The sequence below is a fragment of the Oryza glaberrima genome, chromosome 5 (genome assembly GCF_000147395.1).
Source record: "Oryza glaberrima chromosome 5, OglaRS2, whole genome shotgun sequence".
Lineage (NCBI taxonomy): Eukaryota > Viridiplantae > Streptophyta > Magnoliopsida > Poales > Poaceae > Oryza > Oryza glaberrima.
In genome coordinates this window covers 3,908,267-3,980,355 of record NC_068330.1, presented here as the reverse complement: position 1 = coordinate 3,980,355, position 72,089 = coordinate 3,908,267, and the positions used below count along the sequence as shown (strand labels likewise).

Here is a 72,089-nt window from a genome sequence, read left to right as displayed (position 1 = left end):
CCAAATTTAATTGGATGAACAGCATTGCACTATTGTGAGTAACAGTGTGAATTCGCCACTAAATCAGGCTATGCATGCTGGGGTCCTTTTCAGGCAAGAAAACAGCTATTCACCCACGTTTCCTTAGCATATCCTTTTTACCTGTTTAATTCGTCGGCTGAATTGTTTATGACTATTCACCCACGTTTGTTTTAACCAAATATCTTTTGATATTTAATTTGTTGGACAATTTTTTACTAGCCAACAGGAATAAAGATCATGTACACAACTTCCTGTCAGGCTCTGATTTTTTTTATGGTGTTTATGCTCCACATTTTATATTAGGTGGGTACGACAGTTTTGTTTGTTACTAGCTCCATTTTTTTTAATGTATGGTACCGTTGGCTTTTTAACTAATGTTTGATCATTCGTCTTATTTAAAATTTGTTGTGTAAATATAAAAAAAGTTTTAAATCATGCTTAAAAAACATTTGACGATAAATCAAGTCACGATTAAATAAATAATAATTACATACTTCCTCCGTTTCACAATGTAAGTCATTATAGCATTTTTCAGATTCATATTGATGTTAATGAATCTAGATAGATATATATGTCTAGATTTATTAATATCAATATGAATGTGAAAAATGCTAGAATGATTTACATTGTGAAACGGATGAAGTAACTTTTTAAATAAGACGAATGATCAAACGTATTTTAAAAAGTCAATAGTGTCATACATTAATAAATGGAGGGAGTATAAGAGTTTTTGAATATAGATGACCAAATGGAATATAGATTTGTGGTTCAGGTTTCAGCATTAGTAAAAGATTTTTGTAACTATTACTCCCTCCGGCCTACAATATAAGGCATACACGTATTTTAATATTCAACTCTTAAAATATATTTCCGACAATTAGTCTAAAATAAAAGTAAGTTTCATTTGATGAAAATAATATCATTGAATTGCCATAATTTATTTAGTTTTAAAAATGAAGCCAAATTTGACATCATCTTATATTATCCCACGTGAGACGGATGGAGAACACAAGGAATATGCACTCTTGGGATTTTTAATTTTACTAGAATAAAGTGCCCGTGCATTGCAACGGGTGAAGTTTATTTTAATCTTATTATTGTTATATGGTTTAGTTAAAATAAAATTCATTGTGGGAGTTCGCTTGGATATATATTTTTTTAAAAAATCATGATCTGCAGTTAAGAGTATGATCGTCTCAAGTTAGCATGCGAGTTTTTTTAAACAGATTTCTTATATGATTCCTTCTGTATTACCAAAAGTGAACGATCTTAAAAACCGACTCAAATATGGATATGTATTTCCAAAAGCAAACGAACTTAAAAACCGACTCATACACGGATGACGTACCAAAATACCGGTAAAAACATCTTCAATTTTTATAATAGTAGAGATCAGCCATTATTAATGTAATTTTGCAGATAAACCTAAAATTTATTTTCAGACCTTAGTCTTTTATGACATCTTCATTAGCGTTGCAGGACTAAATTGGCATGCCAGTTAAAAACCATCGCGTGGCAACAATTTGGCCAAGTAACAATGTATGGCGTTGAAAAAAAAAAAGATTGCCATGCCATGTGCAGTGATGCTACAGCACCTTAGTATGCTACTATTTGTGGCATAACAAATAACAATGTACAATAACTGAAGAGTTCATTTTTGAAATTTAAAGTTAAAATGGTAAAAATAATAAAAAAAATGTACAAATACCTGGTCAATTACTAGTCTGTTCTAAACAAGATATTAAATCATATTACAATTTACACTGCAAATACTTTTCCATTTTTTTTCTTTTACATAACAAGTACTCTGCCTTTACCTCTTCTTTTCCCCCTGTCACGTATGCAGGTTGACTGCAAATTAATATCCTTCACTTTAGCTTTGAGCCTTTATCTCTTTAACCTTTTCTGTCACTCACATGTTGCTTGACTTCAAAGGTGAAAAGAAATTGACGAAAAGAAGCTATAGTAGGAGTAAATAGTAAAGGCTGGTGATTGTACAGTTCATTTTCATCACCAACACCTTGGTGTGAATCATAGTACACTGTGATTCGGTCGAGTTTGAGTTAATTGCTGTCATCTAATTCTAGTGGTTAATGGCCATAAATAAGAGGGTACAGCAGTTAATGATGGTGCAAGGCAAGCAGGCCCGGTCAGGTTCAGAAAAGAACACGTACAATTGTTAACGTACGGGTACATTGAATATTTTGGTAGTATCAAAACCCAGCCCGTGTGAAACACACGATTTTTTCCTTGTTTTCTATAATCAGTACTCCATTTACCATTATAATATGTGCACACTAAGATCTAATGATGTTTTCTTATCTCTTTTTCTCCGATTAATATGGTATTTTGGGCCACTGGAACAAATATATGTTTTCCAGAATCAATCTTCACCATTGTAATCTACTCCCTCTGTCCTAAATATAACAACATCTAGCTCTTAAAGTTTGTTCCAAAATATAACAACTTATTCACCAACATTCTCTTCTCAACTAATCACAACCCTCCACCATTCAATTTTCTCATCTACCTTCACATTTTCAACCAATCACAACCTTCTTCCAGTTAATTCTACCTACTTTCTTAATACCTGTTTCTAATCATAAAATTTCTTAAATTCTGGGACAGAGGGAGTATGTACGCTAAGATCTATCAATGCAAAATTTTATTTTTTCTTTTCTCTAATTAATATGGTATTTTTGGGCTCCTAGAACAGATATTGTGGTTTCTTTTCAAACTCTTTTATAATAATGTATTCTCTCTATCTATTTTTGATAGACATATTTCTAAATCTGAAAATTTTATTTTTGATAGTCATATTTCAATCCAACAACCTATCTTAATAACTTCCACACAAGATTGGCTAAATGAGCATCGAGAAATGTAAATATTAATGAATCGCTTATTTACGAGGAATAACTAGTAGCATGTTTAAATATATGATAAGTAGAATTACTTATCCTTGGTCTGTGTGACAAGATGAAATATGACTATCAAAAGTAGATGGAGGGAGTAATATATTAAATTATTATTCTAAAGTTTATATATAAGATTTTTTTTTAGTCTTGAATTTGAACTTAAGAGTGAAAGTTCAAGTGCCTTTGAATTTAACTTGGTAAAAGTGAAAAAGCAAATAAACAGGAAGAGATGGCAGCTGTTGTAGTGCCGTATAAGCAAAAAACTGTGTATCGCAGCATGTGAACATTGTTGTCTTAGGACGTTAATAATCGATCATAGCCATGAGTGAGAGTGACCATGCATCCATCATAAGCTCAACTTGATGACACCATCATGGAATATCTACTGCCGAGCACATGAACAAATTAAAAAGTGCCATCATGGAAGCTTTACTGCTACTCGTGTTTAGAGGTGGCGGAGGATTTTATTTTGTAGTGCACAATCATCATTTGAAATATATATCAAGCTTACAATATGATTAGAACCATAAGAATGAAAGGAAATTGTTAAAATGATGTATAAACTCTAACTTAAAAAACCTAACATTGTCACCAACGTGAGCCTCGCATGGTGAAAAGTATACATATGACTACAAGCTAGTTATAGGTAAAGTAGAAAATCAAAAAACACATCAAAATTTTGGCATTTTGACACTCCGGTTACATATGCTACCAAAATGTGAAAATGCCAAAATTTTGCAAAACCGAACCAATCCTACATTATTAATTTTATCCATGATATATAATTCTTGTGAGGAAGCATTATATATTTGTGATATATTAATTTCACGTTTGACATGCATGATTTTTTAAGGTCGTGTTCAGAGACCTAAAGGTTCCAACAAATAGCTTATTACTATCTAGCTGGTGGAAATTTGGAGAAGCTATAGCTTGTTTCTAGCTGTAATTTATTTTTGAATCCTCTAGCTAGTGTGTCGACCTATTAAAGTAGTTTAAGATTTTAAAAAGCAGACGATAAAAATTTGGGAAAGCTACGTTTCCTAACTAATGGCCTCTAATTCAATTTATAGATTCTACAACTACAAATTTTTAAGGCCTTGTTTAGGGGAGCTTAAGATTCTGAGAATCTGCTGGTTGGTAGCTAGTTTCTGAGAATCTGGAGAAGCTGGTTTTCCAACTTTTGGATTTTAGTTCATTTTCTGGATTCTATAACTACATATTCTCAGAATCTAGGTGATAATCTGGACTGTTTAGGGGAGCTAGAGATTTTGAGAGAAGCTACAACAGTTAGAAGCTCTCCAAAACAGGCCCTTAGAATCAATGTTAAAATCTGTTTGGGGAGCTAGAGATTCTGGGAGGAACTCCAGTGGCTAGAAGCTCTTCCAAATTGGGTTGAATCTACAATGAGAATCTAGAGTATTTAGACAAGGCCGGAACTGGAACTAAATGGCAAAGTGCTACTCTCTTGCTTTACTCTACTTTGTACCGAGTTTAAGCTGATGTAGGTGCTTTACTCTACATATGATAAAAATAGATAAGCTATAACTAAAGTATTTTCTCGACCAGGTTTCTAGGCATCTTCTAACCTTAAGGGAAAGCTAAATACCAGGACCTTGTTTCAAGGTGTGGGAACAGGGTGCTCAATCTCCTTTCCCAGCTTTGCATCTATTGCGAGCAACGAACGCTTCTCTTTCTCCATGTGCCTCCTGCTCCTCCTCTCTCCATCACTTCTTGCCGCTCCCTCGTCCTCTCGTTCGCTTCTCCTCCTCTCATCTGGGTCGCTGCGGGGAAGGACGGGGTGTCATACCGCGGCTCCTTCTCTTTGCCTATTGCTCCTCTTCCTCTCGTCTAGGGCCACGACAAGTGAGAATGGGGGAGTGCCGCAGTCCTCGCGACAATGGAGGATAGGGAGCAACGCCACCGTAGCCATAATTGTTGTGTCAAGGGAGGAAAGAGTATGCTGTTGTCGAAATTGACACTTCATAATTCATATGATGGGCTTCCCATTGCTTGTTCGCGACGAATTTGAAACCCCGAGATCTCCGGTCATCGGATTTGGTGTTGCCCAACCTCTTTGTTGTTGTCGCCAAGTAGAAACGGCGACAGTAACCATCTCCATCCCTTCTTCTCAGTTCAGATCTGATACCTGATGAGTATCAATCGATACCGACACAAACGGGTATCAGTTGGTACCAGATAGGTATCAAACCGGGGTACTAGATCTAATATCGATAGGTCTCGTGATATATAGTAGCCCTGTAATCTTAGATCCGCCCCTCGTATTCATGAGAGCTGAAGATTATACATAAGTGGTTACAAAGTATCTCGAAGATTCTTGTGTAAGAAGCATGAATAGGGCTTGGAGTCTGGGCTTGACCTACTTACACTATCATCATCCAGGCCCATATCCAAAGTGGACAAAGCCCAACCCACCTTCACCTTGTATCTAATAATTACCGTCCTGTAACGTAATCCGGGTTGCAAATGCAATGCAAGCAGCCTTGGGGGAGGGACCCCAAGCATTACTTCCCTCCCTGCGCCATAAATCCCTCCCACCGCCGCCTCCCCCCGCTGCTACGCGTCCCCCACCTCTGAGCTGTGCCATAGCTGTCCTCCTCTCCACTCCACTCACCTCTCCACCTCCCAAGAACTCCCAAATCCCACCCCGCATTGCCATTTCCAGCTGTTGTTCTTGATTCCTTGTTCTTCGGCGATCATTTCGGCTTCTTTTTGGTGGTGGTATGAGAGTTTCGCGATGAGGAAGGAGGTGGTGTTAGTGGCCATGGTGGTGGTGGTGGTGGTGAGCTGGGTCGTTGCTGCCGGCGGCGAGGCGGCGGCGGCGGCGGCGGCGGTGGTGGTGGACCCGGCGTGGAGGTTTCCGAGCGCGAGGCTGCGTGACGCGTACGTGGCGCTGCAGACGTGGAAGCAGACGGCCATCTTCTCCGACCCCAAGAACCTCACCGCCGACTGGGTCGGCCCCGCCGTGTGCGCCTACACCGGCGTCTTCTGCGCGCCGCTCCCCGGCGCCGGCGGCGCGCCGGGGGAGGTCGCCGTCGCCGGGGTTGACCTCAACCACGGCGACATCGCGGGGTACCTCCCCGCCGGGCTCGGGTTGCTCACCGACCTCGCGCTGCTCCACCTCAACTCCAACCGCTTCTGCGGCCTCGTACCGGACGCCCTCCGCCGCCTCCGCCGCCTCCACGAGCTCGACCTCAGCAACAACCGCCTCGTCGGCGCCTTCCCCGCCGCCGTGCTCGACCTCCCGGCGCTCAGGTTCCTCGACCTCCGCTACAACGACTTCGAGGGCGCCGTCCCGCGCCAGCTGTTCGACCTCCCGCTCGACGCCATCTTCCTCAACCACAACCGCCTCCGCTTCGCCCTCCCTGACAACTTCGGCAACTCCCCCGCCTCCGTCATCGTCCTCGCCGGCAACCACTTCGGCGGCTGCCTCCCGGCGAGCCTCGGGAACATGTCGGCCACGCTCAACGAGATCCTCCTCATCAACAATGGCCTCGACTCCTGCGTCCCGCCCGAGGTCGGGTTGCTCCGGGAGGTCACCGTGTTCGACGTCAGCTTCAACTCGCTCGCCGGCCCGCTCCCGCCGGAGGTGGCCGGGATGCGGAAGGTGGAGCAGCTCGACGTCGCGCACAACCGCCTCGCCGGCGCCGTGCCGGAGGCCGTGTGCGACCTGCCCCGCCTCAAGAACTTCACCTTCTCCTACAACTACTTCACCGGCGAGCCGCCGTCCTGCGCGCGCGTCGTGCCGGCGGCCGACGGCGACCGCCGGAATTGCCTCCCCAACCGCCCCTACCAGCGCACGCCGCGGCAGTGCGCCGCGTTCTACGCCGCGCCGCCCGTCGACTGCGCCGCGTTCCAGTGCAAACCGTTCGTCCCCTCGCCGCCATTGCTGCCACCTCCGCCGCCCGCATACCCCGGCCCATTGCCGCCGGTGTACCCCGTCCCATACGCCTCGCCGCCGCCACCGCCGCTTTACCGATGATTCTTTCACAAGACAAGCATTGCCACCTTCCCCCCCTCGCCGTCGAAGTGGAAGAGAAAACCGACGAGCTCGCCGTTCACAATTGTACGTGGTCAATTGTTGTTATGCTTACATTAGTAGAGTTCTTGATTGATGATAGCTACCGGCGTAAACAAGAGTAAAGTGCCATATATATATCATCACTTAGTTGATTTTGCATTGGTTGGTGTCTGTTCTTCTGCGTCGTCATCATCGTCATCAACTGGCCTGAATTTTCGCGGTGATGGCGAAATGGGTTGGAGGTAGGTGATGTGGGGGGAGTTTGGCTTTGCAAGGAGGGAGCAATCTGAGCTTTAGGTTTATGGCTAATTGCGATAATTGGGTTGTGAATAATAAGCTGTTTGAGAGAGACAGGTTTAAGGTGATGAATTGAGGAGGATTTGAGTGTTGCAGTGTTATTATTTCGGGTTGTATAGAGTGAAGCTTTTGATGGTTTCTTCTTCAGTGAAAGCTTCAGCTGAGAGCCGGGGGATATGTTTTTAGATCAAGAAATCTTTCCTAATTAAATTACTTTTGTATCACACCTACTTACTGTTATTATTCGATTATTATTATTATGATATTCAGTCTGGATTCTTGGATTTTTATCTCTTCAATTGTCACTCTGTTGTTATGTTTTTCATGAGGTCATGTTATATATTGTATTTTTATATTGTTATTCAGGTTGGTCCTTTTTTTTTGCACCTGAAAACTTCTGAAAGCATAGATATGTTTCTGAATTTTTCAGTAATTTCTTGAGTGTAGGACTGTAATCAAGAGTTTTTCAATAGAATCATGAAAAATTAGCTAGCAATGCATGGAATTTTCCCATTGTACATCTGAAGCAAGAATGCATGGAATTAGCTTGAGGCATGGAACCACAGATTCTTCCAACATTTTTATTCTCCTGTCATCAGAAGACATGGGTCGGGTGCCATTATTCTCCTGTAGTCCCTGTTGTTCCAACCATTTGGTTTCTTCTACCTACTCGCCATTTTCCAACTTTTGAGGAGTGAGGACTAATCCAATAATGCACTTGGCAAGATTCATTTGTGAAGAAATTTGTTTGGCCAACAGGTTTCTTTGTCTAAACTAATCTCCTGTGCTTAATTTAATTTGGATGTAAGATGAGACAGTTATGCAACTTGTTTTGGTAGTTAAGCATGCTCGGTCACTTTTCACAGCACCTTTCTGTTTCTGGGATTAAATTACTGGAATGGGGCCCAACCATGGTTGGAAGCATTGCTAATTATGCAGTGGGGTTTATCTCTGACAAAGAATGATTACCTCTCCTCAGCACTTAGGGCACTCTACAAGAGATCCATGTCAGCATATTTTCCTACTTGAAAGAGATTAAATAAAGAAAGAGAGCAAAGCTATTTACTAATCTGGAGATAGTTTATAGAGAAAAATGAGACAATGGATTAGAGAGCTATAGATACCCATATAGACATACCATTGAAGTGGTTTACTACTAATCTAGTCTATTGCTAAGATATATATGTTTTATAGATAGCACCTTACTTTACCATTGCGGGTGCTCTTAGGATATATCACTAATCATTTCGCTCTTTAGCAAGACCGTTATACGGACCAACTACTTTTATATTGTGACAAAAAAAACATATATAATATTTTATTTTTGTTGATTTTTTCCTCAGAAAAAATCCAATTGAGTGATTGACCCCAGCTTGACACAAGAATATGGGGATTTGGATGTTGGAAATATAGTGATTAATCGGCATATTTTAATCCAAAATGTTAAAGCAATAATCATGGCATAAGCAGTGTAGGGTGATCTTAATATAACCAGTAGCATACTATGCGCATCATGAATGTCAGGAACAGGAACATAACAGTAACGCAATAACATGCTAGAGGCATCATGAAGAACAGGAACAAGAACATAGCGCACATAGTATAGCGATAGCGCTAACAACAGTAACAGGAGGAGGAGAAGATTATACCCCGAGAATGGCCCTCCGTTGGATGGTGAGGCAGAATTGCCTCCGTTGTTGTTGTCGTTCACGGCACCTCCTGGCGCACCAGCTCCGGCTCCGGATCCAGCTCCTGTCGGCGGCGCACCACCTTCACCATCTCCTCCAGCAGCGGCGGCGGCAACTCCAGACATGGCGATGAGCAGTCGTGCGGGAGGCACTCCCCAAAAACCTGATCACCCGCCTACCCGGTGCAGATCTCAGGCGAAGGTGTGGTTTCGGAGGCACTGCTCCTTCCAATCTCTCGTGCGCGCAAGAGATCAGAAGCGAGGAAGCGAGAGCTACTCAGGCGCAGAGAAGGAGAAACTAACACCGGGAAAGAAGCGATGAAACCGGATCGGACTCGCGGCCTCCTTATCTATCAGGAGAAAGAACGTGGACGCACTGTTGCGGAGGGAATTGTGGGAACGTGGGTTAGTGGTTGCAAAAGGATAGCGACGTGACGCACGCGCCACGCCACGCCACGCCACGCCCACGCCACGCCCACGCCCTCGGCCTCGGCCCGGCCCGGCGCGTGCGCGCGCGCGTGGCATTCCGACCCCCACCTCAACTGGTCAACAGGGAGCCTCCAATAACTCCCTATTTAGGTTGAGATATTTCTCGCTTAAATCCTGAGGTGGTATTATTATCCTCAACACTTATTATGGGCCTTTGAGATTTAATATTATAAGTTGGGCCTAGCCCAATTATTCTAACAATCCCCACCAAATTTCAAGGCTCATAAGAAATGTTCTCAATGTTGTGCCTGTTTGTTATACCAGGGTTTTGGTGGAGACTGTTAAGTTGAACTTCCAACTAGGAAATGAGCTACATCAGACTACAATTGAACAATGGACTATGCCTTAAATAGTCAGTTTTGTGTGATCAGGTTTCACTCAGAACCTTGACTGGTACTGGGCTGCCGTTCGCATCCCCTCTGTTTGGAGCATATAAGTCAAACTCCAGGCCTTTCATGAGTATCTAGAGATCGCCTAAACCTCATAGACTGTGACTAGCAGTCGAACTCATATAAGTGTATTCCTTCTGAGATGTTCTGCAGGTCAACATCTCTGCTTGGAAAAGCCACTCGGATCACATTAAGGCATAAGCCATCCTACCATGCAGGAAAGAAGAGAAGCACATCATGAAAATGAGCCCTTTTCAAGGGTCTCTTCTCTCAGTCACACAATAGTTTGTTTCACCATCCAAATTCACGGGATCTCCGATCACAATGGACAGGTTTCCACTATTATGCAACCTTAGGTGGGTATCAAGCCCATTTCCCTCGATGCACTGTCTATCACATTACGTGGTAGCCCCTTGGTAAACTGATCTGCCAGATTTCTAGCCGTTTGGACATAGTCCAATGCTATCACTCCGGAGTTTTTCTGCTTTTTGACAGATTTCAGTCTTCTCTTGATGTGTCTAGATGACTTCATGTTGTCCTTTGAACTGTTCACTTTAATAATCACTGTTTGATTATCCCAGTTCATTAGGATAGCTGGCACTGGTTTTTCAACCACCGGCAAATCCATCAGGAGTTCACGAAGCCACTTGGCCTCAACTGTCGCAGTATCTAGCGCTGTAAGTTCTGCTTCCATTGTTGACCTCGTTAAGATGGTCTGCTTGCAAGACTTCTAGGAAACAGCGCCACCTCCAAGTGTGAACACATATCCACTTGTGGCTTTTATCTCATCAGCATCAGATATCCAGTTTGAGTCACTATACCCTTCTAGTACTTTTGGATACCCGGTATAGTGAATTCCATAGCTCATAGTGCCCTTTAGATAGCGCATTACTCTTTCCATAGCCTGCCAATGATCATCTCCCGGATTTGAGACAAACCGGCTCAGCTTGCTTACAGCAAATGAGATGTCAGGCCTCGTTGCGCTAGCCAAGTACATCAATGAACCAATGATTTGAGAGTATCTCAGTTGATCCCTTGCTATTCTTCGGTTTTTCCTTAATAGCACGCTGGGATCATAAGGAGTAGGAGCTGGCTTGCAGTCACTATATCCAAAGCGACTCAAAACCTTGTCTACATAGTGGGATTGCACAAGTGTAATCCCACCCTCATCTCCTCTTTGTAGTTTGATGTTAAGAAATAACATCAGCCTCTCCCAAATCCTTCATTTCAAAACTCTTGGACAGATAGTCTTTGACCTCCTCAATCACATTAAGGCTGGTCCCAAAGATCAATATGTCATCGACATATAAGCACAAGATCACCCCTTCTCCCCCACCATAGCGATAGTATACACATTTGTCAGCTTCGTTCACAACAAAGCCTGCAGATGTAAGCGTGGTGTCAAACTTCTCATGCCATTGCTTAGGTGCTTGCTTGAGGCCATACAAGGATTTCAACAGTTTACACACCATTCCCTCCTGACTTTCTAGTACATACCCATCTGGTTGATCCATATAGATCTCCTCCTCCAGCTCTCCGTTTAGGAAAGCTGTCTTAACATCCATCTGATGGACGAGAAGACCATGAGAGGCTGCCAGAGCAAGTAGTACTCGAATCGTGGTCAAGCGAGCAACTGGTGAGTATGTGTCACACCCCAAAGTTCTTTCCCAAGCCTAAATTGAAGTTATAAATGGTCTCAAGAAAATACTTGTGTAAATCAAGAGAAAACCTTAATAAATTAACGCAAATAATAATCGGAATTGGCATGTGGAATTTTTCTTGAGTTCTACATGTCAAAATTCACTAACAGGATTTTTAGTGGAATTTTCAGAGCCCTAGAAATAATTTTAATCAATTAAAATTGAGCACAAGCAATATTTTAATTCCAGGGAAAATCCTTTTCTTCCTTTTTCTTTTTCTTTTTCCTCCTTTTTTTCTTTTCGGATGGGCCGCCGGCCCATTCTCTTTCTTCCTCTCCCTTCCGCTGGGCCGGCTGAAGGCCAAGGCCCAGCTAGGCAGGCCGCCCCGCCTCCCTCCTCTCCCGGGGTCGCTGACAGGTGGGGCCCACCTGTCAGGTCCTCCCCCAACCTCCCGCCGCCCGCGCCGGTCACCACCCCGCCGCAACCGCCGCCGCAACTGCCGCCGCGCCCACGCCTCCGCCTTCTCCGGGCCGCGTTGGCCACGCCGCGCATGCGCTGCACCTCCCGCGCCCACTCCCCTCTCTCTCCCGCCCGCGCCCGCGCTCGAGATGGCCGGGATTCGATTTTCGAATCCCGCCTCTCTCTCTCTCTCTCTTCTCCCACTCCCCCACGTCGGCCGGCGATTCCCGCCTCTCCCGGCCACGTCCGGCCCCCTCTCTCCCTATTTAAGCTCCGCCGTCGCCCCCTCTCGCTTTCTCCCCATTTTGCCGAACTCTCCCGAGCTCTCCATCGCTCTCGCACCGTGCATCCACCCGCCGCCGCCTTTCTCGCCGCTCCGGCCGCCGCTAGGTTCGCAGCACCGCGCCGTCGCCGCCGTCGGGTTCGCGTGGCCGAGATCCACCTTGTCCACCCCTCCTTCGTCGAGGTTCGCCGCCGGAGCGCCGTTCTCACCGTGCGACGGTGAGAGCCACCATATCCGCCGCCTTCGGCCATGGTTTCCGATCGCCGTGGTTCATCTCTCTCCCTCTAACCTCTCTCTTTTCTTCTCTTTGGGCATTCCGGACCTCGTCCGCCCGTCGCCGCCGTTTGCCCGTGGTCGCCGTCGCCGTTCGCCGTCGTCTTCCTCCGCGCCGGCCACTCTCGGTGAGGCATCCCTCTTCCCTCTATTCCCCTCCCTCTCCTTCCTAGCCACCGCTTAGCGCCGCCGCCTTCGCGTCGCCTTCGCGCCGCCGCCTCCGCCGCCGGTCGCCGTCGCTGGCAACGCGTGCGCGCGCGCGCGCCGTCGCCGTCGCCGTGGCCGGTCGGCCGGCCTTGAGCCGAGCCGAGCCGAGTCGCCGCCGTCCGTCCGATCAGCCCCGGGGGCGATCTGGGCCGTCAGTCCCGTGGACCGGCGGTGGACCACCCGCGTGGTCCCGGTCCACGGTGGACCGCCCCCCTTTGAGCCGCTGCTGAGTGGGGCCCGCGTGCCGGCGCCCCTTTTCCCTCTCTCTCGAGCCGCTGACCGGTGGGCCCCGCATGTCAGCGCCGCCCCCCCTGATGACGTCAGCCTTGGGATTTATTGCGCAATAAATGATTTAAGGACTTTTTGTTATAGTAATAAACACAATGAATCTTCTAAAATTCATAACTAATTCATCCGTGCTCCGTTTAAACCCATTCAAGTCTCAGTAAATCAAGAAAAATGTGTAGAATCCATTAAAGATGGTTTTGTTCTCTGTTTCAGTAGCCTTATAGCCTGTTTGCAATGTTTGCCCTGTATGTCGCTAGACTCCGGTTCTTCCGACGCTCCGGTGTATTTCGAGATAGTCGCCGAGGTTTCTCCAGCAGCAGAGCAAGGCAAGTCATGCTTGTCACTTGAACATGTTGATCCTATATTGCAAATGCTCTATTGTTTTTCTTTCAATATTGCATTGTTTTATAATGTTACTATGGGGTGTTTACCTATTGTTACAGCCATGCCATTTTGGTACCATGCTCCTTTGTTAGCTTGGGTTATAACATGAATAGATTTTGGACTAGGAATTGCTTAGCCATGCTTAGTTCCACTAGTACACAATGGGGAAAGCTCATTAAAATATAGACTTTAGGTTCAATTGGTAAGGTTGGTTTAGTACCACCGTTTTGGTGTTGGTTAATTAAAATGAATCACATGGTGGGCTGTGGGTGTATGGTTTTGCTAGTCGCACCCATGGCAGTTAAGGACCGGTTCGCGGGATGCCCTGGAAGAACTTATCGTACTTACCACAAGCCAGCGTGGGCAACGGCTGGGCTTGTAGTGTAGCTTTCCTCTAGTCGACTCATCCAGGCAAGGGTGGACGTGATGGAGCGGGGCGGGCCCTACGACGGCCTCTGTCGCTTCCGGATTCACCTAGGCACGAGAGGGGACTGCCCGTTGCCCGCTGGGGACGGGGGTGAAACCTGAGGTGTGGTGTGCTTGGCTAGAGGGGGTTATGCGAAGGGTCCTGTCACGGCCTCTTTCCGGTATGTCGTAGTGGCATGTCGGCGCACGGAAACGTGTCGTGGGGCTGTGTCTTGTGGGTACAGTTGTACACCTCTGATCAGAGTAAAACTATTCGAATAGCCGTGCCCGCGGTTATGGGCGGTCAACCAGATCACCGTGATTAGTCTCACCCTAGTTTAGTCTAATGAAATTGGATAGTATAGATGGATGGTTGGGCCTATTGCAACGTGGGATAGCGTTGGACAGCGGATGATCAATATTAATTAATTATTACAACTGTTTAAATCTTCCAACTTCTGTTTATAAATGCTCACTTTATGCAAATGAACCACTCTAGCTCTCCTTTGATAATTCCCTGCATCATATCCCCATTCCGGTATGACTTGCTGAGTACAGTGGGTAGTACTCAGTCTTGCTCTATTTTTCCCAACCCCAGAGTACGAGTATGTGTCAGATGGAGGTTTCTCCGAGAAGTAGGCTTCGTCCGTGCCGTCGAGGATGCCTGTGGAGTGGTGTTCCCGCTGCAGTTCTAGTCAAGGCTTAGCTCCTGCCGTCTTTCGGATTTTCCGCTGCATTTATGTAAGACTTTTATAATGTTTGTAAGACGTGGATCTGAATGTCAACATTGTCGTTTGTGTACCCCAGCCGGTCCTGGACGGGGATTTTAATGCACATTCTGCTTGGAATTCTATTCGGGAATTTCTGGGCGTGACAGTATGTGTCGAAGAAGTCCTCGCCTTCCTTTTGGGTATAACTCTTGGCCACAAGCCTTGCCTTGTACTTTTCGATTGTACCATCAGGCCTAAGCTTTTTCTTGAAAACCCATTTGCATCCTACGGGCTTGCACCCATGTGGACGCTCAACGACTTCCCAAGTACCATTAGACATAATCGAGTCCATTTCACTGCGTACTGCTTCCTTCCAGTAGTCAGCGTCAGGAGATGAATATGCCTCTTCTATTATTCTTGGGGTGTCATCCACGAGGTATACAATGTAGTCATCTTCAAAGGATTTTGCAACCCTTTGTCTCTTACTTTTGCGAGTATCTACAATGTTGTCCTCCTCAGGATTTTCCTCAGGTGTTTGATCATTGTGTTCTATCGGTGCAAAGTGCTCATGGGGCATGACAGTTTCTTTACTAGAAGTGCTAGGTGTATGTTTCATAGGAAATTTATTCTCAAAGAATATAGCTTCTCTAGACTCAAGAATTGTTCGTCTTATATTATGAAAATATATTTAATTATTGATTTGATAAACATAATTTAATATTATAAATATTACTATATTTGTTCATAAACTTAGTCAAACTTAAAACAATTTAACTTTGACAAAAGTCAAAATGTCTTATAATAATATTATAAAACAGAGGGAGTATATTTTTCAAACATTGCATATTTCTTATGTACTCTCTTTTTCAATACTATTCTACCATTATATGTGAAAATAATTAAGTTCATTATTTATAGTTAATTATGTGGAATTTTTTTTGACACAAAGATATGACTATTCTCGTTTTGGCTTTTATTGAAGACCTGATTACCATAAATCGATTGACAGGATGGGGAAGGGAGAAAAATTAACACATATATGACTAACTAGGGACGGGGACGGAAAGTTATTTTCTATGGTGAATAGCCTGGTTGCTATAAAAGAAGAGATCAACGCTTATGGTTTTCAATGAAGGAAAGCCCATTTAGCCTTCTCAATTATCCGTTATAACTAAAACCCATTCTAAGGAGTGGAATGCGATGCGCTCACCTCCCCATCGCATACTGTGACATTCTAGTTTAATTAGGATTTGGTTTGCATGGCCCATGAGTAATCTGTATACTTGATTAGTACTAACTTGCTAGTTGAATAAGAGTGAAACCATTATATTGTCGGGTGTGCCAGCAATAAATAACACAACCAATTTTTCCGTGATGAAACACTCACTCCAACGTGTGAATACTTGTCATTTTGGAGACAAGGACACAGCATAAAAAACCAACTTGGCCTAAAAATCAACATATATATTATTTTATTGAAGTAAAAAAAAATATATACCCTATACATATGGTCTTCATGTTAGAATAATTGGGCTAGTCCCAACTTATAATATTAAATCTCAAAGGCCTATAATAAGTGTTGAGGATAATAATACCACCTCAGGATTTAAGCGAGGAATATCTCAACCTAAATAGGGAGTTATCGGAGGCTCCCTGTTGACCAGTTGAGGTGGGGGGTCGGAATGCCACACGCGCGCGCGCGCTGGGCCGGGCCGAGGGCGTGGCGTGCGTGCGTGCGTCACGTCGCTATCCTTTTGCAGCCACTAACCCACGTTCCCACGATTCCCTCCGCAACAGCGCGTCCACGTTCTTTCTCCTGATAGATAAGGAGGCCGCGAGTCCGATCCGGTTTCATCGCTTCTTTCCCGGTGTTAGTTTCTCCTTCTCCGCACCTGAGTTGCTCTCGCTTCCTCGCTTCTGATCTCTTGCGCGCACGAGAGATTGGAAGGAGCACTCGCTTCCTCGCTTCTGATCTCTTGCGCGCACGAGAGATTGGAAGGAGCAGTGCTATAAAACAGAGGGAGCGCCGTAACTTTCAGGAATTTATCAATTAAATTTTCCCAATGTTCTAAATAGGATATAATATTTACCGCTCGGTTCCAAAATATAGCCTCAGTACAGGATTACACTGGCCCATTCGATACTGCTTAGGACGAAGATTAAGTATGGACACGTAAAACGAAAAAGCTACTCCTCCGTTTTAGGTTATTAGATGTTTTAACTTTGGTCAAAGTTAAACTGCTTTAGGTTTGACAAAATTTATAGGAAAAATATTTTCGACCCAAGATAAATTTATTATAAAAATATATTTACTTATTAATTTAATAAAACTAATTTGGTAATATAAATATTATTATATTTGTCTATAAGCTTAGTAAAACTTAAAGCAATTTGACTTTAATTTGACTAAAGTCAAAACATCTTGTAACCTGAATCAGAGGAAGTATTAGCATATGATTAATTGAATTTTAATTATTTTAAACTAAAAATGAATTTATTTGATATTATAAAATAATTTTTATATATAAAGTTTTTGCACGAAATACATCGTTCAACGGTTTGAAAAGCGCGCTAACGAAACCGAGACAAAATCTGTATCTTAATCAGAAATGAATGGCTATATTTTAAGATGGATGGAGTACTAGGATAATTAGGTAATTCTGTGCTGCACTGAACCAAATTAGGATGAGGTGAAGATGGGCATCATGTGCACAGATGATCACATTGCTCAAATAGTCAAATGCAGAGTAGCTAGATGGCTATAGGAAAGCTTCAAGAATAAACTTTTGTTCTCCAAAAAGGAAAAAATGGAAACACTTTTGGTTTTCATAAACCCCCACTTGGTGCTTCTCCTTGACTCTCCCCTATCTCTACTCTATCTAGTGGATTCTTCCCAACATGCTAAAGACAGCATCCTACTTTCGGTGGCTGTCAACAGTGCAAGGTGGGCCCGGCCATAGGTGACCACCACTGTTACACTTGCAATGCAGCGCACTGCAGCTAAGCTAGTGACCATCTTCTATATATGCATCATGCAACTAGCTGCAGTGCAAATTAAAAGGCATGCGTTGGTTAAACCCAAACTTAATTAATTACCAAAGCTGAAAGCAAATCAAAGCAAAAACGAATGGAATTGCTTGAAAAACTGTCGCAAGTTTTTTTAAAAAATACTTTCAAATGTAACTATAGTATAGTTATAGTGTAACTGCAGTATAATTACACTATAGTTGCATTGTAACTACAGTGTAACCGCACTGTAACAACATTGTAATATCTATATAAGTTAAATATAAAGTTATATATATTATTTTAATACTTATAAAAATTATATTATAGTTATAGTGGAATCATATTGTAATTATACTATAGTTAGATTTGAAAGTTTTTCTTAAAAAAAACTTAAAACTTACGGAAGTTTTTTTAAGATAATCCCAAAACGAAACCTTCAGTAAATTGATTAGATTTGGTTTTAATTAAGTTGGTTTTCATATAGTGTTAACTAAAGTCGTCAGTTTTTCCTAGTTTTTAATTGGTTTTGGGTAAATCGATGAGATGTGGTTTCAAAATTAAAGGCCATGACACTAATTAAGAATTAGTCTCGTCGGTCAGTCGGTGTGATCAGTGACGACATGACAAGTTGACAACGATGCGATGAACGAGAGGGTGCAGCGTACTCCCTCCGTCCAAAAAAAAATCTGAATTTCTACATACAACATTTGACTGTCTATCTTATATGAAATTTTTTTATAATTAGTATTTTTAAACATGATTAATACTTTATGCATGATTTGTCTTTTTAATTTTTTTATAATTTTTTTAAATAAGACGGACGGTCAAACGTTAAATACGGAAACCTAGTGTTTTTTTTTTTTTACGGAGGGATTACGTTCGATGGGATTGTTGCATTGATCAATCCGGAACTGTTTGGCCTGTCATTGCTGCTAATTGTTGTTGTGCGAACAACTGGCAGGCAGGGGATCATCAAGTTGACAAAGTTAATCAGTACTAGCTTATTGCTGATCTTGCACGTTGCTAGCTAATAGCTAGACTGGCTGCAGCTATCCGACGTACAAAGGACGTTATTAGGGAGAGACCCATGCAATGTTTTTTCGCCCATGTTAATTTGCTAGGGTATACGACCATATATTATTTGAGTCAAACCATGTATTCACCAACAATTTGGTCTGTCTCTTTTGGCCTGGTTAATTGTTTGGGTTACGACTTACGAGCCACGTCTATTTTTTTTATTTTAGAATTAATTTAGGGGTTCTTTTGTTATTTTTATCATTCGGTCTTAGTTTTTTAATATATTTTTAAAAAGAGAGTTCCATATTCTAAAATTATTTTCTGAGCAATTTCAGTAGGATGCTGGATACAACCCCAAATAGTTTTCGAACCTGATGCAAAAAAAGGATCTAGTAGAATCTTTATTATTACTAATTAAATGCACCAAATCCCACCCAGCCCTTAACCCTCGCATCCTGTTTGTCTAGCCAAGGGAAGAGAAATGGGAGTTTAAAGGAGGGGGTTGATGGTAGGATTGGTTATGGGAGTTATATTTTCATTTTCGCATATGAAGGTCTTAAGCTTATTTTTTATTGAAGTTTTTTTTTGGAAGTCAAGTATGTTTTACCTCTCCATCGCTCGTTAGACACACTAACATGAATATGATTTTGGATACGTATATGATATGCATGAATTTATTTAAAACCTAAAATGCCGTATAATGTGAAACTGAGGAAGTAAGAAAAATATAAACCATTGGTGTAATTGGTAGGAGACGACGCTAATGTTTGAACGAAACAGGAGGGTGTTCCAAAATCAAGAGAAGACCATACCGCAAATACAAGACGAAATCAAGCTATGGAGCATGTGTGGGACAAAAAATATTGCGAGAATATCCGCTTAGATTTTCATTTCATTTAGTGTGTGTTTCTTTTCTATTTTTCTTCCTGTTTCTTTTTTTTTCTCTCTTTCACCTCCCTTGGTGATATTGTAAATACTTTCTATTCTCCTTAATATAACTCCAGCTTAGCCTGACTATGGTTTCAAAAAAGATAATGTTTTTGTTAGCTACAGGAGCGGAAAAGAAAAGGTGGTCTCCACATGTTTGCCTCCGTTGACAGCGGATGAAGAGACGACGAAGAAGATTGCAGGAAAAACAGTGGTAGAGAGCTACAAATGGGCCCACTTGGATTCAGCTTGGCCCATCTGGGTGCATAGTGTAATAGGAAAAAGCCCACTTGCCGTCGCTCATCTTTACGTCAAGTTTAATTAAGATCCTTAAACCACAATACCAGAAATCTTATCCTCTATCTTGACAAAACCGTTCAAATCAGGTCCCACTGTGATTTCTCTGACGTGACATCCTAGCATGTGGGACCCACCAAGAAGGGCATACATTTTACATTTTCTCCCTCTATTCTCTCTTTCACAATCTCTCTCAGACATGGTGTGCGGCATTGCTCCGTCAGGCTTTCTCTCATTGCGGAAAATTTCCCACTGCTGCTTCCCGTAGGAGTCTGGGTCGTGTTTCAGTCTCAGTGTAGCTGATCGTCCTCTTAGACCGACTACTGATCATTGCTTTGGTCATCATGGTCTCATGGAGGCGATGCTTGAGCTCGTCGTGTGGAGACGGATGAGGTAGATGTTGTGTTAGGAGCAGGGGGCAGGGGCTGCACGCCGATGACCATGACGAGCTTGGAGACGCAAGCTACCAGGGGCACCGAAGTACATATGTCTATCATTTTTGTGGCTTCCACATCGGCGACGGCGCTGAACCATGGAATCCTAGCTCTGTACAGGCAAATCCAATCGCCCCACAGAAAATAGTGCTTATCTCCTTGTGTTGTTGTCCTTGCTCAGCAGAAGCACCTAGCCAATTCAGTTTGAAGTCGATGGATAAATCGATCTATGTGGCTTAGTTTATTAAGGGGTTGTTAAGATTGATGCTATTTTAAACCATACTTTTTTTAAGTACTTTTTTTAAGTTGTCAAAGATATGCATCCATTCAGTTTTTTTTATTAAAGGGTGTAGCTATATTTATGGCGCCATATTTTTCATCAAAAAATAGTCGGCATGTATTTACATTGTAAGTCCCTAAATTACATATGTAATTTTAGTGTATTTACAATATAAGTCTCAAAATTACATATGTAAGTACTAAAATTACATATATAAATTCGAAAATTACATACTAATTACATATGTAAGTGGGATGTAAATGAGGTGTAACTACTGTGTAAGTGGCTGAAAAAAATCGACTGTAGCATATGACGCCATATTTCTAGCAACTCCGTTATTAAATACATAAAAAAATCCTATCAAAACCTAGCAATATTGCCAAATTACCAATGTTTATTTTGACAAGAATCTGAACGGCCCTAAGTAAGACAAGGCCACCTTCAATTTTGCTTCAGTTTTCATCAGAAAGGCTCTGTGGTTGCTTGGGTTTGTCTCGTTGAATGCCGAGAATTCGAGCATGCGATCGGTGTGTGAGCATTTTCACCGTTTGGAGGCTTGCAACAATTAAAAAGGCTGACTTTTTTTTTTTTGTTCAGCAGCTTTCGTTTTTATTTCAGGGATGGTTAACTTGTCTTGACACGTAGATTTTCAGGCGAAGGTTTGCTGGCTAGCTTGCTGCTACGACAGAGGAGTGCCTGAAATGAAAGGAGTTTGTGTCTTTGAATCAAGCTGCCTCCACTTGCTCTCGATGAATCTTGCTTCCTCTGTCCCTAGCAGTGACAACCCCTTCACCAGGGACACACTAGAATCTACGCACGCCGCGCTTGAGCGAGATTGGAGAAGATAAAAGGAGTAGAGGACGAAGATGTATGTGTCACTTACAGGTGGGTTCTATGTGCTTTTTAATTTCTTTGTTGCCACCATCCATACCGTCGTAAGACCTGATTTAGACGGTTTTGTTAAGATGAAGGGTGAAGATTTCTGGTATTGTGATTTAGAGATATAAATTAAACTCTAAGTAAAGGTGAAGGATGCCAAGTGAACTTATTCCCGTGTAGTATTGTAGCTGAGGCCTTAGAAATTTATTAAGGCACTGAAATAAGTCCATTTTCCTCCCTCAACTCATGGCCGTGTATGAATAGCATCCCTCAACCGTAAAACTGGGTATAACCTATCCGCCAACACCGAAAACAGTTGCAAATCAACTCCCTTGGTGATTTTAGAGGCGGTTTTTGTCCTACGTGACAGGTTAACTTGGTCTTCATTCTATGTGGCATCAACGTGGCGCTTATAGGGCACTAAAATAAAACAAATATAAATGGGACCCACATGTCAGTGAGTGAAACAATAAAAATACATATCGGGCCCACATGTCCTCTCACTCGCTAACTTTTCTCTCGTCTTAGGTGCATAACACCGACCGGCTGTGTATGGAGGCGGCGCCAGTGGCGGCGAGATGGAGCACGAGGGTCACGCCCCCCTCCTCGCCGGCTGTCGCCGCCGCAGACGTGAAGAGGTGGAGGACGTGCGGCGTGAGGGCGAAGCGAGAGAGGTGGGCGAGGAGGGAGGCGAAGGGGCGGTCAAAGAGCGGGCGGAGCGGTGGAGACGGAGGACGACCGGGAGCGAGATGGCCAGGAGATGGCGGGACTGGGAGCGACTTGGGCAGGGACAGCGTGAGCAGGGCGGGGAGGCGGGGCAGGGAAGGGTTGAGGAACCAGTCGGGCGAGGTGAGGATGGCGGCGAGGTGGGCGACGAGCTCCTCCCCGCGCGCGGACGGGCGACGAGCTGTTGCCGATGGACTAGGCCGTGCGCACGGGGCTCACCTTCGTCAACGAGCTCTCGAGGAGGCTAACCTGCTACTGCCCGGCGACGCCGCGGGCGAGGTGAAGCTGCACGACGTCGTGAGGGGTGCGACGCTCTGGATCGCCCATGACCTCGGCAAGGCGCCGAACAGGTGGGTGCTGTGCACCGGCGGCAAGCGGCATCTCCCTCCGGTCGAGGCAGAAGCTAGCGGAGTTCTTCGAGTGTGCACGTGACGTGGAGCGGGTGTCCGCCATGCACAGCTCGGTTGAACAGCTGCTGGCAATGTCGCTGTAGTCCCCATGCCGGAGCCTCTCCGTCCTCATGGTGCAACACAACGCGGCGCTCGGCGACATCTCCGATGGCTTCCTTCTCGGACGGCTGGCGAGCTATTCCCCCGCGCGCGGACGGCCGGCGAGCTCCTCCCCTGCGCGCGGCCGGCCTACGAGATCCTCCCCACGCAAGGATGGCCGGCGAGATCCTACCCGCGCGTGGACGGCCGACGACTTGGAGGGGCTGCCTCGTCCTCCACGACCCCCCTCTCAGACGATGCCCCGGCGCCCTCTCATCTCCTCTGCGTGCTCGAGCCGGGCCACTCCCCTACGCACGACGCGCCCAGCCGACGAACTCGTCCGCCGTGTGCCGTCGTCACCGCCCTGCCGATAGAAGGTGAGAGAAGAGTAAGATATGAAAGATAAAGAGGGGAAGGGACGAGGGAGAAGATGAGAAAGAGTAAGATATGTGGGTCCTGCTTGATGACTAAACAAGTCAACTTTCACGTAGGATAAAACTGCTTCTAAAACCGATCGGGGAGTTGATTTGCAACGTTTTTCGGAGTTGGGGGATGGGTTATACCCGGTTTTGCGGTTGAGGGATGCTATTCATACACGGCCATGAGTTGAGGGAGGAAAAGTGGACTTATTCCTAAGGCACAACAGTGATGACAGCCCAAATTTATCCAAGTAATGGGCCGTTTCGTTCCTAACATTGTACTAGCTGATGACTGCCTGGGGGTAACTGGCCGGGAAAAGAATAGCTACAATGGATTTGCAAAATTCCAAAATTTCAATTTCAAATTTTTATGTGGATTCTAGAGAATAAGTATAGGTGCATAGACTCAATGGAACCTGTTGTAACAAATCAAGTTAATTATGTTGTGTTGCTAGTAGAACTCCCTTCTAAATTAGGGACTCCGAACACAAGAAACTCGATACATACATACATACATACATACATACATACATACATACATACATACATACATATATACACACACACAAGCAAAAGTGCCCGTGTGTTACACCGGGAAGCATACAGATCAGAAAAAAATATGCAATTAATTAAAATACAAATTCGGTGAAATATTTGGTATTTTTAAGTAGGTATGTGTATAATTAAATAAATTTATAAGTAAAGCAAGTGTGAGAAATAAAATGACATTTTTAAATTTAATTTTATTAAATTCTCCATGATTAGTTACGCTCTTTGGAATTTTATTGGAATTTTCAGAGCTTAATTGCTAATTTTAATAATACAAACATCATTTAATAATTATTTAATTAGAAAAAGAAAGAAAATCCTTCATTTTAGGTTTGCTTAGAAATAAACACATTCAATAACTATAATTGTAAATGCTTCTGAAAAAATAAAGCACTAAAAATGAACTTCTCTTTTTTTCGGCCCGAGGGACCTAATATAGACTTATTTACGGCCCTTGCCGGTCGGCCCACAGCCTTTTGCGCGGGCACACTTCCCCCTCCCCAGGCCGCAACCTGGGCTTGGACCGGAAAATTGGCCTCACTCTCGATCTCTCTTGGGCCGATTTCGGCCCGGCCGACACCGGCCGTCCGATCTCTAGGGTTTTGATCGGACGGCCGAGCGTCGATATTGCGGAAACAAACCCCACCCCTCAGCCGCCGAAACCCTAGTCCATTTCCTTTCCTCTCATCTCTCTCTTCGCCGCCCTCCCCTCAACACCCCCGAGCGGCGGCGGCAGCTCTAGCGGGAGGCGCCCCCACTGCCGGCGGCGGATCTAGCGGGAGGGGACGCGCCCTGCGAGCGGCGGCGGCGGCGGCGGAGCCCTCCCCCACCACCGACGGCGGCGGCGGTGCCCTCCCCCACCACCGGCGGCGGCTCTAGCGGGAGGGGCCCCTACCACCGACGGCGGCGTCGGCGGCGCCCTCCCCCACCACCGGCGGAGGATCTAGCGGGAGGGGAGGCGGCGGCGGCGCTCTCCCCTCCGCCAGCGCCCTCCATCGCCACCGCCGGCGGATCTAGCGGGAGTCCACTAGATCTAGCAGGAGGGGAGCCGCTGGCGGCCAGCCGTCCCTGCGGCGGCGACGGCAACGGCGGTGCTTTGGAGATGATGGGGGCGGCGGCGACTTCCTTCGATCTAATTTTTGGTTTTTATTTGGATATATATGTGATGCTTTCTTCGATTTTATTTGTGTGATTGAACTCCGATTAGGATTTTTTTCGGGGGTTTGATTTGATTGGATTCCGATTGGGATTTTGGGGGGAGGGGGGGCGACGAAGCGGGACGAAAATAGATGTGACGACCGGAAAAATATGACATGGATTTTCAATTCGTACGGAAAAAAGAACTACACGAAAACTTCAAAAGAGGCGTTTGTTGCTACACAGGAAAACATATAAATACTTAGGATTGTAAAAAAGGATTCAAATAAACCATGAAGTATGAGACCAGGGTTAATGTTCTCGACGAAACCGATCAAAGACTGAAATTTCGAGGTTTCGGCAGGGGGCAAAAGGAGATTGCGAGTGAAATTTCAAATGTTTCGAGAACTCAAATTAGCAACAGTAAATTTGACCGAGATATGTCAAAATTTGGAAAATAAAAATGTCAGACTACCGAGGGTTGGGAGACAATCAACCAGAAAGGTGAACCCTCACAAAAAAGAAATCACAAAAGAGCTAGCCCATGCTTTACTAGTTACTACTTAACCATGAACCTATTATTCAAATAGTAATACAAATTTGGCGCAATTTCAAATCCTAAATTTAACAATGTTCTCCTATTTACGGTTAATTTTTCTTTCAGTATTAGGCGACGTACTTGTCAAAAAAGCGAAACGCCCGTGATAACTTCGTTAATCTCAAGATATGCCAGCCCAATTTTTCGAAGATACTCATATGGGTAGAGTATGCAGGTGTGTTCATCCGGGTGAGTGTGCATGCGTTTGTAGTGTGTTTGTCCAAAAGAAGTAATAATAAAATATCAATAAAAAAGTTTCCAACTACTTACCCGGCCATTAATATTTGACAGTTTAGATAGGATCCAACCAAAATCTTGAAACTCTATCTATTAATAACTCCGGTCCAACAAAAAAATATCTCGAGGTACTGGTATCTTACATTACTAAATTGTTTCTGATTGTTGAATCTAATAATGTTATATTTAGTGGCGCGCAACGATTGGACCGGTACCTTGAGGTACATCCAACGATTAGACCAGTACCTCGAGGTATTTTTTTTTGTTCGACTGAAGCAAATCTCTAACTTTTATATTTAGTTTTAAAACATAAAATGGTATGCATGTAAACTTATTAGATTTTATGAAATCATCATAATATAAAATTATGGTTGAAGTCAGACCGTGGAAAAAGTTACTGAACGGCATATATTTGTAACCGGAGGGAGTAGGTTTTACCATTAAAATTGTCATCAAAGCTGAGCTTTTATTAAGTTATCTTGTGAACATAGCGAGTCTAAAGACCATATTGACTCATTGACTGAAATAACTAATCTAAGGAACTGATTCGGATAAAATGAAACGTCAGATATCAAAACTAAACCAAGAGAAAAACTTGAGGATCAAATTGGCAACTGTCGCTTAAATTAGCAATAATCTTCGATGATACGAGGTTCGTACTGATCATCACTCTGCCAGCTCAGTGATTCTGAATCCGGATGACATGACAAAATGCCAGCAAAAAATAACTGATCATTTTAGAGTCCATCAAATCACACCAAACTAATCAACACACAAATGGATAAAGATTTAGATAAGGCACCAGCTCAAAAGCTGAAAAAGCTAGTAGTACACTTCACTGCACAAAGTAGAGAGAATCTCGTCGCCTACTTTAATGGTGCGCGAACCGTGTCGAGTCGCCTCGCCGTCGCCGCCACTCCACAACTATTCGTCCGAGCAACCGAGCAAGCAAGCAGCAGCTAGCTCGCCGATCATGGCGGCGGCGATGGCGCGGCGGCAGCAGGCGCACTTCCTCATCGTCACGTACCCGTCGCAGGGCCACGTCACGCCGGCGCGCCACCTCGCGCGCCGGCTCGTCCACGGCGCCGGCGCGCGCGCCACCGTCTGCGTCCCCGTCTCCGCGTTCCGCAAGATGTTCCCCGCGGACGACGGCGAGGTGGTGGTGGAGGAGGAGGGTGGTGCGGTGGCGTACGCGGCGTACTCCGACGGCTACGACGGCGGGTTCGACCGGGCGGTGGACGACCACACGCGGTACATGGCGCAGCTGAGCACGGTGGGCGCGCGCACGGTGGCCGGCGTGCTCCGGCGGCTGCGCGGCGAGGGGAGGCCCGTCACGTGCGCCGTGTACACGCTGCTCCTGCCGTGGGTGGCCGGCGTCGCGCGCGACCACGGCGTGGGCGCCGTCGCCGTGTTCTGGATCCAGCCGACCACCGCGCTCGCCGCGTACTACCACTACTTCCGCGGCGGGCGCGACGCCGTCGTGGCGGCGGCCGCGTCGGGGGACGCGTCCGCCGAGGTGAACCTTCTCCCGGGGCTCCCGCCGCTGCGCGTCCGCGACATCCCGTCCTTCCTCGCCATCACCTCCGACGACGACCCCTTCGCCTTCGTGCTCTCCGAGTTCGCCGAGCTCATCGACACGCTCGAACGCGGTGGCGGCGGCGGTGGCGAGCTCCCGACGTACGTCCTCGCCAACACGTTCGACGCCATGGAGCGCGACGCGCTCGCGTCGCTCAGGCCACACATCGACGTCGTCGCCGTCGGCCCGGTGCTCTCCTTCCTGCACGACGCCGACGAAACCAAGACCGCCTCGTCTCCCAACGACCTGTTCGACCACGACGGCGGCGGCTACCTCGACTGGCTCGGCACAAAGCCGGCCAGGTCGGTGGTGTACATCTCGTTCGGGAGCTCGTCGGTGATGAGCAAGAACCAGGTCGCCGAGATCGCCGCCGCCATGGCGGAGTCCAAGAAACCATTCCTGTGGGTGATACGCAAGGACAACTGCAAGGACGACGACGACGACAACGAGGCCATCAAGAAGTTCGTCGCGGCGGCGGCGGCGGCGGACACGGGCGGCGGCGGGATGGCGGTGGAGTGGTGCGACCAGGCGCGCGTGCTGTCCCACGCGTCGGTGGGGTGCTTCGTGACGCACTGCGGGTGGAACTCGACGGTGGAGGCGGTGGCGTGCGGGGTGCCGGTGGTGGCGGCGCCGCAGTACTCCGACCAGGGCACCAGCGCGTGGGTGGTGGAGCGGATCGGGGTCGGCGTCCGCGCCGCCGCGCGCGCGGGGGACGGCGTCGTGGAGGCGGCGGAGCTGGGGAGGTGCGTGGGCGCCGCCATGTCGGAGGCCGTGGCGGGGCGCGCCGCGGCGTGGAAGGAGGAGGCGCGCGCCGCCGTGGCACGCGGCGGCGCGTCGGAGAGGAACCTGAGTGAGTTTGTGAGACGATTTGTTCCCAAATAATTAATTCCAATTTTGTACTCTACTAGCTTGGATAGAATAATGAAGAGATTATTACTATATTGTAATTAATTAAGTGTGTACTCCGTATTATTGGAGCACATGGTTTTTGCACTACAAATTAATACTAAAATAAAATGCATAATATTTGGAATAAAGGGGTTTTGTTTTTTTTTGCTAGATTAATATGGTTAGACAGTTGGTTGTCAGGTCGTATCGAGCAAGTTTAATAATATAATTAACTACTAGTTTCAATAATTAAAATGTCATCTATAACCAACTTAATAGTCCACTTAGTTACAAATTTGTAGATCATTTTTCTTCTCTCATCTCTTCTATCCTTCCGGAAACACTAATTAGTGCATACGCGGCGCAGACGCTGCCAAACGCCCAACGGCCCACGCACGCATGTTAGACGTGCACATTTCTTTCCCCTTTTTTCCTTTTCTGGCGTAGTTTATTACTGCCGCATTTCTTTTTTTCCTTTTTTTTCTTTTCGCAATTCGCTGCCGCACGCACGTAGGAGTAGGAGAATAAAAATAATTAGTTTATTACCTGATTAGTTTCTGCTAATTACAATCTATTAAGATAAGATTTTTCTTTATTTACATAATGGTGTTTTCCTATTTTCCTATTTACGCAATGGTGTTTTCAAATAAAATTTAAAAATTTCTATAAAAAAATGAAAACCATATTAAGATTTGAAGACTTTCGACTCGAACTTTTAAATTTCAAAAAAAAGTTGAAAACTTTCAACATGGGATTTGAAAACTTTCAACTTAAACTCTGAAAACTTTTAACTGAAATTTAATATTTTTGAAGTTAAATTTTGAAAACTTTAAACTCAAAATTTTAAAAGTATCAACACAAATTACCTTGTTAGGGTAATGAGCTAGAAATTATTATATCTTAAGATAGATGTAGTAAAATTTAAATACTACTTTTGGATTACTATCAAGTAGTTCTTCGTGCAACCATTTATCGCCACATGAAAATTCACATTATAAGTGAGAGTTGATAAGTCATAACCATGACAGTGATCACTGAACTACTGTAGGACAATAAGTGAAGACCATGACAGTCAGACATGATGCTCCTCGATCGTATTAATTGTTGTGCGACAAGCTGGATAAAATCAATCTGTGAAAAATTTCAAAATAAACGCTGTCACTAGCTTAAAAAAAATATATGTAAAACACACCTAGGATTGATAATAGGAACCAACCGACTCATGGGAAAATTATCAAAGGGCCTTGGAACGGAACGATTTAAAGAATTTTCACAAGATTTTGTTCAGTTGCTTTATATTTTATTGAAAGAGGTCTATGAGTTTTTTTTTTTACACCAGAGGACTAGATAAGTTGGGCATGAAAAGAATTTGTACCTGTCACCTTAGTTGGGGAGGTGGACGGGAGTGCTTTAGTTCCCCCTTTCCACCCCCGGTTTATATCGTGATACATGTTTATTTGCATACTCTCTCCCTTCTAAAATAAACCAAATTCCAAAGTTTAAGATTTGTTTAAAATAAATCAATTTCTACCCTCTAACCTACTTTGATCCATGAATCAAGAAATTTTATTCCTTTAAACCTCTTACATACCCATCCATCAATACTCTCTTACTATTAATGATGGTTTTAAGGTCTTTTCACTCTCCACTAAAATTAGCTCAAGATATGAGGGTTGATATTTCTTGGGACAGGGGAGTACTTATTAGTATCTCTAGCTAACTTCTACTCCCTACGTTTCAAATTACTTTGTCAAAGTCAAACTGTTTTAAGTTTGATCAAGTTTATAGAAAAATGTAGTAACATTTTCAACCCAACACAAATTTATTATGAAAATATATTTAATTATTAATTTGATAAACATAATTTAATATTATAAATATTACTATATTTGTTCATAAACTTAGTCAAACTTGAAACAATTAACTTTGACAAAAGTCAAAACGTCTTATAATAATATTATAAAACAGAGGGAGTATATTTTTAAACATGTATATTTTTCAAACATTGCATATTCTTATGTACTCTCTTTTTCAATACTACTCTACCATTATATGTGAAAATAATTAAGTTCATTATTTATAGTTAATTATGTGGAATTTTTTTTGACAAAAAGATATGACTATTCTCGTTTTGGCTTTTATTGAAGACCTGATTACCATAAATCGATTGACAGGATGGGGAAGGGAGAAAAATTAACACATATGACTAACTAGGGATGGGGACGGAAAGTTATTTTCTATGGTGAATAGCCTGGTTGCTATAAAAGAAGAGATCAACGCTTATGGTTTTCAATGAAGGAAAGCCCATTTAGCCTTCTCAATTATCCGTTAGAACTAAAACCCATTCTAAGGAGTGGAATGCGATGCGCTCACCTCCCCATCGCATACTGTGACATTCTAGCTTAATTAGGATTTGGTTTATGTGGCCCATGAGTAATCTGTATACTTGATTAATACTAACTTGCTAGTTGAATAAGAGTGAAACCAATTATATTGTCGGGTGTGCCAGCAATAAATAACACAACCAATTTTTCCACGATCAAACACTCACTCCAACGTGTGAATACTTGTCATTTTGGAGACAAGGACACAGCATAAAAAACCAACTTGGCCTAAAAATCAACATATATATTATTTTATTGAAGTAAAAAAAATATACTCTATACATATGGTCTTCACGTGTCCAAAGTACACATTTACATTTTTAAAATTAATTCAACTTCGAAGTTTTAAAAGTTTACATCAGTATTATTAGACCATGCCCTTTTATCTAACTAATTACTTACTCTGTTTTTAACTATATGACATGTAAATTTTTACATAATTTTTATCATTTGTATTATTAAAAAAATGAGAGAAAATAAAAAAATAACTATGCTGCAAAGTTAAAAACAAGGTACAGTAAAACAAATAATCTTTACATAGTTTTTAAATAAGAGAGAGTGTCAAACATCATGTCCAAAAATCAACATCAGTATACATTTTAAAATGGAGCTAGCAAACTGGTAAGCCAATCAAATATAGTAAATATATATAATATTTCACAGGTGATGTAGTAGAATACTCCCTCCGTTTCAAAATGTTTGACACCGTTGACTTTTCAGTACATGTTTGACCATTCGTCTTATTCAAAAAATTTAAGTAATTATTTATTCTTTTCATCATTCGTCTTATTCAAAAAATTTAAGTAATTATTTATTTTTTTCGTATCATTTGATTCATTATTAAATATACTTTCACGTACACATATAGTTTTACATATTTCACAAATTTTTTTAATAAGACGAACGGTCAAACATATGCTAAAAAGTCAACGGTGTCCAACATTTTGAAATGGAGGGAGTATACAGTAGTCCGCTAGCTTAGTCTGTTGCCCACTACCACAAATGCTGGAGTTAATTAAGTATGGCTGATTCGTCCGGCCTAATTATTATTATTGATTCCTGATTTTGTACTGCACACACAGCTTGAAATGTTCGTTGATTAGGACATTAGATCGTCAATTATTAGCGCTCATATAAATTGATTTAATAATTGCCCTATATCTGTCATCAGATATTACAAGGCATTTGCTTAATTAATTATAAGGGCAAGTTGTTTCCAGAAAATCATGCAGAACATCTTGTTAGGTGTGACCAAACTTAACAAAACCGATCGATTTCCACAAAAATCGCTCGGTTTTCGTAGAGCTGATGTGGTCGGTTTGTAAAAACCTATTAGTTTTAGATAGTTTTCAAAAACAAAAAGATGAACCATGGACATGACTAGACAAGACCATGAGAGAGAGGGACATGGATTCTCTGGAGCGCTGTATATACAGTGGCAGCCAATACCCACCATGAGAGATACCTAGCTTTTGACACGGTGGGTGCAAATGTAATTATGGGTGTATGACTTTATTTATCACTGCTTATATCCTAGTGTTCATATTTTTCTTTGGAACGAAGGATTTTTAAGGGATTTAATCCTATGAAAAAAAATTCTATGTGGTCATATGGATCATAAGAAAAGCTATAAAAAATCCAATGAAATTTCTTTGTATTGGCTCAAAACGTAGGAATTTGGAGGAATTCTAACATGAGCTTCAACCTTTTGAAAAAAATACCATTTGTGTATATATATCTTTTGATTCCTGCATTTTTTCTGTGCTCTATCCAAACAGTGTCTTTCCCATCCATAGGATTTTAGGTGATAGGGCACTTCAATCTTATATGTTTCCTGTTCAAGCATTTTGAGAATCCTGTATTTCAAAGGAACCCATAACATTTTGATGAATCAGGTGTTGAAGCAATATTGAGTGCTTCAGTTAGATTTTTTATAAGATTCATGACCGATTTATCCCCTAAATTTGGCACGTGCATACATACTTATATGCGTGGTGGTGTCCGGACACGTACATTTTCGCCATGTTTTTTTTAAGATTACACAGCAGACACACACACCACTATACATGCAACACCACAGTCACACCCCTGTGAATGCGTCCCTAGTACATGCTCTAAGAGACGGAAACCAGCGGCGTATCCTTGATCTTACTAAAGTTCTGTTAAAAGTCAATCTGCATTTGCGTAATATTTATGGGTACCAGGATTTAAATCCCAATGGATGGAGTCATGCACCCACAACTCCACCGCCACGCCACCGGTGCTCCCCTGCATCTTTGCCATGTTGATTGTGTGCATGTACGTCTTTGCTATAATATGACAGGGTGTGTACTGTTGTACATTTGTGTTCTTGCTTGAACATGACACTAGAAAAGTTTGCATGCACAAGGGGATACATAATCCATCAAGAGAATCAAAATAATCCATCCCAAAATTCTGTCTTGAGTTTTCTAAACTGAATATAGAAAATGGAAATACTCTTTCCAAGAGTCTAAAATTGATTCCCTAAAACCAAAAGTAAACCCTTTGTAAACTACCAACGGAAATCCGTTTTTTTCTCCTCCCCAGCCCCAACACCGATCTCCTTCTCGCACACCGACGCCCCTGATGCAGATTTCCACCCCCATGGCAACATGGATTATTGCCAATCTCTTACTGATGTTCAGATCAGCAAGAGAGCAGCAACAACGCAGGAGCAGCTAGTTATAACTAATTTCTAAATGGCACGGAATGGATTTTTTCTGGTTCTAAATTGCATCACAATTGTTAGAAATGATTCCATAGCATTGAATCAGTTAGGATTGATGCCCGCTTATATCTTTCCTAGGATGTATGTAGGGAGCTTTAGATTACAAGAAACAACAAGTGAAAATCCAGATGGTGAGAATCTGTGGGTGCAAGGAAAAACCAGTTTCTGACTTCTAATTTATTTTCAAGATTATGCAACGTCCAACTTTTCAAAATCTTAACGAAAATTTTCAAGATTCTGCAACGTCCAACTTTTCAAAATCTTAACGAAAAGCTAGACTGTCTAGTAGTTTATGATTTTGGAACTCTTAGCGAGCTATCCCAAGTTCCCAACGCTGGCTTAATGTTAGCATGCACACGCTATGAATAACGGACTAAAGATGGTTGGGGAAGAAAAATGCTTAAATCATTTCCACCACAAGCCCACGACCATTTCGTTTTCTCAGTGATATTGCTGTCTCCACAGCTGGTCTAATGTTTATTTAAATTAATTGTACTCCCTCTGGTTTTAACTGTGCCTATTAGATCTTTAAACATACATGTGACCATTTGCCTTATTAAAAAAATATAATTGTAATTTGTTTTGTTGTGATTTATTTTTTATTGAAGATATTTTAAGTGTGAGGGTATGTTTAGTTCTTTAGGTGTAAAGTTTTTGAAGTATACGGATATAAATTTAAAGTATTAAACGTAGACTAATAACAAAACAAATTACAGATTCCTCCTGTAAACTGCGAGACGAATTTATTAAGCCTAATTAATCCATCATTAGTAAATTTTTACGGTAGCATCATATTGTCAAATCATGATGTAATTAACTCAAAAGATTCGTCTCACAATTTACATGCAAATTATGCTATTATTTTTTTTCCACATTTAATACCCATGCACGTGTCCAAACATTTGATGTGACGTTTTTGAAAAAAAAAATTTGGATCTAAACAAGGCCGGACTCATATTTTTATATTTGTAATATTTTTTTAATAAAATGGATATCAAACTTACGTCCTAAAGCCAACAACTTTTATACAGTGGGAGGGAGTATGTAACTAACGCCAACCGTCCAAGGCATAAACAGAGCATAATTAAAATCAATACCCCTTCAATTAACTCATTGCAAACTGCGACAAAACCGGACCATCAGGAGCCATAACCATGGAGTTGATGAGAATCTCCCATATTTAATCATAAAGCATAATAAGCACGAAAGAGGCCAAGTGACACCTTTTTGCTCCCTTGTTGTCCTTGTCGATGCACACTAGACGCCCTCATGTAAGCAATTGTTGAGACATGCAAAACCATCTTCTGATATCCTTGTTGCCACCCTACTGGCTCATGCAGCTGTAACCATCTCCTCATTACATAATTCACACAACCATATCATTGCTCCCTAATCTCCCTCTAGCTTGATCTTATCTACTCCCCCCAATTTGAAACAATTTAAGTCGTTTTGCCTTTCCAAATCTTTGTCTAAATGCAAGTTGTTTAAAACTTTGTAGGAGCTTTTTTAATCATTTCTTCCTTTTTTGTCCTCAGTAAAGCAATGTTGTTGTGCTCATAATAAAAATGATTCATCTTTACAATGCACTATAAATGAAGTTCAATAAAGCTATTTTAGCTATTTTTATTGTTTTATGTAAAGATTAAAATGATTTATATTAGGAATAAGAGGGAGTAAGAGCAACCATTTTTTCTATATGAAAGTATAACCTTTGTCCTCTGCACTAATTAAAAAGACACACAATCATATTTGTGTACATTACAATTTAAACCGGTGGATGGAGTCGTATACTCATGACATTATCACCACAATAAGGTTATGTTCTTTAGTATGGATTTGGAACTAAAACTCCACGCACGGGAAGTGGAGCGGCATATTAACACATAATTAATTAAGTATTAACTTAAAAAAACTTTAAAAAGATTAATATGATTTTTTATAGCAACTTTTCTATAGAAAAAATTATTATATTTTTTATTATATATTGGAATTGAGGTAATCACTACTCTATCCATCCCAAAATATAAGAAGAACTGTTCAGATTCATAGTAATGTATTAAATCCGATCAAAACCCTATATATTTTGGGACGGAGGGAATGGCTGAATTCTCACAATCTCATTGCGTATAAATTGAGGCCAACATCAGCTGTCTTCAGTAGACTAGCATAGAAGCTCGCATCAGTTATTTCTTGGCTTGCTGGGAAGGATGAACGCGAGGGTGTTGGGCGGCGGCGGCGGCGGCGACGGCGAGACGACGGTGGTGCTGGCGCACGGCTACGGCGGCAGCAGCCACATCTGGGACGACGTCGCCCCGGCGCTGGCGAAGACGTTCCGGGTCGTCGTCTTCGACTGGAGCTTCTCCGGCGACGTCGTCGTCGACGACGACGACGACGACGCCGCCGCCGTCTCGGAGGACATTAGCTGCTCGTACTTCGGCTTCGCCGACGAGCTGGTGGCGATGATGGACGAGCTGGCGCTGACGGCGGTGGTGTTCGTGGGTCACTCCATGGCCGGCATGATCGGCTGCATTGCGTCCGTGGCGCGGCCGGAGCTGTTCCGCCGCCTCGTGCTCGTCGGCGCGTCGCCTAGGTTATCGATCGAACACTCACATTTCATTGCTTCGATTGATCTCTCTTCGTCGTCTAACCATGCGTGGGCATTGTGCACGGTGTTCATGGGATCATGTCAGGTACATCAACGACGACGGCGACGGCTACGTGGGCGGCTTCGAGCGCGGTGAGGTGGACGCCATGCTCGCCGCCATCGAGGCCGACTTCGCGGCGTGGGCGCCGCTGTTCGCCGAGGCCGTCGTCGGGCCGGCGCCGTCGCCGGGCGCCGGCGCGGTGGCCAAGTTCGCCAAGCAGCTGGGGCGGATGCGCCCGGCCGCGGCGCTCCGCGTCATGCGCGCCGTGCTCACCTGCGACGTCCGCGCCGTGCTCCGCGACGTCGCGGCGCCGTGCACCATCGTGCACTGCGCGCGCGACGCCGTGGCGCCGCTCGCTGTGGCGCGGTACATGCAGCGCGCGATGGCACGCGGCGTCGACGGCGCGCCGGCGCCGGCGGTGGTGGTGATGGATTCCTCCGGCCACTTCCCGCAGCTCACGGCGCCCATGGAGTTCGTCCGGGTCATGGAGGCCATACTGCTTGACCACTAATATCTGACCAGAAATGCACTAGCTTGTCAAATTGAAAATAATTGCAGTTTGTGTTCATCTCGTAATCTTATCTATCTCGTCGAGTTCATGTAATTTGTACCATTTCAAACTAATCAAAAATCGTCATCCATCAGCTGCTTAGTGCTTCTAAATATGAATATCAGTGTGAGAGGTTGAAGTATGAACTGTAATTAAGCATGGTAATATCGATAATGACAGCCTCCAGAGGCATCCACTTGTCACTAGGGTTTATGGTTTGTTATGAATTGAGTTTTATTTTGTAAACATGTTGACTTATGTTGAATCTGAGCGGAGATCCACTGTACGCTAGAAGCGCCTCCATCTTCTCTGGCACCGCCATAGTGGTGGCAACAATTTTACCGCCTCGTCTATTAAAGAGGAGGAAGGTGGGTTGGGGGCTGAAAGTAGTGCAGATGAGAATTGAGAAAGTCAGAGTGGTTAGGAGGCAGCGGGTAGTGATCATGTGGCCATCGGTGATAGCCTCCGGCGAAAATAGGAAAGATGACAATGCGGGAGTAGCATGCTTCACCAGCTATAGTGGTGGTGCCAGTGCGACGATAGGAAAAGGGTTGCGGTATACATTAAGGGTGCATTTGGATGGAGGGATGTCTTGGACGGTTTGAATTTTTATTATTTTGTATGTTTTGTCGACGTAGATACAACTCGCTTAGTATGTTTTGTCGACGTAGATACAACTCACTTAGGGAAGGTATTGAATTGAAGAAACTCAAATAATGCGAGTTCACGTGAGCCATATCCACTATCAATCTACCAAAATCATTGTAAAGTAGTGTTTTGAGTTGCCAACAAATGATTCTTTGGTTCAGGATAGAAATTAATCTACATCAAAAGTTTGAAAGCTAAAAATGAACTCTACCTAAGAATTGCACTAGCAGTAGCCTCCGACCCTCGCAATCAGATCAGACACTCTGTATAATCCCTTTGTTTCAAAGTATAAGCATTTTTAACTATGCACCTGCCTATATTTTTGGAAAGAGGGAATACTATGTTTCCACACAAATGGCAGATAAATCATTTTGTTCTCCACTATTTATGTACCAGTCAAGAGTGGCCCATGACTGTTCCACTGAATGGAATAATTCTAAGGCAAACTTACCTAATAGCCAATCTCAGCGTCTTCTAGCGTCACCTCACTACGCAACAGAGCATCCTCAATATCTGATCCAGATCATCCTGAATTCCTGATCCACACATTCTGCCAGGAAAAAGGACCAGTTTGGAGCAAAAGTATTCAGGTGGAATTCTTCCTACCACTATACATTCACAGAAACAGAATGACAACTATAATATAGTGTGGAACATTTTGCAAACCACTGTAATCAACCAAGCGAAAGAAACCAGGCGCGAAATGTACTGTATTTTTGCATGTAATCAAGATTCAAAAGGTTTCCTGTGATGAACAGTTCAGAAGGAACCTCCTACAACCCCAAGTCAACATAAGTACAGTGGACCAACATTGTCTAATTGTGAGTCCAGAGTGAACAAGGATTGTATTAGGAGTTTTCGACATCCAAAATCTGGGCAGTAATTCACCGCACGGGCTGCTGGTTGTAATGGCTCTTCTCTTTCTTCTTCGCAGCTGCAAGCTTCGCGCTCCTTGCTGCGGCCTCAGATGCAGCAATCTTTGCTGCTGTGTCCATCTCTTTGCTTGACTTCTTTTTCTTCATTGAGGCTACCTTCTTTATACGATCCTTGACATCCATAGAAGCTACCTCTTCATCAGGCTCAGCACCAGCAGCTTCTTCCACCCCACCATTAAGTTCCTGTGTTTCTTTCGCCTCCTTTGCAGACTTGTCTTTCTTAGCTTTCTTCTTCTTTGAGCTCTTGCTCTCTGCAGGGGCAGGTGCACCTTCTTTATTCTCTCCATCAGCAGCTTGCTTTGCACCTTTCTTGCCTGAAAGATACATACAAAAAGTTTGATATTACAATCTTGAACACAACAGAACAGTGTCGGAGCCAGAAATTATCAAACAAGAGTAGGGCTAAGCCCTAATGAGTTGTTCATTTTCTCCAAAATTTACATGGTGATTTAAGAGGATTTCAACATGATTTTGGAGGCAAGCCTAGGGCTGAAGCCCTAACTGCCCTAGGCATGCCTCCGCCAAGAAGGCAACTCATAAAAAATTGAACGAATGCAGTAACTGCCAATGAAGAAGGATAACTTAGTGATAAAGAACAAAACGGATTAGAACTTACCGTTTGTTTCATTTTGAGCATCATTGTTTGATTTGCTAGAAAGTTCCAACTCAGCCAAAATAGCATCAAGCTCTTCCAGTTCCTTTTTCTTTAACTCCTTCTTGGAGAGTTGTCTTTCAGTATCTTTCGGTGATGCAGGAGGAGCTGCAGCTTTATTCATTGCAGGTTCAGCAGGGGTAGCATCCTCTGTTTCATGTTCGTGTTCATCCTCAGCATCATCATCAACCTCCTCATCTTCACTTTCAAGTTCCTGCAGTGCATGAGAGGAATCTAGGGAGTTAACACTTAAGAAAACTACATAATACAACGGCACCTAGAATAGTACTCAAAATGAACTGGCATTTTCTTTAGAGAAATTACTTTCTTTGTACCACTCAGCTTTTCATGGAGTACACAGAAAGGCTGTGAAAGTTAAATAGCTAACATGGAAAAGGTATGACAGCTAAAAATACAGGTCAAGGAACTATGGCAAAAAATAGGCATGGCTCATAAATCCACAATAATATACTTCCGACATCAGACTCTCACAGAGGTATGGTCTATGGTGTCATTACTAAGCCTTTTAACATTTGCATAATATTACATACAAAAAATAAATCATGCAGAAAAATTCAGACTGAAACACTGATACAAGATGCCATTCACAACAGAAGCGAACAGTGCACACAATGTCTGATGTTGCACATGAGCAAAGCTAACTGATAGCAATAATTGGGTGACCTTGTATTCTTCTGATAGAAGGCAGGAAGGATACTAACTAGATTTATGGAGTGACAAAAATGACAAGGATACCAAATCTAGAAAAAGGAGATAGAATCTAAGAATAATTTTGAATTAAAATATGACTAGATGCTTCTTCACAACCGATAATATGAACAATGAAAAGCCCAAAAGTGCATATGTTATCTCAGCAGGATATATCGAAATAGGGAGACGCCAGTAATGCCAGAATCCCAATCTGTCGACGACATATACTCAACTGTCCAAGGACACTAGCATTGATACTCTTCCATGTGGGACTCTGGCACTGCTGGAGCCCTAACCAATTATCCTAATATGGTGAAAATTTTGTAACTTATTATTCAATATAGCTTTAAATAGCTTCCACGATCATGCTACATATTGTAACCGAATAAATTGCAACATACGAACAAGTCGATGCACGTGTCATTCAGACAGCCTAATAAACCAATTTATCATAGCCATAAATCCACAACGCATATTTGCAACATTCAAGTATCTGAAACGGGGCTAACTAATTTGGCTCGGCATGTGCGTTGATCTGTGAACCTTATCCACAATGCCACGCACACGAATACCGTACTACAAGCGGCATCTCCTACTGGGAAAACTTTCTCCTGTGGTCTCCAAGACCACATGTCCACAAAAAGCATAGTTCCCAAGTCTAGAATTCATAATTTATAATTGCGCAAATAACGAAACAACGTTCCATGTATAATTCACAAGTGACCAATAACAACAAACACGCATAAATCACACACACGCATCAATAGGCTTAAAAAAGGGGGCCTTTATCCATAAATTTCAGATGGTGTCGAATTCGATTGTTCAGGCAAAGCATACACAAATATGAAATCTCACACATATATTATATTAATATAAATAAATGAAAGTAGGCATAGAAGGGGAGGCAAGTGAGTAAACCTGTTCAAGGGCAGCTTGCTCGTCGTGGTCGTCGTCGTGGGCGTCAGCGGCGTGGTGGTGTGTCCCCCAGACGGGGCGCGGCGGCGCGGTGGTGGCGAAGTAGTCGTCGTCGTCGTCGTCCTCGACGTCGGCCCAGGACCTGGTGGTGAGCGGCACGGGGGCCCACAGCACCTCCTTCTCCTTCTCCGCGTGCTTCTTCGACGACGACGACGGCTTCTTCCTCCTCTTGAGCGTGTCGAGCGCCGCGAACACGTTGCTGGTGCCGATCCTCGCCTCCTCCGCCGCCGCCGCCGCGCCCCTCCTGCTGCCTCCCCCCGCCATCTATCTCCTCCCGATGAAAAGAGACAGAAAATCCGATCTTTGCTGCAAGAAAAAGAAAAGAAAAGAAAAGCCGCCGATCTTTGCGAGTTCCGCGATCTGCCGGCGAGATCGATGCGGGGGTTAACGAGGGTTTTTGAGGGGATTGAAGGAGGCGGATTCGTGCTCCTCTTTGGGTTCTAGTAGTCGAGGAGGAGGAGGAGGAGGAGAGGGAGGGCGGTGGGCAGGTGCTCTACGACTCGAGACGGCCACGGCACGGTGTACAGTCACTATACAATTGGCTTATCTGAATTCTATCCGGGTTGTTCAGATCAATGTAATTTTAAACCATACTAGTATTATTTTTTAATAAGTAAAGTTGTTAAAATTTGTACACCGTGAATACATAAGGAATTTGTTAACTACACAGTAGTGATTATTCTGCTAAAACTTGACAATATCGCTAAGTTACTAAAATTTTAGTGTTGTCAAAATTTAGTACTATAGGCCGTGTTTATATCACCCCCTAACTTTCAGCTTTCCATCACATCACATCATATCGCATCCAAAACTTTTCTACATATATAAACTTTCAACTTTTTTCAAACTTTCAACCTTTTTCAGAAACTAAACACACCCATAATTTGAACAGCCCCTGAATTCCTTCGGATGGAAAAATCTGGCATCAGCAGCTGGCTTATAGTAACAGACACGTGTTCTGAATATTGGCCCATGGACAACAACTGTTCAAGCCACTCATCACCTCCCAAAACCGCTTAGGTTTTTTTACCCATTTTCAAGCACAGTATAAACACACAAGAAGTTTTTTAAAAAATAATAAACACACAAGAATATTATCACCTGAATTTTAGTCATCCTAGTCCTTTTGTATTATATTCCTTTTTATCTCTTATTATTTGTCAATGTATAAAAATCGACAAAATCGAAACCGAAATGCTCAAAATATTTACATGAGCGCACAACTACAAAAATACACAAAAATGATGGCACTATAGGTACCAGAAGTGCTAAAACCGACACCTATAGACTTTTATCCCACCTCCACAGGGTTAAAACACAAAAAAAAAGGCACCTTTTAGTAACTATAGGTGTCGGATCTATAGAAAAAATGACACCAACTGACACCTTTAATTTCTCATAAGTGCTAGTTAATTAAAAATCGACACCTATAATATATTATAGATGCGGCACCCGTACAAACCGAGCCGAACTAACCGTTCGTCCTTATCCTCTCGAGCAGATAAGGGGAGGAGTACTCAGTCTCTCCCCTGTCCACCCCTCTCTCTCTCTCACGCCCTCTCTCCCCACCAAGCGGCGGTGGCAGCACCCTCACCTTTGCCAGATCCAGCAGGAGGTGAGGCGGCGGGCTACCCACCCGGTGACAGCGGCGCCCTCCCCGACGTTGGCCCGTTCCTGTGTTATCAGTGTCCTTAGATGTTCTTGATGCCGATTAAAATTTATTCTATGAATGAAATGTTCTATGGAATCTAGTCGGTGTGAAAGGAGGGTTCTTGATCCATCGGCTCGATCGAGCCGGCTTTTTTTATTCCTGGAGCCTCAAAGATGTCGATTCTTAAAACGACACATTTGAGTTCTCTTCAAAAGTGCCGCTTGCTGAGTGTCGGTTGGGAAATCTAGCACATATGGCCAGTTCCCAACCGGCATCGATCATCTTTTCTGTAGTAGTGGTACAATAAAAAACATGTTATCTAAACTATTTTTAACAATATGTAAATGACTTACATCTTCATCCTTTATCGATCGATAAATATTCAATGAGTTTTGGTAGTGAAATAGGAAAAATCTTCACTATTCTATGCAAAAAGCAAAGCTTTTAAGACATATTTTTTTAGTTATTGGAACAGATTATTTCCTCCACGCTTTAAAAAATATGTATTTTTTTTATAAAAGATCTTCTGTTGTATGACTTGTGTCATTTGTTTATCAAACTATTTAATTTATACAAGTAGATAATGATCTGTTACAAACTCAGCCTCCTAAAGATGCCTTTTCCTTTCTACACGGAAAAAAAAAAGATATGTAAAGTCAAGCATTCTACCGACGCTCTAGGGCCGAGTTTAGTTCCCAACTTTTTTCTTTAAACTTCCAATTTTTCTATCGCATCAAAACTTTCCTACACATATAAACTTTCAACTTTTTTCTTCAAACTTTTAATTTTAGTCAAACTTACAATTTTAGCGTGAAACTAAACACAGCCTATATATCCACCATACAAATGGACTGCACTCCAGTCCGTACTTCCGTTTCCTTGCAAGCAACACCATGGCTAGCTATGAACCAACGACCGACAAGGATATATATTATCCACAGACGCAAAAAAAAAAGGTTATTTAGTTTGCAAAACGAATGGATTATATTGCATTCTGCAAGTGGAAAACCTCACCGACGATGCATGACGACGATGGCTACGACTTTTACTTAGCATTTCTGCCTCCACACGCAATTAGTTAGCAAAGTCCCCTTGAAACGGACATGACCATCCAAAAATCCAAATTGGGACGTAACCTACACATCAGCGAGAAATTAAAAAGTTGCTTAATAACAATGAGCTACCACTCCTTGGTTAGAAAACATTGGTGCCAATACAATGGTTTACAAATGTCTGTCAGCTGATGAATGTAATCTCCACATTTTGAGTAGCCTGATCAGCTTATTTTGCTCTGCTAATGTACTTTTGAAGTTCGTATGGCTTGTACCATGTGCTGGAAATCTTCATATCATTGGCCGTGTTTAGTTCCACAACCAATTTTTTTACAGTAGCTGATTGACAGCTGCTGCAGTTGCAAATAAATGTATATAGAATAGAACCAATCCTAATTTCTTTTATTAGTTTTCTATTTTCTAAATTTCATAATCTCTATATTGGGATCAGAAATATTAGGTAAAGAAGGATCAGAAATATTAGGTAAAGAAAGAAGGGATGAGAGATGCTTTTCATCTGCCAGCCATCCGTGGCTTGTTTTATCAATAAAGGATTATATAACTCGGCCTCTACGTTCTAAATAGATGTAGACGGTCAAATTTTTGGATTCTTTTTTTAATAACATATATATTATATATTGTATAATCCAATCTCTATAGCCTAAATGGATGTAGACGGCTATAAATATGTGGCTTGTTAGATGGCTGATGTGATCATGTGATGACTGCTAAATTTGCAGTCGAAGCAACAAATGTAGCTGATGCTGGTCAGATCAACAGAGGCAATTGAATTGCAGGACCTAAATTGCTACTGAAGCTCTTGTAACCACTAGAATATAGGCCCTTTCGCCTGTAGAAAAAGATTTTGACCCTCATTTTGTGAATTACAGAATATGAAAAGGAGTATTGTACAATAGTAGCCTTAATTCAGAGACTTGATTGAGATCCTACTATATCAAAAGAGCATATAAGGTCATCAAAAGCAAAAATCGTTTGCTCTTCATCACGTGAATGAAAAAACATTTCAAAACAAAACCGTATTATTTGGGGTTAACAACTTAACAAGTCGGCTGGGAAACTTGACGCGTGCAACCGGCGGATGGGCTTCATCGCAAGCAGTTGCTTTGGCCCATTTAGGCCCAAATATTCAGGGCTTGGTCCATTCTCTGTAGCTTCAGACTAATTTTGATTTAACATTTTGTTTCCAAAAGGTATTGATGGTTCTTTTCTCAGTAAAAAGTTGTCGATGCTTTTTTTTTGAGACAGCGTATTTTTTTTCCAAAAGACATTTTTTTGAGAGAGTATTGTTGTGGCTCTGTTCTTTAATTTTGTGCTAATTCATCTGATTATTTGCCCCACGTCTCAAAAATACATTTTCAAAAAAAAATATGTTGAATTGTTTAGACTATTTGTTTTAAGTTAGTATTGATTAAGTTTATTTTTAAAAAATATTGAATTTTGTTGTAAAAAATAATTAAGTACTCCTAGATATTTTGTTGTAATAATCCATTAAATAATCTATATCAAAGTGAGCCCCCTAAGTTTTGATGTTCGTTTTTTTCTCGCGCAACGCTTAGCTAGTAATATGTCTCATTCGCTGTTACTGAAGAAACGCTATTACCTTGATGCATCCATACTACCTATCAACATTGCACTCATATTATTTTTTTAATTGATCTTAACAGTTTGCTTAAATTAATTATTGTAGATAGAAATTAAGCTCGTTGGGGTTAGGTTGCCAAGATATAGACTCGATATGTTTGAAAAAGCTTCTAGCAATTGCACAAATTTCTTTCAGAATCTTTAGCTGTCAGATCTCCCTAAAATAGTATCCAGATTTTGAAAATCTATAATTATAAAATACAGAAAATAAACTATAAACCAAAAGCTGGAAAACCCAACCTTTCTAAATTCTCACAAGCTGTTTCTAATAATCTTAACCTTTTCAAACAGAATCGTAGTATGAGTAGATCCGTAGAACACCACTGCAGCTTGATATTAACTTCAACTAATTTGGTCCCATAGTTCGTCACATCTAATTATGGAGTAGAATTTAAGCAGAGATTTTTTTTTAGATAATGGATTAAACCAGTCTCTACACCCAAAAAGAATGTACACAGCCTCAACGAAACTTACAAGAGTACGTAGACTCACACCCTTACACAAGGTATACACCATCTCAAGCAACTAGACCCGAGCACTTAGGCTCTAGCAACAACAATTATTAAAAAGTTAATACAAAGTTTCAACCATACTACACAAGAAAACAAGAGAATATTAATCTCCCAATCTTTTTCTTAAGTTCCACCCCTTCATTGCGAAAAAACCAGAAACTCTCTTCTCCAGAATCAAGCAACCTTCTCTCACTTTTTGGCCATCTTCCTCCTTAAGTAGCAAAGACCATTGTCTTGCCCAAAAAGTCCCCTTGAAAATCACCTGCAACAAAAAATTAGTGTTGGAGCCATTAAAGACTACAGCATTCCGGTATAACCAAACCACCCAACACAAGGCTGAAATCCCCACAAGGATTTGAGCTCTTAGCTTGGGTTGAACCCCCTTTAGCCAATTGCCAAGCATACTAGCAACATTCCTAGGCGGGTGAATTCCAAAAGATATATAGACTGCATTCCACATGAATCTTGCCAAAATACAATCAAAGAAAAGGTGTTGAATTGATTCGTTAGAATCACAAAAACAACACTTAACATTACCCTTCCACTTTCTTTTGGCTAAATTATCCTTTGTTAAAATTACTCCACTCTTTAAGTACCACAAGAAAATTTTAATTTTTAGTGGTATTCTGAGTTTCCAAATCATGTCCTTTTTAGGAACGACTTCCCTGTACATGATTGCTTTGTACATTGAGTTAACTGAGAAACATCCATTCTTTTGTGTCTCCCACAAAAAGGTATCATTCTGTTCGGTCAATTTTATTGATATAACCTTTGAGACCACTTCTAACCAAGCTTTTAAATTATGACCCACAATAACCCTCCTAAAGGACACTTTTAGAGGTCTTTTACTCATAACCACTGCCACTGATACATTTTTGTTTATCACAAGGTTGTATAAGGCCGGGTAACGAGTAGCAAAGGAAGTATTCCCGTTCCATTTATCCTCCCAGAATCTGACCTGAGTCCCATTGTGCACTTTTAATGATCCACAAGAAAGGAAGATGTTCTTAACCATCATGAGTCCTGACCAGAAATGCGAATCCCCTGGTTTTTTCTCTACATGAGTCAAAGTTTTCTTAGATAGGTATTTCCTTCTTAACAAGTTTTGCCAAACTCCCTCTTCATTCCAAAGTTTATATAACCATTTGCTTAGCAGGCATTTGTTTTGTAGTTCTAGGTTCTGTATCCCAAGAACCCCACATTCCTTTGGCTTGCATAAAATGCTCCACTTTGCCAACCTATACTTCTTCTTATGTTCTTCACATTGCCAAAAGAAACGTGACCTATAATAGTCCAGCTTCTCTAGAATACCTTTAGGTACCTCAAAAAAAGAGAGCATGAACATAGCCAAGCTGCTAAGCACCGCGTTTATCAACACTAATTTACCACCTACCGATAGATGCTTTCCTTTCCAACTACTCAATTTTTTCTGAGTTCTCTCTTCGATTGTAAGCCAATCTTTGTTTGACAATTTTTTGTGATGCATTGGAATCCCTAGATATCTAAAGGGATACCTACTAGAACCACAGCCAAACAACGTAACATACTCTCTCTCCACTTCCTTAGCCCTACCAAAACAGAACAATTCACTCTTGTGGAAGTTGATCTTTAGACCCGATAGCCTCTCGAATGTATTTAGTACAAGTTTGAGGTTTTTGGCTTCTTCTAAATCATGTTCCATAAAGATGATTGTATCATCTGCATATTGCAAGATAGATAGCCCATTATCTACCAGATGTGGTATCACCCCATGAAAGCTCCCTCGTTCATTTGCCCTTTTAATCAAGATTGCTAACATGTTAGCCACCAAATTAAAGAGGATCGGTGATAATGGATCCTCTTGTCTTAAGCCTTTTTTTGTTTGAAAGAAGTTTCCAGCTTCATCGTTCACCTTAATTGCTACACTACCCCCTCTGACAATCTTATCTATCCATCGACACCATAGTGGTGAGAAGCCTTTCATTCTCAACGTCTGTTGGAGAAATCTCCAGTCTACTTTATCATAAGCTTTTTCAAAGTCGAGTTTAAAAATTACCCCATCATTCTTCTTTTTATGCATTTCATGAATTGTTTCATGTAAAATAACCATACCTTCCATAATGTTTCTTCCTAGTAAAAAGGCTGTCTGAGAAGGTCTAATGACTTTTTGAGCTACTAGAGCTATTCTATTAGCCATTACCTTCGTGAAAATTTTGAAACTCACATTCAACAGACATATAGGTCTGTACTGCTGAATTTGCTTAGCATCCATTTGTTTGGGTAATAAAGTTATTGTACCAAAATTCAAACTATGCAACGGTAACTCTTCTTAGTAAAGTCATTAAACATGGCCATTAAGTCATCTTTAATGACCTCCCAAAACACTTGAAAGAAGTCCGCAGGAAATCCATCAGGACCCGGAGCCTTATTATGTTCCATTTTGAGAATAGCCTGTTTTACTTCTTGCTCTGAGAATTCCTTTGTTAGGATCTCATTTTCCTCACTCAAGACTTGAGGAATGTCCTCTTTTCTAGACTCCATCATGGAAAAATTATTTTCCTCTTAGGGGTCCAAAAAGGTTTTTATAATACCTTGTAGTGTACTTCCTTAGTTGTACATTACCTTTGAAGTAGAGATCCAAACCAATATATATATTGACTTGACATGATGGGCACATTACATCGACCGATGCTTTATTCGGGCGTAGTGGAAAATATCAAATGGGAGTATCAACCAATTTGGTTTCAAAAAGTAAAAAAAAAAAATCAACCAAAAGTTCATGATCATGTCTTGATGGGGTTAATTTCACATCACTACGCATGCAATGATGCAAATTTATTTGCTGGCGGCTGATTGGGTTAGGCAAAGGGTCGCAGCAACGCACCAAATGCAAGCTAGCTAAATGCTAGCCATCGTCAAAATAAGTTTTCCTAGATATTTTCAGATACATGCCCTAAAATGGATCTTATCTTGCTTTATTTAATTAAAGACAATCTGCATTTGTAACTAATGACGGCCGGCCGACATGTGCACGAAGATGTTAGTGATAGGGTTTAATTAGGGTTCAGGTTTCAGAAATATCAGCAAATGCATGATGATGTGATGAATGCCACTATGTACACCAGAAGTGCTATTTCGGTCAGCCAAAACCCCCCATTCGAAAAGTAACATTTGATTTTTCTTCTTTTCAATCTTTTGGACTTTGACTATTGATAAATTTAAAATACTTAGTTCAAAAATATAAAAAAGGTTTGGCTTCAAAAGTATTTTTAATAAACTAATTGTAATAAAAAATTATGATAAAAATAAAAAAAATCAAATGCCATATATTTTGGAAAAAAACGCCATTTTAACTTTTATATGATAGTAAAGTAGATATATCTACTTAATGGAGACATAACTCTCTCTCCATTAGCCCACATTGTTTTCATGACGTATGCATTTATAACGTGCCATTTAGTTATATATATTTCTAAGAAAAAACCCGACCTTTTAAAAGCATGCCAGAGAACTACTAACAATATAATAATTAAAGTGGCACACAGATTTAGAATCATGCATTGTTACACAAGTTACTGAACAAGTGTACCCTTCCGTCCCAAAAGAAAAAGATTAAAAAGTTACTGAATGTGTCTAGATTCGTAACTAGGATTAGATTTTTTATGGAACGGAGTAGTAATAGTGTTGGTTAGACTTAAAAAAAAAAAGCAAAATGACACTCAAAGGACAAAAGATGAATAGTCTCGTTTTTTTCATGTAAAAGCAATATCTCTTGCTATCATTTCAATTACTTCTCGCTAAATTATCCTTGGTTAGAATTACTGATCCCTTGAAGAGATACCACATAAAAATTTTGATTTCAATAGACATTTTTATTTCCGTATGAACTTCAATATGCCTATTATTAATAAAAGATAAGTACAAACTAAAATTGACCATTTTTGTGAAGATTTCACCTAAATACATCATTTTCATCAATCAAGTGAATATGCTCAATTGAACTTACTAAATTATATCAATTCGCTAAGTTTGAAAGAAAATATTAAGTAAAATAGAACTCATAACTTTTACAATTAAACCACTCCTCCTTCGAACAATATCATAAGGAGATGGATATCTATTTTGAAAGGAGAAATTTCCTAACCATTTGTTTTCCTTATTTCCCATTATTAACTATCCATGATTCTAAATTTAAGAACATATTCTTGACTTTCAAAAGTCCCGGCAAAAAATGAAAATCCCCTTGTTTCATCTCAACTTGGGTAATTGACTATTTTTCAAGTATGCCAAACTCCTTGCTTATTAGTCGACTTAAAAAACCATTTGCTTAGTAAATATTTATTCTGAGTGAACTCTAAATCAACCACTTTTTTTGGTTGATAAATGATACATTATCTTGTTAGTCCATACTTCTTTTTTCAGTCTATAGATATGAGTGTGTTCTCTAACGCATGTCTAAAATAACAACAGAGATCCACGACAAATCTCCAAACTCTAATTAATCTCACTAAATTTCTAACATAAGTATACTATCACGTGTCCAATATATTTATAGATCGACATTCCGATTTAAACTTGCTTAGATAGCATCATGCCTCCATGCATGCATGATCCCACCATCACATTTTAAATGTTTCTCGGAATTGTTTTTTTTTTTTTTAACAGAGAAGAACGCATCGTTGTGACAGGATATATATAGCGCTAGCTAGACAAATCAGTTCAACAAAATGTACTTTAAAAAAGGGTCATACATTTGGCCGGCTTTTTTTCAAAGATATATATGGTGGGGCCCTGTAAGTGCATTGTAATATATCTCTGCCGAAAAGGGGCTAATCTCTGTGGCAAAATGGCATGCATGTTCTCATCTGAATGTTTTGCTTGCAGCTAAGCTAGGGGACCTGCTGATGAGTGGTTGAATATTGCTCCAACTAATGTAATGCGTGCTGACCTCATCTCCAAGCTAACACGCGTTAAGTGCACTCGTTCATCGATCAGTTAAGAGATTGCCTTGTAATGCGTGCTGACCTCGTCTTCAAGAGTACTCCCTCCATCCTATAAAAAACCAACATAATATTAAATGTGGCACATCCTTATAACAAATCTATACATAGATGTGTCTAGAATCGTTTTTTGGATGGAGGGAGTAGGTACTTTTGGACGGTTTTGACTACTTTAAGATTGGTGCAAACATGATACTTAACCCTACTTCTCATATACCAAGTGCTATTTCTCCCTTCAGTACCATCCCTCATTCCCAACTATCTTACGTGTTTCGAGTGATTTTACATTACTCACGATGTACCATATTTTGTTTATTACAAAATTTTGTACCGCAGTATATTAATATTAGTACTCCCTCCGTTCCAAAATATAACAACTTTTAAATTTTAGGATTTGTCCCAAAATATAACAACTTCTCCACCAACATTCTCTTCCCAACCAATCACAACCATCCACCATTCACTTTTTCCACCTACCTTCACTACTTATCCAATCACAACCCTCAACCACTCACTTTTACCTACTTTATTAATAGCCGTGTCCAACCCTAAAACTTCTTAGGTGGTGTTTGGATCCAGGGACTTAACTTTAGTCTCTGTATTTAGACACTAATTTAGAGTATTAAATATAGACTACTTACAAAACTAATTACATAAATGAAAGCTAATTTGCGAGACAATTTTTTTAAGCCTAATTAATCCATAATTAGAGAATGTATACTGTAGCATCACATAGGCTAATCATGGATTAATTAGACTCAATAGATTCATCTAGCGAATTAATCCAAGATTATGGATGGGTTTATTAATAGTCTACGTTTAATATTTATAATTAGTGTTCAAACATCCGATGTGATAGGGACTTAAAAGTTTTAGTCCCATCTAAACAGGGTCTTATATTCTGGGACGGAGGAAGTAGGTATTATCAAGAACAATAAAATATTTTTTAGCCTCCAGCCCACCTCATGTGTGACCGGATCATGCACAACAAATCTCCTTCTTCAATTACTCTGGCAAGCTATCCCTGCCCTCACATTGCTTCCTCTTGTAATGTTGTCGAATCCGTCATGGTATATCCTTCTCCAATATTCATAGTACTCAAGGTTTGCTCAGCCATGCCATCCCTCCCACACATCCATACCTTGTATCATCTCTAGCACCACCACAACCACCAAAGTGTGTTCATCACTATTGTCTCCTTTCCACCCATCTTTTCTAATGATTTTAGAGGTTGAAGACGATGCCCTGACCGTCGGCGAATAAGTTGACCTAATATACTCCCATGAAGCAGGTGCCAATGTGTACTCTTTTAGTTTGTATCCTATGCAAGACGCTGGAAGTAACACGTTTCTTTTTTCTTTCTTTCTTTCTTTCTTTTTATTTTTCAAACTTGCGAACTCTAAAAGGAGGTATAAAAAAAGTAAAGAGTTGCCTGATACAATTACACCAATTTAAGTGCGTCTGATTGTCTTCTTTTTGGAAAGGGAAAAGTCCATTTTACGCCCTCGAACTCTTATGCTTGTCTAAAATACACCCCCGAACTATAAAACCGGATATAATACACCCTCTGTCAATACCGGACACTTAACCCCCCGAAGCTGTTTTTACCTAGGTTTTTGCCACGTCGGATGCCACGTCAGCGCAAAACATAACATGGGCCAAGCCCATGTTCTCTCTCTCCCGTCCCCTCTCTCTCCCTCCCTGTCCTCTTCTTTATCCTCTCTCTCACGACCGAACGAGCAAGCGGCAGGGGTGGCAGCGGCGGCTGAGGTTCTTGCCGCCGACGCAGGTGGTGGTGCTCAAGACCAGTGAAGCTGAGAGGAGGTTTCCTGCTTGTTTGCGGCAGCAGGGAGTTCAATCTGCACAAAATGCTAGTGATCCTCCAACAAAAGCTATTATATGCCCTCTATTTATACATTGCAGATTGTTTCCCAAAATGTAATGAAACTTTACCAGTCTTTTCTTTTCCATGTAAACCAACAGCTATATGTACCTGGATCACAGAGCTCCACTAGTTGCCACAAAAGAAAGGCAAATGCATCAGCTAGAGCAATTTCTATAGAAAAGGCAAAGAGAATATGCACTGGTCTTGGTTTATAATCTGGGAAGTCTTCACAGGATAAAGTCAATGTAGGTTACATCATTTGAATCTGAGCCTGAATTTGTGCATACTAACATTTTACTCTTCTCTTGTAGCTTGACATCGGTAAGAGGAGAGTGGTAAGGACTTCTGCCACTGCAAGGGTGGCAACAATTCCAGGGGGAACAGCAACAATAAAACTGCATGCTCAAAGGCGCGTCGAGCTGCTTCTTCCCTGCTGAGCCATACCAAAGGCGCGTGCGATGACAACGCCCGGACCTATCGCTGGCGACTGCGAGCAAAGGCTTCTGCCGGCGACCGTCCGCGCAACCGAGGTAGCGCGCCGCCCTCGCGGCTCGACGCCGCCGCTGCAGCCGCTGACCTGGATCTTACACAGCCACCGCCGCGCTCGCAGCTCTACGCTGCCGCCGTAGCCATCGATTTCGCAGCTCCACTCCGTCGCAGCTCCGTGCCACCGCCGCCGTAGCCGTCGATTTCGCAGCTCCACACCGTCGCAGCTCCGCACCGTCGCCACCGTCGCAGCTCCGCACCGCCGCCGCCGCTAATGGTCGTGAGAGACAGGAGAATGAAGAGGGTAGGGAAGGAGAGAGAGAGGGGGGGGGGGAGAGAATATGGGCTTGGCCCATTTTATGTTTTGCGCTGACGTGGGCTAGGGCTGACGAGGCTAGGGCTGACGTGGCATCCGACGTGTCATGACCTGGCAAAAACCAGGGTGAAAACAGTCTCGAGGGGTTAAGGGTCCGGTATTGACAGTTCGAGGGTGTATTATATCCGGTTTTTGTAGTTCGGGGGTGTATTTTAGACAAACATAAGAGTTCGAGGGTGTAAAATGGACTTTTCCCTTTTGGAAACAAATATAAGAATTTACATATATCAAAGTGACTCCATGTACACATCTTTACTTTGAATTGAAAATTCTCAAAAATGTTTAACTTTTAATTTTTTTTTTTGCAAACTTGCGAACTTTAACGGGGGGTATATTTTTTCTTTAAAAAACAATTCACACAATTACACCAATTTTAAGTGTGTACAGTTGTTTTTTTTTTTGAGAATAAGTGTGTACAGTTGTTTTCTATTTGGAAAAAAAATTACACACATCTCTATGAATTGTATCGAAAGTGACTTCATGTTTACATCTTTACTTTGAATTGAAAGCGAAATGTTCATCAATGCGTGTGCCATCGAAGCAGCTACCTCTCTCTGTCTCAAACTTAATTATGCCAAATTCTTGCCGTGTAGAATTAGCAACTCAGAGACCCCAACAGTTACGCATATCGATCGCTTTCTGTCTTCGTCGGTCATTGCCAATTCTTTGATTATTTCCTTTAAAATTGACAAAAGAATCCAATCCGCATGCACTAATTCCCAGCTAATTAATTAGCAAACAGTTCTAGATCATAACCAAGCAATCTTTTTTTTAAAAAAAATGAATTTTGTCTTTTGTTCTAGCTCTACTAGAAGAGCTAGAACAAAAGACAAAAACTCATTTTTTTTCAAAAAAAAAGATTATATATATATTTCTTGCAAGACATCCCCTAGTGTGATGTGTATCATATCTCAGTTTCTTTTCACATGATGCACTAGTTTTTCTCAGTGGCATGGTTTTCATATCTCTATTTTCATATGACAAAGTTGAGTGGTTGCTGTTTAATTTGAGCCTGAAGTCTGAACACCAACAAACTTTGAAGAGCAGCTAGCCCAACAGAAAGATGATGTGTGTGTCAAAGGAAGAGACAGATGCTACCAAACCTTTCAAGAGCAGATAGCAACGCTCCTAGCTAGCTATCATACTGTGACAATGGCTAAGAAAACGTAATTTTGAGGTCATGCATGCATCACATTTAGCTAAGTCCAAAATGTGATGAGCAAGACAGAGCTACTTATCGAAAACATAATTTTACCAAAATTTTAGCACCACTTTAGCGGAGGTTAAACCTTGTCAATTTAAAATTCATCTCGAAAGATAATATCTCTCTATATTGGTAATTTCGAGTCTGAGTCCGAGTCTGACTTGAAAGGAGCAGGAGAGAGAGAGACTACAGTACTAGTATTGGGGTGAGCCCATCTATCCCCTAGCTTTTCCTTCCCGAAGTTTCCATGAATAAATGCTATTAAAAAATAAAAAATAAATATTAGTTTCTGGTTGGATTCTCAAGTTGATCAGTTGGCCCCATGCGTGCGAAGTCGCTGAGTTGATTGGAAGCAAATATGTGGTGACTACATCAAAACACTTTGACTCCCTCACGTATGTCTGGTTGATTAGTTCGTTAGCTAGCTCACCTGCAACATCACTGCAAGCTGCATTTTGCTCGTGCATGCATATTTATATTCTGCACTTGTTTATATTTCTTTGAAAATAAATTAAATCGATATCGGTCTCTACGTCCAAAATAGATGTACACAACCACTGCACGTACTTGTTTATATACGCTTATCTAACTTAATGATATATACTACTTTCTTATGTGTGAAATTACTTATAGTTTCACCTTTTTTTCTAAGTCAAACATATATAGAAATTGATGATTAAAAATACAAATAATTTAAAATTTATGTTAATTTATGTTATCTGGATGAGTTTTCATTAAATCTAAGGCCATGTTTAGTTCACACCAAACTTTCCCCAAACTCTCAACTTTTTATCACATCCAAAACTTTCATACTCACATAAACTCCCAACTTTTTTTCGAAACTACCAACTTTTCCTAAACTTCTCTCCAATTTTAAAAACTAAACACAGCTTAAGGCAAGTATTTTTCACAACTAAAAGAGAGGTTTAGCCAGGCCATTCAAGCTTTGCAAAGTGCCAAAGAGGGTAGGTGTAAGGATTAATGGAACTGTCCATGCAAACTCATACACAGTGCACATCTTCTCTGCAATGGTCAAAGGTTACAACGAGTGAAAGAGAGTGGCCCTAACAAGTAAAAAGTTAGTTACAAAAGCACAAACAGAGAAACAGCCAAGGGAAAAAGACTGTTTTTACACGATCAAGACATGCCTATATAATTTTTTTTTGGTTGTTGGACACTGTCTCAGTTAACCCAACAATTGGATTGCTTTTTTTTTTTTACAGTCCAAGGACATCCATGCATGGCTTGACCAAAGATCAAAAGGCTTGTGCGTGAACAATCAATTAATGCACTGCACGGATACTATTTGACTGATTTCTGCCCTTCTCACCTGTCAAATTATTTTTAGCATACGATTTTGATCCAATGATCTCTCCATTCTTACTACTCTTCATTTATATATTCATCCCCAGTCTAAACCCTAATTTAACCTTTCCCAGCCCTCTTAGCCACATATTGCATCCTATCCAAGGTTGTCAATATCCCGATTCGTATCCTAGTATCTTACGATACTACAATCCTACCTAGCCGAAACGATACCGATCCTATCTAGTATCCTAATTTTCATATTATCTCGATACTGCTATTCATTATTGCACGATCCTACGAAATCTTATGTGGTATCCTGATTCTACGATCCCTACGATACTACAAAATATTATTTAAAATAACATGGTTTAAAAATAATATAAATAAATATGCTCAAATTTATATAAAATTCAGTTAAATATATCAAAACCAACGTGGTTTGTCTTTATAAAAGTCTCTATTTGCATGACATATATCATTACTATATTTTTTTATATAGAATGGCTATATAATATTAATTATACTTAAAAAAAGAAAATCTCATAGTATCCCGATACTACGATACGATCCTACGATACGATATTACTTTGAGCAAAACGATACTACCTAGTATCCTGGTCCTAACAACACAACCTTGATCCTACCTCACCGATGTCTAAACCAACATCGGCAAACTCCACAGCCACTCCCATCCCCACCACCTCTTTCCTTCGTATGCTCCACTTCGCCCTCCACATTGGTGCTGGTGAGAGGGCCGGGGCCACTAGTATGTCACAATGCTCCGGCCTCTACCATTGTCCCGATTGCCTGGTGGTATCCCCACTTGCTATATTGCCTGACCTCGTTTGTAGCCTCCTCACTAGAGCCTCAACCATCGATCGCTGCCTCCTAATGGCTCGATCACACCATTGCTATATTGCCTGACCTCGTTTGTAGCCCCCCTCACTAGAGCCTCCACCATTGATCGCTGCCTCCTAATGGCTCGCACCATGATTCCCCTGCCGTTTGCACCACCCATCATCCTCCGCTGTCCCTATGGGTCTGGCGATGCCACCGACGCCTTGCCACCCTTCCATTGCTGCCACCCAGGCTTTCCTCTAAGTCAGAAACTCCCCATGTGTTACTGTTCCCCACCTGCTCTTACACATTCTCCTATCCCAAGTCCTAACTCGGTTAGGTCGTCACTACATTCTGGTTGTCAAAGGGTCGCTGGAGTTGCTGCGAGTTGCTAGAACTGGAGGAAAAGAAGCATTAACACACAAATATTCAAGTCAATCAGATGATTCAAAATATATAAAGGATTTGTTTTCCAATTTTCTATCAAACCACAGTTGGCAATTTTGATTAATTAATTACTAAATTTGGTTGTTGCTCTATGTGTTACTGAAAAGTGAAGAGTACCCTTCTATACTAAACTTCTGCAAACAAGTAGCAAGGTCATTAGGTAAAGACAAGCTTAAATTAAGCACCTATCAAGGACTGAAATTAAGGTATTTGAAGATGAACAAATGCACATGATCCCATGTGAGTTTGAACCATGCAGCTAGCATATATACGATGGAACAACTTCATAAGGAACCCTCACGTATCAGCATATGGCTTAAAATTAACCACATATATAATCTCTGTGAACCTTCCCCCAAAAAGAATCATAATCTCTGAGATATGTGCAAGTGTGTGTTCTCTGGATTGGAATCTCATCTCAACTTGGGGATATGTGTGACCAGCATACTGCTGTCATGTTGGAATCTTTTCAATGCCAGGGAATAAAAAACACTTAATTTTTGTCTCACTTGCATAATTTACACTAATCAGGATGAAGCAACATGAACCGGCGGCTGGCTCCGAAATCTGAATTAATTAATTAGTTTAGTTACTCCCTCCAATCGCAAATATAAATCATTTTAGTTTTCACGACTCTTTGCTACATAGTATATATATAAGTCGCTTTAGGACCTCTAAGAACTATTTCGTCTCCCCTTACTTATTTGCCCTTCTTATAAATGCTACTGATGCTCACAAGTAAATAACTTTTGTTTTTCAATTTAGTATAAATAAAGAGCAACAAGATCATTTGAACTAGAACGACTTATATATATCTGGCATCAGAGATCGGAATTTGGGACCAAAAGGAGTACTAGCTAGTTAGTATACACTTCCTTCGTTTTTAAATATATCATGTCGCTGATCTTTTTTTAATATTTGATCATTTATTTTATTAAAAACTTTATATAAATATCATTTTTCAAACATATAGTACAAACGCATGCCAATACTCATCCTTATAAGCGCATACACGTACACCCTACTACTACGAGCATCTCTGAAGACTGAACCGACATCTCTTAAAATTGATAAAGTCACCACATACGCATCACTTCATCTACCACTAAAAAATATTAAATGGTTGTAAATATCATTTAATTTGTTGTGACTTGTTTTATCATAAAAAGAACTCTATATCTTTACATATTTACGTAAAATATTTAAATAAAATGAATGATCGAACGTTATACGAAATTTAAGGGTATTATATATATTAAAAAAACGTACGTAGTAAGACACGCATGGTAGGTAGATAAAATTGATGATATATCATCCTCGTAGCAGTATAATAAACAGTGGCACAGCAATTTGATCACATGACTGTTTATGTCCCAAACTCAAAGCCAAGGAGTCCAAATCAAGATAAACAACTTAAATTATTGTACTATCCCCATGTGTACCCTACAAATCGCTTTGCTTATATAAATTAAAGTCATGTTGTGTTTTCAAAGCTTCTTTGCGTGACATATATCTTGGAAGAAAGGTTCTATATGTTAATTAAGACGTGCAGGACAGTAAGGGCACCAATCATTTGGCTGTTATACTCTACTATGCCCAACTACTTCAAACAGTTGTACATTGTTTCATGGAGAAAAGGACAATGATGGTCTACATATCCGGAGTTGTTAAGCTGATCCTATATAGATAGTATCACTTCGTCCCTAAATATTTGACGCCGTTAATTTTTTTTAAACATGTTGGACTGCTCGTCTTATTCAAAAAATTTAAGTAATTATTAATTAGTTTACTATCATTTGATTTATTGTTAAATATACTACTACTACTCAACTTTTTGAATAATATTCACAAATTTTTTTGAATAAGACGAACGGTCAAATATGTTTAAAAAAGTCAACGGCGTCAAATATTTAGGGACGGAGGGAGTAGATCAATGGACTCTTCTTTTACTTCTCTCCTCTTCCTATTCCTTGTCCATGTCCAGTTGTCCTCAAGAGTCCTGATGAAAATTATGTGCTTTGACTCATGTGCATTGCCAGCTATATGGTCAAAACCTCTGGAAATTAAGATCATGACAAGGTATCTAGGGAGTAGGTAAAGATCAAAAACATGTACAATTATCTTAGATTTAACGTATCTAATCTAAAAGTGATATCCAACGTGGTTAATCATTATATGTATACTCCTTGTACAGCTCCACGATGTTATTGCTTAACCAAATTGAAACTTGTTATCAAATAACAAATTCACTTTTATAAATTCGTATTCTCTATTAGATTCATATAATCATATTGATCGTGTGACGGACCCTCCACCGAAAATCTCATGAATCTAGCGACTATACATAGGTCTTGTTTAGTTCTAAACTTTTTCTTCAAACTTTTAACTTTTCCATCGCATCAAAACTTTTCTACACACATAAACTTCCAACTTTTCCATCACATCGTTCCAATTTCAACTTCAATTTCAACTTCCAATTTAAACTTCCAATTTTTGCGTGAACAAAACACACCCTGTAACCAATGCATATCCTTGTGAAAACTGAGAAAGGGGCAGGTGACGAAGTTCCTTCTAGAAATGCTGAATATGACAAGAGAGTAAGTTGGCACATCAACTTCACAGGTAGTACGAGCGAAACCTCGTTCTTGCTCATGGTTGCCGAGTTGGAAGAGGACTTGATTAGCCCTAGCATGCAGCAGCAGCATCTAGCAAGTTGTACACTTGTACTACACCACTAGCTAGCTAGCTAGCTAAACTGCACTAGCACATTGTGAAGTGGTGACACCGTGACAAATGTCGATATTATCTTTGGCTAGCTTCTTCCTTTATGTGAAGCGCATGCGACTATAGATCGAAGCAATCCTATCATATATCACCAGATCACACACTATAACAACTACTACCACTAGTGTGGATAGTCCTCGCGAGGTGGTTCGCGAAGTTAATCTGCATCATATCATTTAATTTGTATGTATATATACGTGGCAAGCAACATCATATAGTATATCACAACTGAACAAAAGATAGAGACAGCTTTTATCGGTCTTGTAAATTATCATTTTGCATATTTTTAATTTTATCTAAAAATCTGCACATGTAATACTAGCTCCATTTTTTACATGATATTTTAGACATCGACACAATGCAAGAGCTTGTTTAATCATTCAATTTTCTAATAATCTATCCAAAGAAATATGAAAAAAATAACTACTTTCATTATGTTTCTATTAATATCATTTAGCCAAACTAAATACTAATATCTTTATATATTTTAATGGCATAAAATTAAAATTTTAAGATTCGACTACATCGTCATCGATCATAAGGAAGCTAATTAAAAAAAACTCTTCTGATGTAAAATCACTTCTAGGTTATTTAGTAAAAGATTAAGGCTTTTTTAGATAATGAGTAAAAGATTAAGGCTGAGGGAAACTTTCCTTTTCACTCACTTCATTAGTTAAAATTTTAAATTAGTTAGATTTCCTTCCCAATATTCTGATTCGTTGAAAATGCTGGATTTTTGTGCACTAAAAATAATGTTATAGAAAGGGTTATATTATGGCAAGATTAATTTCTTGACCCTAATTAAATATGTTTTTATTTCGAAACGAAGAGAGTACAGTGGTGGAATAAATTTATGTAATAAATTTATGTAATTGATAAGCTTTGATTCTTCCTCCTCATAGGGGCGAAGATCTAAATATGTACTTCCTCCGTCCCAGTAAACGTGTCGTTCTACCGATCTATCCATGTCCCAGTAAACGTGTCGTGTCGTTCTTCTGCTTCTGCACTACTACTACTACTTCAACCAATCTATAGAGGTGGGACCCAGAAAAAAATGCATGTGGCGATTTTTTTTCTGCTCGATTTTTTTCTCCGATCTACCGCTCGATTTTTTTCCCGCACCTTATCCTCTTGCATGACGCACCACTTGATTCCTCCGTTGCCCGCAACCCCCTCCCTGCGCCGATCCCCAATCTGGCGATCCCCAATTTCTCCTCTCCTCGGCTCCTCCATGGCCCCCCTGCCCCTGTAGGATCGAGATGTCGACTAGAGGGGGGTGAATAGGCGATTTAAAACTAAATGTCACCTAATCAAAACTAACCTAAGTTGCTAGGCTTGGTGAGGGTCAACTCTAACTGAGCAACTAAGTTATGTTTTGCAAACCTAGGGTGATAGTGGCTCAATTATATCTCTAGGAAAGTAAATCACACTCCTATGCCAATGTTTAGCAATCCTAGGGTGATATGATCTCAAGTTTGTCTCTAGAAATGTAAATTGCTCAAATGTAAATGCGACAATCAAATGAGACAAGGAGACAATAGATTTTTCACCGAGGTTCGGAATCTCGCCGGTTTCCTACTCTCCGTTGAGGTGAGCCCAACTCCACCGCTCAACCACGAAGCCACCGCACGCCCCCTTCGTCAAGGGGTAGGCAAGGCGGGAGCCGGCCCACGGAGAGGACTACCCAAACCTCGATCACTAGGGTAGTTCTTCCTTCACTCTGAAGGTGGTGAACTCCAAACCACTCACAAACCGGCGCTGGGCCTCCTCCACAATCTTCTCGGAGAGGTCACCGGGCAACTCCTCTACAAGCCGTCTAAGAGGCGGCAACCTCCAAGAGTAACAAGCAATGACCCGGCGTGGAGATGATCAATCAAGTGCTACACTAGCTCTACAAATGGAAGCAAATGCACTTGACTCTTGGCTAGAACAACCCTCTAACACACTAGATAGATGAACACAAAGCTCAAGTGGGTGTGAGAGAGGTGCAAGGGGTGTATGCAATTGAATTGGGTGCCAAGAGAGCCCCCTTGCTGCTGGAGGGGAGTATTTATACTCCCACCATCCAAAACTAGCCGTTGGGGGCGAAATCCCCCAACTTTGTGCTCTGCCGGTCTGACCGGAGTTATGTGGCCGGTCAGACCGTGCTACTCTGCAACAGCTAGAAAACTAGCCGTTGTAGCCCTGTCAGAGGGCCCCATCGGCCTGGCCGGTCAGACCGGCGCTGAGTGGGCGGTTAGACCGGCCTCGGCTCGGTCTAACCGAATACGGCTCCGTCGGCTCTGTATCGGCCATCCCGAGCAGCACCATTCCGGCCTCCAGGGGGCCGGTCTGACCGCGCATGTGCCGCCGGTCAGACCAGCCTTATGCACCGGTCAGACCGCCGTTGTGGCACCGGTCAGATCGGCCAAGGCACGCCGGTCAGACCGGCTGGCCGGTCTGACCGCCCCTGGTCAGGCCGAACCAAGTGAGATACAATGTGAAAATTGTGTATGATGAAATGTGAGCACAAGTCTAAATGCATAATGACCGAATGTGGCAATTAAAATCATCTCATTGCTAGGTCATTACCCCCCTTGATAGTACGGCGAAACTAAAATATAAATTAGCAAATTTGATCGCCCTTCACCTCGATCAATTTTAAAACTAAAGCACTAGTTTTACCGTTTTCTTTTCTTCGCTTCACGCCATCAAATTTAAATCCATCGATAGTCATCCATGCGCACACATGACGTGGACCTAACTTAAAATATATCTCAATAGCAACGGTTAGTGCACAGTTAGCGCTTGTCATTAATTACCAAAATTAACAACGGGGGCCTAGATGCTTCAATCTCCCCCTTTTTGGTAATTGATGACAAACACCACAAATATATATATAATCAAACATAGAACACATGAACATATATTGCAATGACAATCAAAAGCTCCCCCTAAACATGTGCATATCAATCATAGACAACAAATATGGAGCCAAAGCACATTTCAATATCACATTCCAACAAGCACAAACACATTAGCAATATCTCAATGTGAACTTTAATAAATAATCATCCATAAGCATAAGATGGTCACATATATATCAATATCACACACACCATCCATCATTGCATAAGTTTACATCACTTAACCATTTAACTCACAAAATTCACAAAACATCCTAAAAAGGGCTCACAAATAAACATAGGCTATTACAAGACCACGAAGGGTCCAAATGACATAGAGTTTAACAAAACGACAAATAACACACAATATAGATCAATAGCCCATACCCATACAAAATATAGCCCAAACCACCTTAACCTATTAGATATGAGGGCACTATCCTTACTACTAGTAGTCCCAACCCACAAAACATAAAGCACACTTTTCTCCCCCTTTTGGCATCAAGCACCAAAAAGGTCTTCACTCTTGTGGAGGAGAAGGAGGACGCGTCGAAGTGGAAGGATGAGGAGCATCACGACGACGATGATACACAAATGCTTGGGAGCTCTCCAACATTTGGACTCGAGAATCCAATGTACCCACTCTAGTGTGCAATCTCCCCATGGAAGCATTCAAGTCTCCAACATCCGTGCGCAAGCCACGAACATCCTCATGCAAAGCTTCATGCCCGGTAGACAAGCGTTGAATGCTTTCACTTAGGGTATTAATAGCCCCAAGTACCGGGTTGAAGTGCTCGTTGGGTTGCATTCCAAAATAAGCATACTGTGGATGGAAGAAAGCATTTGGATCATACCAAGGAGGAGGAGGAGGTGCTGAGCTTGAGCTAGCTCCAGGATGAGAGAAGGGCGCCGCCCTAGGAGCACGGGGAGCTCCAAGCTGAAGGCGGGGCTTGTACTGCTTGTGCTTCTTCAAATTTTGCCCAGAAGCCCCAAGCTTGTCTTGAATCGACCTCATGATGTAAGGGGCATAATAGATTCCCTGAGTGAAGGTCCCCTTGGAGATGGCAATCTCTTGCATCATGAGAGACACAATGTCGAACTGGCGGCCCTGAATGATTGCATCGATGACATGCCAAGCCACCCCCCTAATATCATCATTGTTACCAAGGCGAGGGAGGATGGTAGCTCTCACAATCCTGTTAACCACATTGGGGATAGTCCTCAGGCCGGCAACCTTCCCATGTGTGTACCGCACTCCATCTTCATAAAACTAAGAGAGATAGTTTATGGAGAGCGGATTGTGGGTGTGCTCCTCATGCAAGTCATCTCTAAAGTCCAAGCGAATATTGAGGAGCCGCCGGAATTGCCTCCTAGAGATAGAGCACTGGAGGGTATCGGACATCCACTTCATCTCACTGTAGTCCCCAGCCACCCACACTGTAGCATAGAACTGCCGGATCAAATCTTCATTGTAGTCTTGTTTGAGAGTCACAATACGGTCAATGCCAACAGTCTTGAAGAGATCCTGCAAGCCCTCAAACTCTGGAGTCTCATTGATGTCTCTCCAAGAAATCCATTTATGCTCTGCAAAAACTTTCCCTACATAAATACACACTCTTCTGGAAAGCGGTGTAAAAACGGAGATCCGGGGTGTCCCGAGGCCTCAAAAACTGATCATGGTGCCTCAAGATGGTATACTGTGATGGATTCCTCATGTTCACAACAAACTGGATGGAGGGATCTATGTGCATATCATCACTTCCTTCATCCTCTATCCTCTCCACTTCCACTGTCATTATCTCCACTAGCCTCCTCACTAGCCCCTTCAACATTGGCCTCAACCTCTTTATCACTTTGAGCGTAATCCTCTCCGCTCGATTCCTTAGGCTCACTCACGGGATTGGGAGTGGGCGCAAGACGACCATGACGAGTGCGGGGAGGCATCACTGTCAAAGAACAAAGGATGATTGGATATTAGCAATAATTCTAGAAACAATTTGGAGAGGTGAAAATTTGCCTATATCCTGTAGAGGGGTGGTCAGACCGCAGCCAGTAGGGCGGTCAGACCGACGGCATCAGGCTGGTCAGACCGTTCATGGGGGCCGGTCAGACCGGCGGCATCAGGCCGGTCAGACCGCCCGCTGGTGGCCGGTCAGACCAACGGCTGCCGGCCGGTCAGACCGGGCGCACACGCCGGTCAGACCGGCGGCTGACCCACGGTCAGACCGCCTATGGCTCCGGGCAGACCTCCTCCCACAAGTTCAAGCATCCAAAAATTTTCACATCTACTCACTTGAGTCTAAAAATTGCTAGAACAATATTGCACAAGAGTGGAACTAGAACATCAAAGGGTTGGACCTATTTCATCAAGATTGGAACAACTACCCATAGCCCTAGGGTGAAATAGATCGATTTGAGAGAATGCGCAAGAGGGAGAGGGATTTACCGGTTGGAGGAGTTGAATCACACCAAGAAACTACACTCTATTGGTGCAAATCGAAGAACACCTCGTGCTTCACCTAGGGTTCCATGCCATGGATCAATAACTCAACAAAAACACAAACTAATCCATGGAATAGAGAGAGGAAGCGGAGGAGGATCACTTACGGTGTAACTGGAGAGAAATCCGTGGTCAAACCGAGGGGATTTGGTGGAGGAAAGAGTTAGGGTTTGAGGGAAGGTGAGAGAGAGAGAGAGTTTTTCGAGTTGGGGATGAATGGGGATGAGATGGGAGAGGGTAGGTGCGGGATGGAGAAGAAAAGGGGCAAAATTGCCTGGGCCCACCTTGGCCGGTCAGACCGCCGCATCTGGCCGGTCAGACCGCTCATATAGCACCGGTCAGACCGCCAAGCCCCCTGTCGGCTGTGCAGGGCCCTTGCACAAGCCGGCAACCCCCACACAATAAAATTCAACAAAAATTTGATTTTTGGAGCAAATTTGAAATGTGTGAGTTGAAATATTGCCAACCATTCATAACATTTAAAAATTATGAAGATTTGCAACAAAACTCACTTGAGTGCTAGGAGGTAACTTTTTATGGTCTATAGGGGTTTTTGGGCGAATTTAATTTTCAAATAACTTTTGAATGATTTGGTTTTTGAAATAGGTTTGAATACTAAAAACATTTCAAATCTTCTTCTCTACCAACTTTGTTTTGAAACTTTTCTCAAATTCCTTCTCAATCTCATTTTAGGGATAAATATCATTTTGGCCAAAAATAAGAATCTAGTTTCTTCAAAAGAGGGCCAAAATGGCATTTTCATTCAAAAATCATTTTTCTTGCAATGTGAGGCTTGGAAAACATATAGGAAACCTTTGGAAACATTTTCCAAGAGATAGTTTTCAAATTACATTGATTTTGCAAAAGTTTTGACTTATGTTGACTTGGGGCATTTTGAAAACACTACTAGCACTTTTAGTTGATTTGCTCACATATAAAAGGAAGTAGAGCACATGCAAGAGTGCAAAACTCCCCCTTAATGTGACATGCTCCATTTTCGCAATGAAGAACCAAATGGCAATAAATCCAAAGCATAAGAGCAAATAGGAGCAAATATACACAATGCAAAAGAGACAACCATGGTGCACCATCTCAAGCCACATTAGAGAAGTCTATGACATTTAACTCATTCCTCAATATGCAAAAGCGGGTTTCATCAAGAGGCTTGGTAAGATGTCGGCTAGTTGATCCTCGGTTCATATGTGGCTAATGACTATGTCACACTTGGCAACATGGTCTCTTAGGAAGTGGTGGCGTATGTCAATATGCTTGGTTTTAGAATGTTGGACCGGGTTATTGGCTATCTCTATGGCACTATCGTTGTCACATAGGAGTGGGGTTTTAGTGAAGGATATGCCATAGTCCAACAATGTTTGTTTCATCCAAAGCAATTGGGCACAACAACTACCCGCCGAAACATATTCCGCCTCGGCGGTAGAGAGGGCTACGGAGTTTTGTTTCTTGGATGACCATGACACAAGGGATCTACCAAGCATTTGGCAACTACCGGATGTGCTCTTTCTATCCACTTTGCAACCGGCATAATCCGAGTCGGAATAGCCAACAAGCTTAAATTTAGCACCTTTTGGGTACCACAAGCCAATAGTAGAGGAATGCTTTAAATATCTTAGAATCCTTTTCACGGCCACTAAGTGACACTCCTTAGGAGCGGCTTGAAACCGTGCACACATGCAAACACTAAACATCATATCCGGCCTAGATGCGGTAAGGTAAAGCAAGCTACCAATCATAGAACGATAAAGCTTTAAATCTACTGGTTTACCTCCCTCAACAAGGTCGAGATGCCCGTTGGTTGCCATAGGTGTCTTGATGGGCTTCGCATCCTCCAAGCCAAACCTCTTGAGTAGATCCTTGATGTACTTGGTTTGGCTCACGAACGTCCCATCCTTGAGTTGCTTGATTTGAAGTCCAAGGAAGAAGCTCAACTCTCCAATCATGGACATCTCAAATTCCCTAGACATCATATCACCAAATTCCTTGCAAAATACCTCATTAGTAGAACCGAATATGATGTCATCAACATAAATTTGACACACAAAGAAATCATCACCAATGATTTTTGTGAAAAGGCTGGTGTCAACTTTTCCAATTTTGAAATCCTTTGACAAAAGAAAATCTCTCAATCTTTCATACCAAGCCCTAGGAGCTTGTTTTAAACCATAAACAGCTTTTGAGAGTTTGTAAACATAGTTAGGATTTTTAGGATCTTCAAAAACGGGAGGTTGTTTAACAAAGACAAGTTCGGCAATTTCACCATTTAGAAAAGCACTTTTCACATCCATTTGAAATAGTTTTATATCAAAGCATGATGCAAATGCAAGAAGGATGCGAATAGCCTCAAGTCTTGCCACGGGGGCAAAAGTTTCACCGAAGTCCAAACCTTCAACTTGTGTGAAACCTTGTGCCACCAACCTTGCCTTGTTTCTCACCACTAACCCGTTCTCATCTTGTTTGTTCCTAAAGACCCACTTTGTCCCTATGACATTGTGGTCTCTATGTCTTTCAACCAAAGTCCACACCTTGTTTCTTTCAAAGTTGTTGAGCTCTTCATGCATAGCATTCATCCAATCCGGATCACAAAGAGCTTCATCTACATGTTTTGGCTCAAGACAAGAAACAAACGAGTAATGTTCACAAATCGAAGCGACACGAGATCGAGTTTGAACACCCTTACTAATGTCACCCAACACTTGGTCAATTGGGTGATCCTAGGAAAGAGCGGTGTGTATCCTTGGTGGCATAGGTGGATCTTGTGCCTTCTCCTCCTCCACTTCAACTCGAGCTAGACTTGGCGTAGCAGAAGTAGATGGCTCATCTTGAGTGGAGGTGGATGGCTTGTCTTCCACTTCAATAGGCTTGACATCTCCAATTGACATGTTCTTCATAGCTCTCATCAAGCCTTCATCACCTACATCATCCAAATTCTCGTGCCCCTCTTGGGAGCCATTAGTCTCATCAAATTGAACATCGGCGGTTTCTTCCACAATACCTTTGTTCTTGTTGTAGACCCGGTATGCCTTGCTATTTGAGGCATAACCTATAAGAAACCCTTCATCACACCGACTTTCAAATTTGGTTAGTCTAACACCCTTTCGATAAATATAACACTTGCAACCAAAAACTCGAAAATAGGCAACAATTATCTCATAGGAAGTCTTTTTCAAGAGACAATGCAAATAAAGCCTTTGGTTGCATGGCAAGCGGTGTTTATGGCTTCTGCCCAAAAGGAATCGGAAACACCATATTCATCAAGCATAGTCCTTGCCATCTCAATCAATGTACGATTTTTCCTCTCCACTACACCATTTTGTTGAGGTGAGTAGGTAGCGGAAAGTTCGTGTTTGATACCAAGATCATCACAATAGTGCTCGATATTGGTATTCTTAAACTCGGAACCATTGTCACTTCTAATTTTCACAAGATTGCAACTAAATTCATTTTGGGCCCTTTTTGCAAACTTTTTGAAAAGCTCGGCAACAATAGACTTATCATGCAAAAAGAACACCCAAGTATAGCGAGAATAATCATCAACAATCACAAGACAATGACTATTACCACCAATGCTCTTATAGGTTGTTGGACCAAACAAATCCATATGCAAGAGCTCCAATGGTCTAGATGTGGACATGATACTCTTAGTAGGATGAGAACATGCAACTTGCTTGCCGGCTTGACAAGCACTACAAAGCTTATCTTTCTCAAACTTCACATCTTTCAAGCCCACAACTAGATCACATTTTGAAAGTTTGCTCAATTGATTCATGCCAACATGGGCTAGCCTCCTATGCCAAAGCCAACCCAATGAAGTTTTTGCAACTAAACAAGTTTTCAAATTTGCTTCACTAGAATTGAAATCAACCAAATAAAGATTTCCATATCTAAAACCCTTGAACACACAAGACTTGTCAAGAAGGCTAGAAACAATAACTTCTTGCGGGAAGAAAGCACATGACAAGCCAAGATCACAAATTTGAGCAACCGAAAGCAAATTGAAATTTAGAGATTTAACAAGAGAGACATTATCAATTGACAAATCATTGGAGATAGCAATTTTACCTAACCCAATTACATTTCCTTTGCTATTGTCTCCAAAAGTCACTTTCTCTTGTTCATTCCCTCCTACTTCAAATATGGTGAACATAGCCCTATCACCGGTCATGTGTTGAGTGCATCCACTATCAAGCACCCAATGGCTTCCACCGGTGCGGTAGTTCACCTACAAAAGAAAATCAAGCTCTTTTAGGTACCCAAACTTGTTTGGGTCCTTGGAGGTTAGAGATCAAAGCTTTGGGCACCCAAATGGCATTCTTTTTACCACCAAGTATAGGGGAACCCACATATCTAGCAACAATGCTACCATCATGAGCCTTCCTAAGCATATAATGAGAATCAAACATGCAAGTCTTGGAAGGCTTACCACCGGGGCAATCATTCACCAAATGCCCAACCTCACGACACTTGGAGCAACACTTACCATTGCTCTTAACAAAACGAGTGGCACGATGAGAAGGTTTCTTACCCTTCTTTGGAATGAATCCAAGTCCCTCCTTGTTAAGGATGCACCGTTGCTCACTTAAAATCTTGTTAAGAGTGTTCTTACCCTTGAAGCACCTCTCCAAACTCTTGTTGAGCTTAGCCACTTGCTCCTTAAGCTCATTGTTCTCAACAACAAGGGAGGCATCACAAATAGAAACACAAGGGCTAGAGCTAGAGCTAGGCATATCCACAAGATCATCACAAGAGGTAGAAATGCTAGATGATGCAACATGAGCAATATGGCAAGTAGCACTATCATCAAGCAAATCACAAGATATGCCAACATCAATGAGAGCTCCATGTTGAGTAGTGGAAAGGAGGTTGTCATGAGCTTCCTCTCATGAGAAATGGTGAGTCTCTCATGAGAAGTCTTTAGCTCCTCATACAAAACCTCCAAAGAAGTATGATCCTTCTTTAGAGCCTTGAACTTGAAAATCTCCTTCTCACTATAAGCATGGAGCTCCTCAAACATACTCACAAGCTCATCATAGGAAACATCATCACAATCATCATCACTCTCACTATGACTAAGAGATGTTACCTTAGAGGAGCCCTTTGCCATGAGACAAATTGGAGCGAAGAGTGATGGAGCCTCCTTGATGGCAACAACGGCCATCTTCTTCTTCTTGGAGCTTGCATCATCACCACCTTCTTCCTCGGACCCGGATGAGGCGCAGCTCTCCTCATTTGAATCCCATTCCCCGATGAAGTGTCACGACCGGAAATAACCCAACGGGCGTTCCTTACGTGCGTGCATTATCCCTTGTCCCAGGAGGCAAGGTACACCAAAAGTTGATACAATTCAGAGTTTAACAAGCGGAAGCGTAATTAATTAATTTATTACATGGGCGGCGAAGACCCAGCACACAAGAAGACAAACAAAAAACAGCGGAAGACTAGGGCGACGACCACAGGCGCTTGACGACAGGCACGAGCTAGACACCAAAGCCTTCATCTTCCAGGGGCTCCTCTTCTGGGTTTGGGAAAAATTGAGCAAGCCTGAGTACAACCACCGTACTCAACAAGACACACCCATAAGTGCAGAATAAATGCGAGTACAAGGGGGTTATAATATAAAGGGTTAGGGTTTGCAGTAAACAGCATTTAAAAGACACTTAGTTGCTCAAAGCTATTTTGTAAACACGATTCTAGAGCTATACAATATTATTAAACAAAGCCGTGAACCCACACGAACCTGCCTTAACCCAAGGCCTACGATGATTCAGACCGAACTGGCAACCCGACCCTGGGTCCCAGCTCGTCCCAAGCCAACCCAGGCCAACCATTCCACATTTTAGTTGTTAAGCAGGCTTTAAAAATTAAAACACTAACTTGGGTACATTGCTCGGCTTGCCCATAACCGAGGGCGCGGCTATTCGAATAGATTATACTCTGATCAGAGGTGTACATCTTTACCCACAAGACACATCTTCCTCACGTGTAACCACGTGCCACATACCACCACGGCATACGGACGGAAGACGTGACATAGTTTCCAACCCATCCTAGCCATAGACAAGAGTACCGACCCAACCCCACCTACGGCCGGAACCCCCGGGACAGGTAGGCAGGACTGAGCCCCTAGCAGTAGGACACCGGCCCTGTGCCATGACATCTCGACTACCGGGCCGCAGCTCGTGTAGCCTTCATTTGCCCTAGAGATGTCTATCGACCCCCAACTTCGTCCATCTCCATCCGTGTAGTTTTGTTTATAACCAGACTGAGCCACAAACTAAGCCTTACCCACTAGACATGTGGAAGTACGGTAGTGTTTTGAAACAGAGGCTCGAAGACCGGTCCTTATATGGCCGAGGTGCTACTATCAAAACCATGCACCCCGAGCCCAGCCTAAAACCATTTTGAGGGTTTTGAATAGAGGGGGAGGTGTGAATCCAATTCCACAATAATCCAACCATTCCATAGTGTCCAAGTGATATGAATATTCCCAAAGTCTAGAGTTATAAAACCACCTAATGTTGTCCTATTAATCAGCGAAGCATCTACCTAAATTCATACTAGTGGAACCATGAATAAAGTGCCCACTAGTTGAGGTTTTGTTTATTCTAGGGTGAACAAAGTAATAATAACAATAACAATAATACTAAGGTCATAACAAAGGTAAATAGGCATGGCTAGATAAAACAGTGATAACGCGGGAATTTAAATAAAGCGATAATGTAATAATTTAAATCAAAATAATTTTATAAACTGGGATTCAATATGTTCAAGGATGATGTGACTTGCCTTGCTCGCTTTCCCAAACGTCGGCTTCAACCTCCACGAAGAGCGGATCTTCCGAAGCTGCAGCGTCTACACGACCAACGGAAAAGAAAAGGCTTTTACTCTAATAAACTCCATATAAAAGCAGGAACAAAGCACAAAAATGGGTTCTTGACTTCTTAAGGAAAAATTAGAGACTTGAACGGTCCAATTCCGAGTTCAAATGGCCAAGTTATGGCCATTTGAAGTTTATATGCTCTTTAAATGAATATTTGCGAATTTCTTCATTTAAAATTTAATTTAAAAAAGGGTATATTGCCTCAGCCGAGGGGAGGGGGCGCGCGGACCGGGTCCACGGGAGTGGGGCCCACGCGGCAGCCTCACGGTCCACGGTGGACCGGGCGCACCCGGGCTCGCACCGGCCGGCGCCGTGGGTCCCACGCGTCAGCCGCACCCAAGGGCGCGGGCGGCTGATGGCCGGGCCCCATGCGGCAGCCACTCGGCGCGCCCGAGGGCGGCCACTCGGCGCGGCCGGCGAGAGGCGG

At 42.0% G+C, this 72,089-nt stretch overlaps 4 protein-coding genes across 4 annotated transcripts; 3 read left to right on the top strand and 1 right to left on the bottom strand.

Moving 5' to 3' along the window:
* Positions 1-5,486: 5,486 nt before the first annotated feature.
* LOC127774375 (leucine-rich repeat extensin-like protein 4) lies at positions 5,487-7,544 on the top strand. The gene has a single exon (XM_052300604.1). The coding sequence runs from the start codon at positions 5,695-5,697 to the stop codon at positions 6,937-6,939; it is 1,245 nt and encodes a 414-aa protein (XP_052156564.1). The 5' UTR covers positions 5,487-5,694; the 3' UTR covers positions 6,940-7,544.
* Positions 7,545-25,993: 18,449 nt separating this feature from the next.
* On the top strand, positions 25,994-28,099 carry LOC127774370 (cyanidin 3-O-rutinoside 5-O-glucosyltransferase-like). Its single transcript, XM_052300600.1, has one exon. It carries the CDS (start codon positions 26,361-26,363, stop codon positions 27,942-27,944), a length of 1,584 nt encoding a protein of 527 aa, XP_052156560.1. The 5' UTR covers positions 25,994-26,360; the 3' UTR covers positions 27,945-28,099.
* A 7,174-nt stretch (positions 28,100-35,273) lies between these two features.
* LOC127774379 (strigolactone esterase RMS3-like) lies at positions 35,274-36,403 on the top strand. Its single transcript, XM_052300610.1, has 2 exons — positions 35,274-35,673; positions 35,774-36,403. The coding sequence occupies exons 1-2, from the start codon at positions 35,291-35,293 to the stop codon at positions 36,237-36,239; spliced, it is 849 nt and encodes a 282-aa protein (XP_052156570.1). The 5' UTR covers positions 35,274-35,290; the 3' UTR covers positions 36,240-36,403.
* Positions 36,404-37,621: 1,218 nt separating this feature from the next.
* On the bottom strand, positions 37,622-40,718 carry LOC127774377 (stress response protein NST1). The gene is made up of 3 exons (XM_052300608.1): positions 40,143-40,718; positions 38,478-38,727; positions 37,622-38,175 (listed from the first exon to the last, which is right to left on the bottom strand). The coding sequence occupies exons 1-3, from the start codon at positions 40,461-40,463 to the stop codon at positions 37,811-37,813; spliced, it is 936 nt and encodes a 311-aa protein (XP_052156568.1). The 5' UTR covers positions 40,464-40,718; the 3' UTR covers positions 37,622-37,810.
* Positions 40,719-72,089: the final 31,371 nt, after the last annotated feature.

Excerpts from the sequence above, each read along its gene's own strand:
- LOC127774375 (XM_052300604.1), top strand. The coding sequence starts at position 5,695 with ATGAGGAAGGAGGTGGTGTTAGTGGCCATGGTGGTGGTGGTGGTGGTG.
- LOC127774370 (XM_052300600.1), top strand. The coding sequence starts at position 26,361 with ATGGTGCGCGAACCGTGTCGAGTCGCCTCGCCGTCGCCGCCACTCCAC.
- LOC127774379 (XM_052300610.1), top strand. The coding sequence starts at position 35,291 with ATGAACGCGAGGGTGTTGGGCGGCGGCGGCGGCGGCGACGGCGAGACG. Across the intron at positions 35,674-35,773 it reads CTCGTCGGCGCGTCGCCTAG|GTACATCAACGACGACGGCG; the intron begins GTTATCGATCGA and ends GGATCATGTCAG.
- LOC127774377 (XM_052300608.1), bottom strand. The coding sequence starts at position 40,463 with ATGGCGGGGGGAGGCAGCAGGAGGGGCGCGGCGGCGGCGGCGGAGGAG. Across the intron at positions 38,728-40,142 it reads AGCAAGCTGCCCTTGAACAG|GAACTTGAAAGTGAAGATGA; the intron begins GTTTACTCACTT and ends CATGCACTGCAG. Across the intron at positions 38,176-38,477 it reads TGCTCAAAATGAAACAAACG|GCAAGAAAGGTGCAAAGCAA; the intron begins GTAAGTTCTAAT and ends TGTATCTTTCAG.